The 72089-nt window shown below is 50.7% G+C and overlaps 1 protein-coding gene across 1 annotated transcript; it reads right to left on the minus strand.

The window, feature by feature from the left end:
• Positions 1-10328: 10328 nt before the first annotated feature.
• Positions 10329-36294, minus strand: LOC136592628 (4-trimethylaminobutyraldehyde dehydrogenase-like). Its single transcript, XM_066588605.1, has 11 exons — positions 36108-36294; positions 25387-25532; positions 23644-23773; positions 21707-21841; positions 20328-20524; positions 16980-17120; positions 15668-15856; positions 14692-14779; positions 12649-12790; positions 11953-12065; positions 10329-10901 (listed from the first exon to the last, which is right to left on the minus strand). Exons 1-11 carry the CDS (start codon positions 36286-36288, stop codon positions 10807-10809), a joined length of 1557 nt encoding a protein of 518 aa, XP_066444702.1. The 5' UTR covers positions 36289-36294; the 3' UTR covers positions 10329-10806.
• Positions 36295-72089: the final 35795 nt, after the last annotated feature.

A 72089-nucleotide genomic window follows, 5' to 3' on the forward strand; every position in this document is an offset into this window, starting at 1 on the left:
CCTCCAAATCCCACAAATGCTCGAATAAGACAGACGCTCCTGAAACAAAAAGAAGTGTGAAGAAAGAGCCATAAATTCTGGACCGTCATAAGGAGAAAAACGTACCTGTAACAAAATCTAACCCATGGAAACCAGGCCGAGACGCAAGTCTTCCATGTGGACACCGACCGCCACAGCAGATCACTCATCACCACCAAATCCATCCCCAGAGATGCTCCGGTCATGCCGCCCCTTCCTCGCGGGCCCACCAAGTCCAGGAACTTCTCCAGCTGAAAATCACACACAGTCGGAATACCAACAGCCCTGATCCAAGCGCAGAAAACTAAACTACCGTAGCGGATGTAGCTGATAAGCTATGGCGTACATAACGCCTTTAATTATCAGTATGCAATAAAATCCTCTTGTTGGCACAAGACTGACCCCATAAAACTGAAGACCCCACAATGGGAAATAACTCCAAAAGAACCAAATTGGACACAACGTCATTCGTTGTCGCTCATCCACGTCCCGACGACCGGCCCAAAATAGTCCAAACTGACACGACGTGTGAGAAGCTGTAAAACACCGGATAACACAAAATCCCCCAACAAAAGCCACTTATCGTTATACTGCCGTAAAATAACCAAAATCAGATCCTTACGGGCCTCGTAGACATGTGACGCCAGGGGTTCTGAATGTCGGCAATAACACAAGCTGATCTGCTTCTAGAAGCCCTTCCCATGGGCATGACTGGAGAGAAATTCCCAACGGACTGAATCCATGACAGTCCCAAGGTACTCAATGCATGTAGTGGGAAACCCAGTTTTTGTGTGAGCAGCGGAACACTGAAATTAGAAAAAATAAAGGAAATTACGGATAACAAATTTCCATTAACAGAGAAATAATTGGTATTATTGTATCTTGACACCACCGGAAGTTATTGTAGAGGCAAGATACAGAGTGTTTAACAGTGGGTTGCCGCCCCCTGTTTTTGATTGGCTGTCCGTCTGTCTTCCCGTCCTGGCCCTCACAGGTCCTGAAGGCAACAGCATCCGGTGTGGGGGAAGGTGACAGGCGGCGGTTGGGACTTATCAGCGCTGCTGGGCACCGGACTACGGCGTTGAGGAAGGTCAGAGCGGCCGGTCTTCAGTTTACAGCATTGCTGTGCCATGGAGCAGTGAGTGGCAGCGCTGGGGAGTTAACTGAGCTGCTGTGGAAGGGAGCGCTGAGCGCCAGCGGTCGGCACTTCAGAGTGGCGGAGGGGCCCTGGTTACTTAGCGTAGAGCAATGGCTGCAGCAGCGGGGCACCAGTGTATGTGCAGGAGGCTTCAGCGGTGCACAGCGGCGGGTGGGGGGGCGTGCATTAATGAGCCGAGCACTTTTGCTGCTCCCCGGACACACTATGCATAAATTTTTGCCTGGCCTGGACGCTTTGTCTTAGGGCTGGTAGGACCTACATGAAGCCAGCCAATCACCAGCTAGGGGTGTGACAGGGGCGTTCCTGCATCATGTCAAACCCCTAGCTTCCGGTGGTGACAAGATACATTAATACTGGAATAATATATTCCCCCCCATTGTTTTTACTACAACTACCCATGCTAAGGCCCCTTCACACCAGCGTATGTGTATTTGTGTTTGCTTGAGCGCTGCTTATTTTCAGAATGAGCGATGCTTTTTTCCTGTAGTTTTTGCGCCCGCAGGACATGGTGATTTGTGTGCGGCAGACAAGCGCACCGATTGAAATGGCTAATCAGTCTGAGTTTCAGATGTGTTCTTTTTTCTGTGCAGTTACTCAGTGTTTCATGCATCTCCCAGCGTATTTTGCGCATATTTGCACATCCTCATTGACTTCTATGGTGATTTTGTGTGCAGGATAATAGAGCATCCATTTTTCTGTACGATCGAAACGCACAGGAAAAATAGATGCATGTGAACAAACCCACTGAAGTCAGTGGGTTCTATTCTCTGTGTACTGCGCTCACAAATACGGTTGCAAATACGCCCGTGTGGAGGGGCCTTAAAAGGTAGAGAAGGTTTCAAAATAAAACCAAGGTAGAGCGCCATCCACAGGCAAACGTCTAACAAAATACAAACTGCTATTAAACCGAAAGCCCAAAGAGTTAAACTAAATGGGAAGCCACCAAAGCGCAGACTGAATATCTGCTGTCGCCAACTATGACCCTTCACCAGAAGACCGAACTAAGGAAACAGCCTGACGAAAAGTGCAATAACTAACAGATGAAAGGGATTCCCCAGTCTCATCAGCTAACGACCCCCCAGAGGGACGAGACAAATGGTCAATTATATGAGGATCCTTCTGGGAACCACAGCAAGAGGGGTCAGCCAGAAACCAGGAAATTGAGAAGAAGGACCAGAGGTCCTACCCAACATTAACACTTTCTGCAACTTCCAGGCCCCAACCTCAGGATACATGCGAACTGAAGCAAGATTATCTCCCCGTTGGCCCCCAGGACCCCGGGATACAGTCAGTGTAAAACCTGCAGTCAACCCGTCAGTGAACAGCTGAGCTATCTGTTGGATTGGGAATCTGATTAGCCATGGCAGCCGGTCCCCAATTTTACTGGCGCCGTGGCTTTTGGAAAGAAACTCCTCTGTGGACGGCTGCCCAGGCAGACAGCAGGCTTTAGGGTGGGCGCCACGCAAAAGGAGCACTTGTGTTTATACTTGCAATGAGCCGGCCCCTTGCGCTGCGTTACAAGTGCCCTTACGCAGCACTGCAGCACTCACTGACGGTCTGATAGAAGGGATTCTTTAGGGGGGACCATAAGATTCAACCATAACCGCCATCTTTAACACCTCATCTTAAAGTAGGACCAACAAAAAGCTCCTGTCTGAAGTTCTGGTCATATTGGAACCAACGCGTTCCTCCAAAATTCCCGTGTTCTCCCAACACAACATCAGTGCATTGGACGAGATCGGAACATTTCCCAGGATGCCGCTCCCCTAAAAAATATAAAAAGCTTGCGACCAATTGTGAAAAGTACAGGGAATGGGGCGATGCCCGTCCTCCTCGGACCCGTCCTCGTTCTTATCAGCCTCACAGGAACCTCCAACAAAGACAACAGCTCCACAAATTCAATGTTCCAAATCTTTTCCTTAACGGACATAGGAAGATGAAAACCGAGAGGAGAAACCGCAGACGGCAGAACGTCCTTGTAACAGAATTCAGCTCCCTCTTTAACCTTATTGACTCCAGGGGGCAAAAGGGGGCCATGCGAGTGGCATAGCTATAGGGGTCACAGGGGTCTCAATTGCCACCTGGCCACTTAGCTAGGGGGGCTACTGATGCTTCCTGCAGTGGTCTTTTTTCGGTTTACTAGAGCAGTCCGCAGCAGTGCTGTAATTTTCACTATCTGACCCTAGACTGGGTCGTGGGAGGAGTGGGGTTGTATCTTCCAACAGCCGTGACCTCCCTTCTCTGCATGAGGCTGCCCTATGTTCCCGGCACGGCCACTACTGTGACTTGTGTGATTCGCTACGACTGCAGTCTCTCCTTGGTGGCCCTCCTTCCCCATCTCCACGTGATTGGTCCACATGTAGAGGAGAGCAGCTTTTATAACCCAGAATGCCACATGGGTTTGTGGTGAGCCCTAACACCCTTCTATTGCTGCGGGCCATGAAATGCAACAGCATTCAGTAGGTCAAAGGTCTGACCGATCCGCTGAACCATTGCAGGCGGAATTATCTGCACAGAGACGGTCAGAAAAAATGAGAATCTCCCTGCCAGAATTCAAGGGGTCCAGAATCCCATGTGGGAGACTCCTTAATCTTGTGGTTCAAGCGCCATTGTGTCTAAGAGAAACAGAAAGGTGAGACTCCAGCGGGCAAAAGAGCGCAAAACTTGTATCACTGGGCAGCGGAGAAACATCTCCTGGTCAGACGGACCCAGATCTCTGTTGCCCCGTGCTGATGGGAGGTCAGAATTTGGCGCAAGAAGCATGAATCGGTGACCCCTTCCTGTCAGCTGATCAGAACATGTCAGCACCGCCATCTAATCTGCAGCAACTACAAGGAGCTTCCTGTCCGCAGGGGCCGATATTCCTGCAGGACGATGTCATCACCTGGTGAAATCTACACCACGATGGACTGCTGCGGTTATAGAGGCCAAAAGGAGCCCAACGCTACTAGATGGGGGTCTAATAAAGTGGATGTTCAAGGTATAATATATATATATATATATATATATATATATATATATACACACACACACATACAAACAAACACACACATATATATATATATATATATACACACACATACATACATACATACATACATACAAACACACACATATATATATATATATATATATATATATATATATATATATATACACACACACACACACACACACATACATACATACATACAAACACACACACACATATATATACACACACACACATATATATATGTGTGTGTATGTGTGTGTATATATATATATATATATATATATATGTATGTGTGTGTGTGTGTGTGTGTGTGTGTGTGTGTGTGTGTATATATATATATATATATATATATGTGTATGTGTGTGTGTGTGTATATATATATATATATATATATATATATATGTGTGTGTGTGTGTGTATATATATATATATATATATGTGTATACACACTGTGTGTTTTACGCTTTTGTCTTCTCTCTTCCGTATTTGCGCAGTATTCAGTCTCTAGTTATTCACAGCGTCGCTCCTCTTACATGCCGCCTTCTGAACTTTCCCTATAACAAGCAGGTATTTCTTCACCAGGGGGCGCTATATACTCTCCGCAGCTGAGATGAAGTAACTGATTAGATCCTTCTCTGTATATGATAATATCTTCACGCAGGAATGTGCGAATCCATGTTGTGTTTCTGTAGGTGGGCGGAGCTTACACGACGCACAGAATTAGTTTTTTCTTGTGACATTTGGTTAATTCCATTTTTCCGTACCAGCCTTCGGCCGCGGAGCGCGTTGTGTTGGTGGTCCGGTCGTTCCCGTTTCTGAGGTCACGCTGGCAACCTTAACAAACATCAGCAAATGCGGATTTTCAAGAGTTTCCGCAGCGGAACAGCAGCCCCCCGGCTCCAGGACCGCGCTTGTGGGTTTTGGTGCGGTTTTCTACATTAACTTCTGTGGTGAGAGTGCGCCGGAGCCGCGGGCGGTTCACACAAGACCAACAGACGGATGTGGAAATGTGAACCGTGAAATCTCCCTCACGTGTTGTAAACGCCGCGACGTCCGCCCCCCCCCCCCCCTCCTGCGTCCGTCCTGCGTGAAGGCGGTCTGAGGTGGTTCAGGGCTCTCCATGTAAAGGGGGGTGGCAGAGCGTAGTAGGGGGGTACCTTGTGTTATACCCGGTGATACCAGCAGGCGGACATCGGCTGCAGGCTTAACCCCTTAATGCCACAGGATGTTTACATTCTGGCAGGGTGATAGTTAAGACAACAGGACATAAACTTACATCCTATGGCTGGAGCAAGCACAGACATGAGCCCGTGCCATCCCGTAGTGGGAGCTGGTTGTGACCAAGTGCTGCAACAGCGGGGATCTATGAGAACCCCAATCCCCACTGTTAACCCCTTACATGCCACAAGCAATGCAGATTGATTAATGTGGCTCTCTCTGTATCATCATGGATCCTCTGCTATGTAATCGCGGAGGGCCGATAAGTTACCTTGGCCACCGGACACCAGACAATGGCGCCCAGAACTGCCATGGCCCGCGGTCACTATTATAAGCGATAATGCATTACCGTACAGAGGTATTGCAGTGCATCATCACAGTGATCAGAGCTCTTCTGGGTCAAACCCCTTACAGGAACATAACTAAAGAGATAGCAACAAAAAGCCCCCTTGTTTGCGCACGGCTGTCGTATCTGTAACAACCAGTACAGTAAACTGAACGCACTACTTATCCCGCACGGCAAAAACTACGAGAAAGAAAAACAACTAGAAAACTGGGCCAAAGTGCTTATTTTGGTAATTTTGTCTCTAAAAAAAACACTATAAAAGTGATCCAAAAGTATGTAGTCAACTGCGGTGCCAATAAAAGCTGCGTCACACATAACACATACTGCCCCCCAGAGGCCATGGGGAATAAGAACGTTCTGGGACTTGGCAGGCGGAGATGCAAAAGAAAACATTTTCAGATAAAAGGGCTTTTATTGTGCAAAAGTGGAAAAACCTGAAAAATCTACATATCATTTTGGGATTGTTGTAATCACACCGACCCGCAAGAAAAAACGTGTAATTTATGCTCTAAGATTAAGGGCTTATTCAGACGTGCGTATGTCGGACGGGTTTTCATGCCAGGCAGATATACGCTTTCCCTTTCTGCAGGGGAGGAGGCAGAACGGGTGGAAGTAGTGCACTGAGATAGGGGCGGAGCTAAGTTCCGTCCCGTCTCCTCCCATTGCAAATAGTGGTGAGGGGCGGGAGCTCAGTGCACTGCTCCCGCCTCCTCCCCCAGCAGAGAGGGACAGCGTATATCGGCCGGGCGTGAATACCCAGACGATATACGCACATCTGAATAAGTTCTCACACTGTAAAAAAAACCTCTAAAAACCAACGGCTGAATGAAGGTGCTTTTACTTGTTCTGACTCCCTGCCCTCCAAAAAAATAGAAGAAAAGTTCTATAACCGAATGTTCTCTCGATGCAAGCAAAGCTCTGCCATGGAAGTCCAGGTGGCTCATGGCAGGAAGAGAAATGGGAAGGCCTGGGGAAAAAAACTAAAAAATTGGGAAAAGAAATGTTTTTCTGTTTTTCCCGCAGCCATGCCTTATGTTGTAGAGTTTGACGCCCCTGCCGTAGATATATTAATTATCACTCGGGAAGAACATATTCTGCACACAAGTTCTTTTCTTCCAGGACTTCCCTCATACATAGGTGTGACCATGGCCCTCGAGAAGCATGTGACTAACAGGCACTGCCAGACTGGAGCGTGGCAAGATGGGTAGTAGTGTTTAAGGAAGGACGTGGAAGAGGCGAGCATGTGACCAGAGCGGGCAGGCCTGGGACCACCACAGATGAAGCTCATATGGCACAAGTCCGCATACTGCAGGAAGACTACCGCCGATGGAACGTGAAGACTTGGTGAATCCTGGCTGTGATGAACACAAGGACATACGGGCCGTCTTGTGTCAGATCCAGCTCCTCGGTCCGACAACAGGTAGCATTTGTGCCCACAGTCTTAAGGCTTCCCTAACCTGCATGGCATCAGAGAGGCTGGCGGAGTGGGCGCACACATCGGGCGACTCATCATCCCAGTTCTTCATTTCTCCTTTGATCTATATCAGTATTTGATCTCTACATTTATAGTCTGGTGTTAGTGGATTGTGTGACCAACAATGGGGAGGCTGACGCTCAGTAGAACCTCCGATGGTGGCTGGGGATTTCATTATGGAGATACAATGAGCCGTTGCCGTGCTAATTGCCACATCCTGGATGTTACAGAGACAGAGGCTGGGGGCAGAATACCCCTATTCAGATGTGACAAGAACTGCACTTCACTTAACGAAGCTTTTCAGGCACCCCACCGACCTACACAAACTCTTGTAATACCCCCAGGTTCATTACAGTACCTGGGGGTGGCGCTCCAAACATGATGCTGTAAGTCATTGTTTCCAGTTGATGGGATAATCCTTTAAGAGGACAACCGATGCCAGATAGAGTGGCTTTACAACAGCAGCCCAGCCAATATAGTGCCCCTGCAGTATTAGATCCGAGCCTTGTATGCTACATGGGCCGCCTGCACACGGCAGACCCGGATTCCGCAAGTACCTGTATTTTCACTTCTGCACCTGTACTGCAGCCGCCCCGGTGACAGTGTTGGACCTGCCCAGGTCAGACTTTTTTTTTTAAATGTATTTTCCTCACGCCGTCGCTAGGCAATGTCACGGAATCCATGAACTGTCCACAATGTCAGTTGCAGACAGGCCAAGGGTCAGACGGCTTCCATTAACGTCAATGGAAGTCGTCCATGCGGACACTGCACAAAATAGAGCATGCTGCAATTTTTCCTCCACTTGCAGAAACCGCAATTGGTTTCCACAAGTGAGCAGGAAAATGCGTTTGGATGGTATTTACAGCTGATCTGTAATGGAGACAGACGGCTGATTCCACAATGCAAACCAGTTCATAATAGTGATTTGTTAGTGCTCCACATGAGAATCCTCCTCCTCTTAGTACCTCATATAGTACCAATGCTCCTTAGTGCCCCAGATAGTAATAGTGCCCATGGATATACCTTAAAAAGTAATGCCCCATTTTGTCCCCTAGACGGCACTTCTTCACATTATACTGTTCCTAAGACACGTTGCTCAGTCAGTAACCAGGCTGTGTATGCCTTTATGCAATAGGCAAAGCACCCGTGAAACCAGACTTCAATCTCATTTCCTTAAGGAATGATTATCACTCAAAATTAGTTCAAATGAACAAAATTAAGTGGTAATCGTCCCGTGTACATGCAAAAAATAATTTGCTATTCGTTCCCTTCTTATCGCTGACTATCAGCAGCATACAAAACCTCGCTGGATCACAGGAATCTTGCTGCATGTAAATGCTTCTCCCATATAGAAGGTGAAGCTCTGAGCGAGAAGCCTGCGATCCAGCGGTGTTCTCTGCCTGTCGGCACGAGCGCCGACGACCTTAGCGGTGACATTAGTGCTCATGCCGTTGTTTAGATAACGGTCATCCCGTCTGACTGGGACATTACACTTCTTTGGCCAATGCCCTCTCGGAGAAGTCATTAGCACAGAGGTTAACTTACCTCATCTCCCTGGACTTTGGCCGTTTACTCAATGTGCTCAATAAAATACATGAATGGTACAACGGCCTGCCAATAACTGACCCAACAATGTAACTCCATTTATTACACAATCTGATAACAGCCCAGATATAAAACCGCTGAATCCTGTACTGCAGAGCGATGGCGCTGGGCTGCCAATGCAGGACTTCAGTAATACCGATACTTTACCAGTGAAACGCCCATGCTGATTGGCTGGAATATCCAGCCAATGTACCTCTGGTCCACAGAGTCTACAGCATGGTGTGATAAATGTGGCCTGCGGTTCCATTTGTAGTGACCAGAGTGGGAGGGTAGTGTCAATGGAGGGTACCGTCTACAAGCCAGCTGCACTACAGTGACATGTGGGGGGCTGGGGTGCCGGCCTCTGCTCCGCTGTACAGTCTGGTGGTGTAGCGGGGTGCCGGCCTCTGCTCCGCGGTACGGTCTGGTGGTGTAGCGGGGTGCCGGTTCCCCATTGGAAAGGAGCTCCATGAGTCAGGAATTGACGCAACAGCAAAAGTGACTTTTATTTATGACTTCAGGTGGCAGCCGGGATGGCATGGAATACAGCTCTTCCATATATCTGAGGGGATGCGACTGGAGATACCGCTGTTTCTGCACAAGATTCCCGTACTGCTTAAATAGACATTATCCACTGGGGCCCTGGGCAGACTCTTACAAGGTTGTGTCTGGCACCTTGCCTCTTCCTTAGACTCAAGAATAAGACTGTAGGTAACTTTCTTTCAACCGGCCGACTGCACTGGAGGTCATCTCCTTCCTGACGCTTCTAGAACTGAACAGATACCTGGGACTCCCAGCAGCATAGAGCCGAGGGGGTAGACGGATGCTGGATAATGCTCCAGCACAGGGGCGACTGTCTGACCTAACATCTTTGGGGGTCTCGGGTTACACGACAAACACCCCTAAGCACAGCATCTACATGGCGTCAGCATGTCCTCCCCTTGTACCTGCAGGTCTCCTCTTACACTACTTGCTCTCCATGTATCACATTGGCTTCCATAGAAGCACAAGGTGTTTAAAAACCCATTTAAAGGGTCTCTGAGCAGCTTAAACTGCATTGTGGAGCTGAGATAACGGGGAGCCAGGTTTTTTCCTATACCCCATCCCCCGTTCCTGTGACTGAAGAGTCATATGGTGTCTATGTGCCAACCTCGTGGGGATGCCGCACAGGAACAGGGGCGACCGTGTAAATACTACCCCCGCCGACTCCCTGTTCCCTCGCCTTGGAGCGCCAGAACGCGCTTTATGGTGCTGACAGAGGCGCTGTACAGGGGGAGGTCAGCCATAGAAACGGCCAGGGACACCCCTTTATGTTGCACAAGTCCATTAGTTTCTAACTAACAAGTTGAGCGCTGACTGCACTCTGTTAACCAATAACCAAAGATGGTCTTGTCAAAGTACCGGCCGCTTCCAGAGAGCAAAGTACAGAGCGCCCCGATGCCGCAGCCAGTAATCCGCAACCTTACAAGATAAGCAGCAGCGGCGGCGACCGTCCTCACCGGTCAGAAGCCAAAGAACAAGTGGAGGCGAGGCGTCTGCAGGCTAACTTTATTCTTTACATCGTACAAGTATAAGTGATATCAGTGCCACCAGACGAGGTTATAGAGCCGGAGACACGGAACGTTCTAGAAAAGCTGTACATACAATGTATCCAGTATTACAAAAGAGAAGGGCAGATACAAGGGCTATCATCTCCCTCTGCTTGTATAGGATGTATCACGGTTTATAGGAGTCGTTCCATTGCTGCACGGAACCGGAATCCTCAGGAGAACAAGGAGATGCGATATAATATAACTGTATGAAACGCGTCGCCCGAGGCGGCTCACACCACCGTACTGCTATATTCTGTGGGCTCTATGGGGCGAACATAAGCCAAGGTGGGTCTCTCTTGGCAAACGGTAGAACAGTATCAGGATGTCTAACTGCGCAGCAAAAGTACGGACACATGGTGTGAAGAGAACCTTGGAGGAGATGGGCCAGGAACAGCCGGCACTGCGGTAACTCCGTCCCATTTAGAAGACCGACTCGACGTTTCCCATTTCCACACAGACCGTCTTCAGCTGGGAGTAATACTCAATGGCAACCTGGCCATTCTCACGTCCGAAGCCTGCGGACACAATCATATAGAGTTAGTTTACTTAGAGATGGCTTCTTGTAAGCAGCTGACCCTCCATCTACTGAACATGCAGCAGAATCACAAGGCGGTGACGTCCCTACAACATTACACTCATAAGACAATACGCTACAAGGGATGACTTGGTGACGCTGCTGGCGGGTCTCCTTTCACTTCATTAGTGGTTGGATTATACACAGACCAGACTGTTAGGAGGTGTTGGGACCAGTGGATGTGGGGCACACAAGGTGACCAGGCTCAGGCCGCCCCCTACAGACCACCAGTAAAGAGAAGCATCTGACCAGACTGTTAGGGGGTGGTGTTGGGACCAGTGGATGTGTGACGGCACACATGGTGACCGGGCTCAAGACCCGACAGACCACCAGTAGAGAGGAGCGTCTGACCAAACTGTTAGGACCGGTGGAGACATACGGTTTTTTTGCAGGTTGTCCTGGAAGGTCCGCCTCGTACTGTGTGATTTCCTCTAAGTTGTTCTAGTTAAATGGTAATACGGGTTTCCTCTATGCTTTGCTTACTTCAGCATTCTTCCACATCTTCCTTATGGGTTTCATAGCCCTGGGATTAGTTAGTAGACTTCTTAACGGAGCATAGTAAAGCCACAGTGTGGGCACCAGGGCAGATTAACAAATCCAACAACTGGTGTGGCGGTTCGGTGTCAATCCTGCTGCCAGGTTTCCTGTAATCCCTTAGGCCAATTTCCCATGGGCGAGTGCGATATTTGGCTGTGTACCTCTGCCTGATATCGCGCTCAGGAAAGTGCGGCTTTGCCGCAGCATGTATGGGCTTATCAGTGGGGATTGGGGTTCTCACCAATGCCTGCTGTTGCAGCAGAAGGCAAGCTGTTAGTCACAGCAGACTCCCACTGCGGATGGCATGGGCACAGCTTCTGAGCTATAAAAGTTTGTCCTGTTGCAGCAAGTGCCCGCCGTCTACGATGTAAACTCCAGTTATATAGCGTTAAGGGGTTAAACTGCTGGCATCCAATACCTGTACAAATGGTTTCTATAGAGCAGAAATAACGTACCGGACTTCTTGTAGCCTCCGAAAGGCATCTCCACGGGGCTCACGTTGTAGTTGTTGATGAAGCACATGCCCGCCTGCAGTGCAGCCACCACCCGGTGCGCACGCTGGATGTCCCTGATGGAAGACAGACACGTTACCTCCTCTCTACCGCAGATGCAAAGATGATTGCTCAAAATTCGTTCAAAAGATAAGTTACTAATGGGCACTAATGCACATTAGCAGCATATTACCTTAATTTACATGAAGATGAGCCTCCAGAGCTGTATGCAGAGAACAGCAGGTGGTCTGTTATCTGCATACAGCCCCTTTGTTCTGCGGCAGGACTGCAAGCTGAATACAATGTAATCAGTGCTCCCCTGTGGAGAACACAGCATGTGGTCCCAGCTATCAGCTTCCTGGCTGAACAATGATTTAGGTGAGCATAAAATCCATCGTTCCGCTGAAAAGTAAACCATGGCAGCATTTACACGCAACGATCATCACTGAAAGACATCATTTGAGTGATAATTGTTGCGTGTAAAAAAGCTGTACTCCAAATAGGAGAGATTAGAGATATCAGGCAAGGTAGATATGCATTCAGAGTACAGAAGGGAGGTACTAATCCCTTCTGTACTAATTGCCCCCCCAGAGAGACGGGGTGTATAGATTTAACAGTAGAAGTTAAAAAAAAAAAAAAAAAAAAAAAAAAAGTTCAAACCTGCTAAAGACGCCTCCCGCCAGGCCATAGGTTGTGTTATTGGCCCTCGCTAACGCCTCTTCCTCCGTATCAAAAGGCAGGATGGACATCACAGGACCAAAGATCTCTTCCTTGACGCAGGTCATATCATCCTTGCAGTCTCCTATTGAGGACAAGGAGACCAAAAGTCACAGAGCTTTAAAGATTAGCAGCATTTATAAGACGGACTCGTTTAGGCCAAGCTCACAGCAAATTATTTCATCTTGTTGAAATGGAAATGCGTTAGGGACTAATGACCAGACCTCAGTTGTTGGTTGGCAGTCTGCCACTTGGGATTGCCAACAGTTGATAGCGCTGTCAACATTGCTGTGGCCCGATTTGGTACTACAGCTCGAACGGAATTAAATGAGAACCGTGCTTGTGTTGGGTGGGATGCCCCCCGGGGTAGCAGCTCCAAGCATGGAGGATTCCCCAGGGTGGAATGGATTCCCCAGCGGTTGGCTGGATGTTGGCACCTTGAGTGCCACCGAGTATTGGCGGTGCAAGAGCAAGACTTTCCTCCACCCAAGATGGGCTGATGTAACCGGGACTGTTTCCCAGCCCAGGCTGTCTGGGGTCTGAAAGGGCTTTCTATCGCAGCCCTGTAGCATTAAAGGAAAAAACGGGCGACGGCGGGAAGTGAAGAGCCGATCAGACGTGCTGAAAACAGGGGGATTTATTACCGAACTCTTCCGGAATCCGGAGGCCCAGCGCCACTTGGCCAGTTGTAAATAGATAACAGAACCAACGTCCCTTAAGCGCAGGCACCCGATGCATACATAGTGCAGCCGCTGTCCCCGTGGTCCGAAGGCTGGGGGAGCCGACTAGTCTATACTCTGGTATAATCCAAGAAGTGCAGCCGTGCCAATACGCATATCAGAGCAGTCTAATGTTTATCTCAGGCCGAGGAGAAGACAGCAACAGGCAAAGAGCACATGGCAGGCCGCACCACACCGGAGCCGCACAGATTTGGTCTCCAAGAGGCATTAAATCTCTAACACTCGCTCAACTGGAGATGCTCCAACTTCTCTAGGATGAACCTCGATCTAGTGGCGGAGGCCCTGACACAGGAACCAACCGCACGCCAGAACATCCGCTCACAGCGCCGGCTACCGCTACACTCTGGGGCTCAGACCTTCCGGTTCTGGCACTGCCCGTCATGTGCTCTAGCCAGCCTATTAGAACATCCATAGTATAGCCATACGAAGGCAAGCAGTCTCAGGATTGGCCACCAAGTGGCATCAAATCACAGACAGATATAAAAACCACAGAGGTAGTAACATAACCCAGCTTATAGGAAAGGCGGATCGTACTTATCATCTAAGGTCATTGATCGATCTTCTCCCACCATAACGGCACAACCCAGGAGTGCTACCCCTCTACACTTACAGTACCACACCAGGCAGCGGCAACATGGGCAGCTCTACCCGTGGCCAGTGCTGTCGGCGGCCCGGCAATCAGTTGCTTTGCAGGGATTATGAGCCCATCCTGAGGCTAAGTCATTAATAGTAAAAGCCCTGAACATCCCCATTAAGTCATGTAAAAGATGATAGGAATTTGTAGGGAACGGCATATAACAGGCAGGAAAGAAGCCAATATAATAGAGTATGCGGACCATCAGAATACCCAGCATGCCATAGGTTTCCATGGAAAGCGAATTAGCTGGGAGTTCACAAGGAATGTCCAGCCCCGGAATAACATCCTCCTTTATATCCAAAAGTCCATGAAGCCTTTAAATTACAGTCCCCACGATTGGATGCATTACAGAGCCGCCTCATAATGGAATCAGTGACGAACGGATCTCCCTGACTAATGGGGTCCGTTCAGCGGAAATACCAGACAGGTGCAGGAACTGGACGGAAGAGTCCTGCGCACACGACTTCCATCTGGCCTTCCATGCCGGATCTCTGCCCGCTGCTGTGCCCGGGCCTCCAGCGCAGGGGCCACTACTTAGTTTTACAATATTGCATCATCAGCCACATTAGACAACTTTGTTAAAGGTCTGTAAACAAACTGGCAGATTACCGAGTACGCAGGGGGTCATGAAAAAGCCAGCCTTCAGTTTGGGATCTTCTGGTACGTACGGCTCCCCTCCAGTCAGCACCTTGGCCCCCTAGGAGGAACACACGGAGGTTGTACGTTATTCTTAGTATATTAATGGATAAAGAAACTAGTTTTGGCAACATTATTATACAAGAGTATTGTTGGCTACTGCCGGTGCCGTCGGGGACCACCGCAACGCTGCACTGCCGGTGCCCTCGGGGACCACCACAACGCTGCACTGCCGGTGCCCTCGGGGACCACCACAACGCTGCACTGCCGGTGCCCTCGGGGACCACCACAACGCTGCACTGCCGGTGCCCTCGGGGACCACCACAACGCTGCACTGCCGGTGCCCTCGGGGACCACCACAACGCTGCACTGCCGGATGCTCTAGAGCAGGTCAAGCACAAGGCCCGTGGCTGCATCTGCCCCACCACTCAGGTTATGTGGCCCACCAGCCGTGCAGCAACCCAATTGGCATTCGACCCACCCAGCCTGCAGCTCCGGTCCGGTGGCGGTAGTGCAGTCTGTGACCGCCGACCTCTCCCCCAAAGCACAGATGTTGAGGGAAGAGGTCACACACCTGTAGGGATGCTACCCAGCCAGAGGCCAATAGGGAGGTCATCATAGGGGACCCTATTAGTACTATGCAGGCTTCTAATTCTAATCGACCCTTTGAAGGCATCCACAAGGCTAATGTGGCCCTCAGTAAACATGAGTGGACACCCCTGTACTAGACCTTCGGTTCACTTGTAGGACTTTCTTGTATCTTTGCTCTGGGTTTAGGTTCTATGCTGAACTCAGGACTGGTTCAAGGTGATAAATGGGATGAAATCTAGAGGAAGCATTTCATGAGAACAAGAAGAGTTGGGTGAAAGACAGGATTGACAGCGGCATCTAAAGGGTTACCAGCTGTGATCGATGCGTCCATAGTACTAGCTCTATACATTCCACTTACTTGTTCTTTGGCACCCTTAATAAAGGCAAACACTTTGTCCAGCTGCGGGCGGTTGATGAGCGCCCCCATCCTGGTGTCTTCCAATAGGGGGTCTCCAATTTTAATTTTCTTCACCTTTTTGAGCACTTGGTCAGTGAACTTCTGCAGAATGTCCCGTTGGACAAAGACCCGAGTGCCGTTAGAGCAGACCTGGTGGGGCAGCAGATACAGCGTCAGATACAGCGTCAGATACATGCAGGTCGTAGCTTATTTATTGCCAATTAAACGGTTTCATAGTATACAGGATATTCCACAGGGAGGAGGAGACCGAGGAGCAGCTGGGTGCCGACCGGGCAGGAGCCGAGCAAACCCCAGTCATGTAATAAGCAGATGGAGTATTATATAGCCAATGTCAGCATCATCTCTCCCGTAGAAAGATTATTACACGCACTCTAGTACCCTGTTGTACCGCCTCTAGCTTGGATACAAGATGTGATACGGGTGGCATGGAGGCTCTAGTTCCCTGTTGTACTGCCTCTAGCTTGGATACAAGATGTGATACGGGTGGCATGGAGGCTCTAGTAACCTGTTGTACTGCCTCTAGCTTGGATACAAGATGTGATACAGGTGGGCATGGAGGCTCTAGTACCCTGTTGTACTGCCTCTAGCTTGGATACAAGATGTGATACGGGCGGGCATGGAGGCTCTAGTACCCTGTTGTACTGCCTCTAGCTTGGATACAAGATGTGATACGGGTGGCATGGAGGCTCTAGTACCCTGTTGTACCGCCTCTAGCTTGTATACAAGATGTGATACGGGGGCATGGAGGCTCTAGTACCCTGTTGTACTGCCTCTAGCTTGGATACAAGATGTGATACAGGAGGCATACAGGTTCTATATATCGCTCCGCATTCGCTGTAACTGAGTCTCTAGATTATGTAAACTCGTAGTTTATGGAAATGGACGTACAGATGTTGTATTGGTGATAAATCTGGTGATCGGACAGCCACTGAAGTGTTACAATGTTGGGGGGGGCTTCTGTGACCCCCTTCTGTGTGTGGCCATGGAGGTGTGACCATGTAGTGGGACCCCAGTGTGTACGGTCATGGAGGTGCGACAATGCTGTGGGGGCTCCTGTGACCCCCTTGTGTGTGCGGCTGAGCATTATCCTGCTTGGGGGACACACACACAGACGTGGCTGCATGGTGTCCTGAACATATCGCTGAGCTGTCATTGTCCCTCGTACCACTACTAGGGGGGGACCGACTGTCATATGTGATGGACCCCCAGACCATTACTCCAGCAGCTAAACGGCTGCCTATGCAGATCTTACTTGTCCCTGTGTGAGGAAGTTCGCCATCATAGCGCCATTGACGGCATTCTCCAGGTCACAGTCTGAGAAGATGAGGAGAGGAGACTTCCCTCCGAGCTCCAAGGTGACGTGTTTGATGCCCCTGGAAGCCATCTCCATGATCTGGAAGACAAACGGTTAGTTATTGGCACTTTAAAAACTGTGAAGCCAGCAGTAAAGCTTCTAGATAAGAAAAGACATTGATGCACAAGAACGGTTACAGAACACAAGGCTACACAATGCCCGGCGGGGGTCAGACCGGCGGCCGGCTACACAATGCCCGGCGGGGGTCAGACCGGCGGCCGGCTACACAATGCCCGGCGGGGGTCAGACCGGCGGCCGGCTACACAATGCCCGGCGGGGGTCAGACCGGCGGCCGCCTACACAATGCCCGGCGGGGGTCAGACCGGCGGCCGCCTACACAATGCCCGGCGGGGGTCAGACCGGCGGCCGCCTACACAATGCCCGGCGGGGGTCAGACCGGCGGCCGCCTACACAATGCCCGGCGGGGGTCAGACCGGCGGCCGCCTACACAATGACCGGCGGGGGTCAGACCGGCGGCCGCCTACACAATGACCGGCAGGGGGGGTCAGACCGGCGGCCGCCTACACAATGACCGGCAGGGGGGGGTCAGACCCCCCGCCGGAGCCAGGCATCCCGTTAGTTACTGGGCTCCGTCTCTGCCTACATGATCCGGAGCCGAACACCCCGAAGAGATCACAGTGACCCCCCACCCCCCTTACCGGACGCGTCACGCTCATCATGTTATGGGGTAGACAGAGCAGAGGGAATCCCCCACACTTGTAGAACCATCAGGTCACCGTCCACGCGGGGTGGAGCTGTCCGCAGGACGCGGCGCAGACGTGGATTTTGCTGCGTTTTTAACTCCAGAAAGCGTTGTGTGAAACGTCTTGTGGATTTGTACCCCCCCCCCCCCCCTCCTCCCCCTCCTCCGCAGACTTTACTCTCCGGTCTGTTGGAAATCTGCAGCAACTCCACACGTCGTCATTAAGAAGAAAGTTTTTCTGCTGCGCAACTTAATTTTGCGGTTTTGAAATAAAGATGGCGATTTTAACAGATGCGGAATTCAAGGCCCGTAGGGAGAACATTGTGACAGACATGTCCATGCGGACTAATCCCGGCCCGTGGGAGAGCGCCCCCACACCATCAAGGGGGAAACATGGAGATGAAGAAAATAAGACTGTGGGAGAAACTAAAGATCTCGTACAGAGGACCGAGGGAGGATGTAGGGGGAAGACATATAGGGGAGGACACGGAGGACCGAGGGAGGATGTAGGGGGAAGACATATAGGGGAGGACACGGAGGACCGAGGGAGGATGTAGGGGGAAGACATATAGGGGAGGACACGGAGGACCGAGGGAGGATGTAGGGGGAAGGCATATAGGGGAGGACACGGGGGACCAAGGACTGAGGGTAGGACCTATAGGGGAGGACACGGGGGACCAAGGACAAGATCTATAGGGGAGGACATGGGGTACCAAGGACAGAGGCAGGACCTATAGAGGAGGACCTGTAGGGTAGGATGTAGGGGAGGACATGGGGTACAGAGGACTGGATGTAGGGGAGGACATGGGAGACCAAGGGGAGGACACTGGGTACGGAAGACTGAGGGATGGACATGGAGTACCAAGGGAGGATGTAGGGGAGGACATATATGGGAGGACACGGGGGGGACCAAGGACAGAGGCAGGACCTGTAGGGTAGGATGTAGGGGAGGACACGGGGGACCAAGGACAGAGGCAGGACCTATAGAGGAGGACCTGTAGGGTAGGATGTAGGGGGAAGATGACTAAAGGAAAGGCAAAGTGAAGTTGGGGAGCTCCTGTGAAGCAGGTAAAGAAGTAACATCAGTAGAATTAATGTGGATACAATTTCTCTCCAGCACCCACCACAAGCCTGGTGCCCGTTACATGGGACGAGCCGTCGGGCAAATGGGCGTTACACATCCTCGTGATGCTCAGCGTGTGCCATTACATGCGAGAGAGTATTGCTCCTAGCGTAGCTGACATGGGCGTGGGGGCGGCTCAGGAGCGCTCTACCCCTCCTCCCCCCTGCTCCATTGACAGCAAGCAGAGATGGAGCACCGTTTACACCCGGCGACTATTCAGAGTCCCGCAGGAGCGCCCGGCTCCGAACATAATGGTCCATATGATCGCAGAGAGACAGCGTCAGATATATATGCACATATCCTGTCAGTCCGGGGGATATAGATATTACCTGACCCCGGTCACAGATCCCCGCCCCAAATACTTCAGAGGAGACGGACACAAAAACACCCTACTGCAGTCTGTGGGGAGCAGCTGCAGCAACTAGGAGACCCCATTTACCCAATATGTGCGGATCCTGTGAGGGGCTAGGGGTCTACCCATGCTGTCCCCCTGCAGCCCAGTCCGAGCCTGCACAGTATATAGGGTTACACACACCCAATATTAACCCTTTCCCTGCCCATGATGCATCTCCTAGGTGCAGAGCGGCACTTCAGCAGTGAAGGACAGAGACCCCTCCATGTCTGGCTGTATTGCAGGGCCACAACCGCAGCGCCAAGAACTTGGGATTAAAGGGGTTGTCGGACATAGAACTCCACCGCGAGCCGACACTACCCACAAGCCCCCCAATCATCGCCGAGCTCAGTCATTGGCTGCAGGTTTATGGAACATCCCAGACAACTGTTCCCAGGGGGACCCACAGCTGCCAGCGGGAGGCGCTATCTGCTCTTTGTTCTGTTTTGGCCACAGGGGGGTGGGGAACATTCAGATAAGTTTCAACCCCCTTTTAAGAACTGATGATTTCTAGAAAGTTGAAGTTTTAGGCACAAATGTGCTTTAATGCAATAAAAGGTTATTTCCATTTGTCCCAATGATATGTACTGCAGCGCCAGGACACCTGCACCCAGCGGGCACCCTGCCCTCAGGTATGTATAAGGCTTAGGGGTGCAGATCCTGCGTTATGTAGTCTAAGGTCCATCACACGGTCAAAAGTGTGAAACTTCTGAATGCGAAAAATGTCCAAACCTCCGGAAGCAAAAGGGTTAAACCCCGGAGCAGCAGGAACACATTGTGGGGTAACGCATGCCATTCACCATCTGATATCCCTTAGGATCTGGTTTTGGCAGAAGCTGGAAGAATAGTTTGTTGGGATGTTCAGTCCCAGTTGTAAGAAGTCAGGCGGATGAGTGGGGGGGTGGGGGAGGGGTGGCGGGGGGCGCTAGTTGGTTGTTGTTTTTGCTTTGGGTCCGTTAGATCTCCATTACTCTATACATTTCTTAGAGCCCGGTTATTACCCGTTTCCCGCCGTCCGGCTGCGGTTACCTTGGAGCCGGTGGGCACGCTGCCAGTGAAGGAGATTTTGGCCACATCTGGATGCTTACAGAGGAGCTCCCCGGTGGCCGCGCCGCCCTGCACCACGTTGAAAAGACCCACAGGAGCTCCGGCCTCCTTCAAGATCTCCGCCAGCAGAACTACTGTGACCGGCGTGAAGGGGGACGGCTTGTACACCATAGCGTTTCCTAGGAAACAAAGACAGGAAGGTTACGTCTCACTAACGTATAGCCGAGGATCCATCCACACCTGCGGTCAGATCCTCCGGCGCAGACCTGGCATGAAACGCCGGACAAAAGGTTGTGCATGCCGGACTTGTTCATCTGGGAAGACTAGCGGAAGTCTGGTCACTTGTACAACATACTGCAATACTGAAGTATTGCCATATAGCATACACTTATGGGCAGGCCTTAATAGGAGAAGATCTATGAGCGGTCTGGTGGCGGTCAGAAGGTCCCAGGCCCCCCATGATCACAGAGGTGACGGAGGGGAGCTTCCTCCCTCTGATAGTCCATTTAAAGGTCACTGTTAGAACTGACTCCAGCATCTAACAGGTTAATGGCGGAGATCGGAGTTCTCTGATCCCTGCCATTATGGCCAGCTATCACAGACAGCCGAAACCTGCCACATGTAGACAAGGACACCCGGTGCCCGCTGTTGGAAAGGGTTACAGTTGAGCTGCCAGTAACATGGTATGTTGGGCTGAGGGCAGACAGCGTCCATCTGGTTCGGTTTCCATATCTTCGTGCTGCGGAGAGGGCCGGCTTCACACCTGTGAATATTTGCATGCATGAACATTTGTTCGCACAAGTAAGGGACTCGCCCCCCGCGATTTCTCGTGGACCCCCTTCTACATATCAAGCAGAAGGAAAATACAACAGAAACCTTAAAAAGGAATGGGCCATCAGCTCAGCCCTATATACTACATTATGGGGTCAGGGAATGGGGAGTCCAGAGAGCGGCTTTATACTCCCAGAGCGCTGTATTCCGGCGCCGTGTCCCCACGTGCACACAGGGTGACCCCCCCATCTGGTCTCTGTGCACGCTCTCCCATTCATCTCTATGAGAGCCCGCTGGAGAGTCAGGCTGTGCGTACGCCAACGGGGCAGGAAGGGGCCACCCAGGGAGTATGAAGCGGCTCCATTCCATTACCCCATAATGCATTTTATGGTGCAGGAGAAACGGATTGGCCAATTAGCCTCTGCTAAAGTGTGCAATAGGGGTAACGCTGGGTCCTTATGGGGGCCGAAAAGAACTGTTTATTGGGTTACAAGGCCAAATGTAGGGGACAAACATAATACACCGCCAGGTCCGAGTCAGGAGTTGGACGGCCATCGCTGCTGTAGAATAGATTCGGCTTCCATACGTACCACACGCCAGCGCCGGAGCGCACTTCCAGCACGCGATCTGGAAGGGGTAGTTCCAGGCTCCGATCCCCACACAGACGCCAAGAGGCTCCCTTCTCGTATAAGCGAACGACCCCCCCGGGAGCTGCACATGCTGGCCTGGACAGACAACAAACAAGAGGTTAGGGATTTTCTTCTTGACTGGACGTATTTGGAGAAATCACAGTATAAAAAAAACGACCAACGTGCAGTTCAGGAAGTTCCCCCCAAAACAGTCAAAACCTTGTAGACCCCCCTGAGCTCCCTGTCCGTCTCTGAAGTCACACGGATTTAGCCACTAAATGTCTCAGATTTGAGAACAACACTTATTAATTCATCCGATTGGTCGAGTCATCTGAGGTAGTCTTTAACCCCTTCCTGACTCCTTGCTGTGCTCCCGCACCCCGCTTCTGCCTCTCCGCATTGTAGCGGTTAGGTCACCACGTGTGCGGCTGCACCAGGCCTTTATGTGGAAGTAGCTGTATTTTTAGGCTTAGGCAGTTTTTAGGTTTGAAGGTGAATATAAAATCACTGCGAAGTTTGGAGATTTTTTTTGCAGCAGAAAGGAAAAAAGTGGCCGTTGTTATACTGTTCATGTTTTACACAGAATAAGGCTGTTAAATTGTAAGTTTTGGATGGTAAGAAGCAGTTTTCCACAAGTGTGTGTTGTGTAACCTGACTTCAGGAGGATGTGGCAGTGCCAGACCCCCCTGACTGCTTGCTTAAGGATCAGCCAGAGTGCTGGTTAGGCACTCCAAGTACTGTGTGTCGGCACGGTTCTCTCCCTCCCTGTAATCAGTGCTGGACTGGAGAGGAAGCCATCAATGTGGGAGATGGAGACGGTGGTGACCTCCCAGCTCAGAGGGTCCAGGAGCCACGAAACAAAGGAAGAAGCTGCAAGAATAAAGGACGCAACGCCTGATACGCAAAAACACAGTGCAAGTACGCATACGGATTTGTGAATCTGACCAAAATCTGCCACCACAATGTGTTTCAGCAGTCGGAAGATGAAGATGCATAAAGGGTTATTCACACGACCGTATTATTGGTCTGTGTCTGACCTATTTTAGCCCACAGGGTGGCACACACAAATGCCCATAGTCTGTGAAAACCGTTTGCGGCACGTCTTATTTTCCTCAGACTCACATATGATAATAGGACATGTGCTGTCCACTGACCGCGCAGCACAGACGGGTGCCAGCTGGTGTCGGATTCTTGGCCACAACTCAGAGTCATGTGCATCTAGTTTAAGGCTGATGTCACATGGGTGCGCTGTGTATCTCTGCGATTGGCATCATGGTTTGTTTTTTCTTTGCACACAACTGCTTGTTTAACTCTATTTTGTGCACAAAGGTTATGCGTACTTCTGTACCTCAACGCATTATCACTTACAGTAGCGATCGCAGGCCATGGCAGAGCCGGACATCTTTGGCCCTCTGTGATTAAGTGGCGGAGGACTGATGACGTCACAGAGGAAGCGCCTTCCCTCTGAACCCTTTACATGCCGTAATCTACATTCATAGCGGCATGTAAAGGGTTAACAGCAGGGATCAGTGTTCTCACTGATTCCCACCGTCATAGCCGGCTCCTACTGTGGGATGGCGTGGGCTGTTGCAGAAAGTAATATGCGCTCAGGACGTAAACTTATATCCTGTGACATTAAGGGGTTAAAGTTAACTCTGATTAAAAACAAAAAACCCTTTTGAGCAGAATGTAAAAAAAAAAAATAGTGTGTGTGTAAAGATGGCTTTATACCGTTGGCCTACTTTCCTACTTTCTACCACCCTAACAGTTGGTCACCGGGCAGTAATTTACTTCATCTGGTAAAGTTACACTGTTATATACGCTTACTATGTCTGAGATACTCATATATAGTATACACTGCCAATACAGAAGTCCATAGACTATCAGGGCGCTCCTACCTGCCATGCTACCGGCGAGTCCGGCATAATACTCCAAAGTCTGCCACGAAATATCAATGTCCACTCTGGCCTCTATGATGGACTTCCCGTTGTTTATGGTCTCCGTGGTGGCGAGCTCCTCGCTGCGCTCCTGCAACAAAGTGATTGGAGACCATTGAAGTCTACGGACCGCGGTGAGCAGCACCTCCAAGTACTACACAAGGGCCGCCCACCGGCTGGCAGCAGGATGAGAGTCAGCACCCTTCCAGGATCGGGCCGAGGGATAGAATGGCATCTAGAACAGCAGTCATTGTAATGGATTATATCACAAGATGGAAATAATGGCAACCAGATTGATGGGAAAACCTAAAGACCCCGTAAAGATGGCGGTGGGGAGGAAACCCAGGAAATGACATAATAAAGGAGCCGCGTCCTTCAGACCGGACGCACACAAGTGAATTTGCAGAATGGGGGATGTGCATTTGTGCGCAGCGGCGTGTCTTACTGTACTTTCTGCTCAGGCACGTTCTGCACAATTGCGCACGTATCACACCGCGCGGCCCTGCTCTGAGCCAATGAGACGGCAGTTAGTATAAGGAGTTCAAGGTGTTCTTTCTTAGCGCAGAAACACAGAAACAGCACATGGCGCATATTTGTTTTGCAACCCAATTGTGCACACGAAATCCGCGCACGTAAACGTCCCGGTGGAAACCAATGGGCGGCATTTTCTGTGTTTGGCGCCTGCAAATTTTTTATATGCAGATACACTTGTGTGAATCCAGCGTTAAGGGGTTAAGCAGCGTAGAGTCATTGGGTAGTTCGATAATAAAGGTGATACATTTATGTAGAACGTCTGGCCCATCTTTAGCAGATAACACAAAGCAGCAGCCCCACAGCGCTGCGCCGGCCGCGGCTTTTACTCATCACACAGACATAGAAGTAAAAAGGCCTTATAAATCATGTACCTAGAACTAAAGGGGTTTTCCAGGCAGCGCCCGCTGTCAGTGCCAGGCTACAGCAGGGTCGGAGTGGAAGCCGCTGCTCTAACCTTGGTGTAGTGGCCGGCGCTTGTAATTGCAGGCACAGCTCCTGCTGATTTCAATGAGACCTCAGCCTGCAATTACAAGCACCGGCCACTATAGAGGTCCATACTGACCCTGGTGTATCCCGACACGGACCGGGGGCGCTGCCTGAAAAACACCTTTATGACATCCAGGCCATATTAGAACTCTTATACCCATCACTGCTTCTGTAGCAGCGCCTCCTAGTCTCAGAGCTCTTACAGTAAAGACTCCCAGCCTACGGCCATGGTGAACTTTCCTTTCCTCTACAGTGGTGTTCACCAACAATGTAGTATGGTTGCGTCTCTTACTCTCGGACCTCTGGCAGGAGATCGTTCATGAGAAATATGGTTTAATATAGGATTGTAAGATGTGTTCTCATTGGCCTTTTCCTCATCCATACCCCCCGCCCCCCCCACCATAACCCCCCCCACCATATTCTCCCCCCACACCACCATATCTCCACCCCCCTAAACCAGTCCCTATGCCATATATTGCCGTCCTTCCTTTCCCTGCAGTAGTAATTCCAAGCGGTCTTTGCCCTCAGCTTACATCCCTGTTAAAGGACCTTCAGAAGTTAATGATCTGTAACTTTGTGGTTATCACCAGTGTATTTGTGATGAAACCCTGCTGTGTGAGGAGATAATGAGGCTTCAGATAAATGGCGGCTATTCTCTACAGTAAGAGCTTCATGAACACCAACCCTGATGATACGAGCGGCTTCCAACAAGACTCGGCTTCGCTCCATTCCCGATCTCTGGCTCCATTCTTTGAAGGCCGTCTTGGCGCTCTGAATGGCTTCATTCACCTCTTTTTCTCCAGAACAAGCAAAGGTTGCGATGACGCGTCCTGGAAGAACCAGAGATGTGATTACAGGCCGGCACCTCATGGGTAGAACAGACGGGTCACACTTTATAAAGCACCCGTGAACAGCTTCACACTCTGCTGAAGTGGCCAATAGTCAAAACACCAAACCCCAACACCGTAAGTTAGGACGGACCTCGATGTTTCCAGAGTTGATGCGATATTACCAGACTGAAGGACAAGTCATTACATACTGACACTTGAAGAATATGCAGAGATTCAATGTGTAAGATGTATGGCAGCCATAATGTCCTCCGTGCTACCTGATAGTCTGCGGTAGACCATGATGGATTCACTCGCTGATGGTACACAGTGACACGAGGGTGTACAGGTAGGTCTCAGGTAGATCCACAGAGGAGTGAATGATATATTCTGTCACACTTGTGTTTTGCACATCAATCTGCAGGAGCTTCCCCCCAATCGTTAGACACCGGCGTACATGGAGTAACCCAACTGCCGGTGAGGTTGGCGTGTACCCTGATGTCACTCAGTGGTCTCAGGAGCAGCTCTGCAGTCACTGACATCCAGTGCTGCCGCCCGGTGGGCCTGGCACCAACACAGTATTTAGGTATAAAAAGGTAGACTTGTATGGGCTCATTAGGATCAGGGCCGAGGCTAGAGGCTCATGGGAGTTCAGCTACTTCTTCTTTCAAGGGAGAACCCCTTCTTCAGTCAAGCTGAGTGGGGCATCACTTCTGGGACTAAGATATGGGACCCAAAAGTGCTGGAGGTACCAATGATGGGGCTGAGACAGCAGGAGAAGTGGAGGATGAAACGCGTATTCTATGCTGGTTTTTTTTTTTAAATATACTTACGAAAAGTTGGATAAATCTCCTGCCGTCCCGCCATCTTTTCTGGAGAGTTGCGCATAGCCTCCAGTCGTTTCTTTCTCTAGCTCTTCACACACCGGCCGTGCCCACCTTGGTGGGTTCTCCTGGTTGGCAGTAGCACCACAGTTCATTCTTCACAACCGTTCCTAAAGCTTTCTGGTCTCTAGACATTCATCTGGGACCAAAGCCTCCAACTCCATTGGATTGCTCCACCCCTCTGCCTTTCTACAACAGAAGGGATGGGGAACATGGGGGTAACCCGCCATCAAAAACCCTAGTAGGCTAAAACTCCCAAAGCATGGCAAAAGCTGCCAGCCGACAGGGGAAAAGGCCTTAAGAGCGGCGGGTTTTGGGAGGCGAACAAGTCATTCTGGCACTTAATCGTTTTATTATGTTGACCATATGAGATAATATTTTCTTGTCTCGGCCGTTAGGAATGAAGTAATACAGGTTATGTGCGGCTTAAGGGGTTTTTTGCCTTCTATCCATTTAAAAAAAAAAGTTTTCTGGGGAAAATACTATTTTAACTGTATTTTTAAAAAATGTAACTTTATTAAAAACCGACACTTTTGTCCCTGCAGGGGACTTGAAAATGTGATGTTCAGTCGGTAAGAGTACACTGCATTACTTCTGTACTGCATTCTACCAATCCTATGGCATCAGTGTACTACACTCTGCCGCAGCCGGGGGTCAGACAGGTGAGCCACATGGCAGACACCAGGGCCTTTGTCAGGGTCAGCCATGGGAACACATTAGTACCTTGTGATCCCACTGTGGGGTGCAGGGGCTGACAGAAGGAGCCCCCTTCCTGTCATTTGCTTACATCCAGTAGTTGCTATTGGTTGTGGCATCTAAGGGGTTAAACTGCCTGATCTGAGGTTTCTCCTCTCCTGGCGGTTAGAGCAGGAGCCTGGCTGTCAGTCAGTGAAGGCACCGCCTTAACAAGATGTACGTGCAGCCCATTAGTAGGGTCAGTAAAAAGACGTATTGGCGTTACTAAGGGGTTAAGATGGAATATCTCTGACAATGGCAGATGCCTGCGAGTCGTACGGGGCTCCTTCATCCACGTAGCGTGTGGTGATCCTCCCGTCATGGACACTGGTTTCTAGTCTCCAGTTCCGCCTCTGGGATATTTGACTCTAGAGATAATAAACCTGTTTTTCTCCTACTCTGTGCTCATATATTAGTTGCGCCCCGGACCCCCATCTCGCCCCTTCCTTTCCCCCTTCGTGAGCCCCCACTGACCTCCGCAGCCCATTCTATACAACCCGGGACCTGAGCTGCAGGTGGTCAGCCGACTGTCTACCGCCGGCTCCATGAATCAGGGACGGGTCTGGACGTGGTGGAGGGGGACCCGTCTGTATGTCGGTGTTTTGGTATGAGTGATATAATCACTGCCACGGAACTTGCTGTCCGCTCGCTAGACACATCACCCTCCGCCTACATCAGAGCGCTGTCCTGCATACTGTTAGACAGGTAACGCCCCCCTCCTACATCGGAGAGCTGTCCTGCATACTGTTAGACAGGCGTCTCCCTCCTCCTACATCGGCGCGCTGTCCTGCATACTGTTAGACAGGCGTCTCCCTCCTCCCACATCGGAGCGCTGTCCTGCATACTGTTAGACACGTCTCCCTCCTCCCACATCGGAGCGCTGTCCTGCATACTGTTAGACACGTCTCCCTCCTCCCACATCGGAGCGCTGTCCTGCATACTGTTAGACAGGCGTCTCCCTCCTCCCACATCGGAGCGCTGTCCTGCATACTGTTAGACAGGCGTCTCCCTCCTCCCACATCGGAGCGCTGTCCTGCATACTGTTAGACACGTCTCCCTCCTCCCACATCGGAGCGCTGTCCTGCATACTGTTAGACACGTCTCCCTCCTCCCACATCGGAGCGCTGTCCTGCATACTGTTAGACACGTCTCCCTCCTCCCACATCAGAACGCTGTCCTGCATACTGTTAGACACGTCACCCCTCCTCCCACATCGGAGCACTGTCCTGCATACTGTTAGACACGTCTCCCTCCTCCCACATCGGAGCGCTGTCCTGCATACTGTTAGACATCACTCCTCCTCCCACATCGGAGCGCTGTCCTGCATACTGTTAGACAGGCGTCACCCTCCTCCCACATCGGAGCGCTGTCCTGCATACTGTTAGACAGGCGTCACCCTCCTACATCAGAGCGCTGTCCTGCATACTGTTAGACAGGCGTCTCCCTCCTCCCACATCAGAACGCTGTCCTGCATACTGTTAGACATCACTCCTCCTCCCACATCGGAGCGCTGTCCTGCATACTGTTAGACACATCACTCCTCCTCCCACATCGGAGCGCTGTCCTGCATACTGTTAGACAGGCGTCTCCCTCCTCCCACATCGGAGCGCTGACCTGCATACTGTTAGACACATCACCCTCCTCCCACATCGGAGCGCTGTCCTGCATACTGTTAGACACATCACTCCTCCTCCCACATCGGAGCGCTGTCCTGCATACTGTTAGACAGGCGTCTCCCTCCTCCCACATCGGAGCGCTGTCCTGCATACTGTTAGACAGGCGTCTCCCTCCTCCCACATCGGAGCGCTGTCCTGCATACTGTTAGACAGGCGTCTCCCTCCTCCCACATCGGAGCGCTGTCCTGCATACTGTTAGACAGGCGTCTCCCTCCTCCCACATCAGCACACTGTCCTGCATACTGTTAGACAGGCGTCTCCCTCCTCCCACATCGGAGCGCTGTCCTGCATACTGTTAGACAGGCGTCTCCCTCCTCCTACATCAGAGCGCTGTCCTGCATACTGTTAGACACATCACCCCCCCCTCCTACATCAGAGCACTGACCTGCATACTGTTAGACAGGCGTCTCCCTCCTCCCACATCAGAGCGCTGTCCTGCATACTGTTAGACACATCACCCCCCCCTCCTACATCAGAGCGCTGTCCTGCATACTGTTAGACAGGCGTCTCCCTCCTCCCACATCGGAGCGCTGTCCTGCATACTGTTAGACACATCACCCCCCCCTCCTACATCGGAGCGCTGACCTGCATACTGTTAGACAGGCGTCTCCCTCCTCCCACATCGGAGCGCTGTCCTGCATACTGTTAGACAGGCGTCTCCCTCCTCCCACATCGGAGCGCTGTCCTGCATACTGTTAGACAGGCGTCTCCCTCCTCCCACATCGGAGCGCTGTCCTGCATACTGTTAGACACATCACTCCTCCTCCCCCATCGGAGCGCTGTCCTGCATACTGTTAGACAGGCGTCTCCCTCCTCCCACATCGGAGCGCTGTCCTGCATACTGTTAGACAGGCGTCTCCCTCCTCCCACATCGGAGCGCTGTCCTGCATACTGTTAGACACGTCACTCCTCCTCCCACATCGGAGCGCTGTCCTGCATACTGTTAGACATCACTCCTCCTCCCACATCGGAGCGCTGTCCTGCATACTGTTAGACAGGCGTCTCCCTCCTTCTACATCAGAACGCTGTCCTGCATACTGTTAGACAGGCGTCTCCCTCCTCCCACATCGGAGCGCTGTCCTGCATACTGTTAGACACGTCTCCCTCCTCCCACATCGGAGCGCTGTCCTGCATACTGTTAGACAGGCGTCTCCCTCCTTCTACATCAGAACGCTGTCCTGCATACTGTTAGACAGGCGTCTCCCTCCTCCCACATCGGAGCGCTGTCCTGCATACTGTTAGACACATCACTCCTCCTCCCACATCGGAGCGCTGTCCTGCATACTGTTAGACAGGCGTCTCCCTCCTTCTACATCAGAACGCTGTCCTGCATACTGTTAGACAGGCGTCTCCCTCCTCCCACATCGGAGCGCTGTCCTGCATACTGTTAGACAGGCGTCTCCCTCCTCCTACATCAGAGCGCTGTCCTGCATACTGTTAGACACATCACCCCCCCCTCCTACATCAGAGCACTGACCTGCATACTGTTAGACAGGCGTCTCCCTCCTCCCACATCAGAGCGCTGTCCTGCATACTGTTAGACACATCACCCCCCCCTCCTACATCAGAGCGCTGTCCTGCATACTGTTAGACAGGCGTCTCCCTCCTCCCACATCGGAGCGCTGTCCTGCATACTGTTAGACAGGCGTCTCCCTCCTCCCACATCGGAGCGCTGTCCTGCATACTGTTAGACAGGCGTCTCCCTCCTTCTACATCAGAACGCTGTCCTGCATACTGTTAGACAGGCGTCTCCCTCCTCCCACATCGGAGCGCTGTCCTGCATACTGTTAGACACATCACCCTCCTCCCACATCGGAGCGCTGTCCTGCATACCGTTAGACACATCACCCTCCTCCCACATCGGCGCGCTGTCCTGCATACTGTTAGACACATCACCCCCCCCTCCTACATCAGAGAGCTGTCCTGCATACTGTTAGACAGGCGTCTCCCCCCTCCCACATCGGAGCGCTGTCCTGCATACTGTTAGACAGGCGTCTCCCTCCTCCCACATCGGAGCGCTGTCCTGCATACTGTTAGACAGGCGTCTCCCTCCTCCCACATCGGAGCGCTGTCCTGCATACTGTTAGACAGGCGTCTCCCTCCTCCCACATCGGAGCGCTGTCCTGCATACTGTTAGACACGTCTCCCTCCTCCTACATCAGAACGCTGTCCTGCATACTGTTAGACATCACTCCTCCTCCCACATCGGAGCGCTGACCTGCATACTGTTAGACACATCACTCCTCCTCCCACATCGGAGCGCTGTCCTGCATACTGTTAGACAGGCGTCTCCCTCCTCCCACATCGGAGCGCTGACCTGCATACTGTTAGACAGGCGTCTCCCTCCTCCCACATCAGAGCGCTGTCCTGCATACTGTTAGACATCACTCCTCCTCCCCCATTGGAGCGCTGTCCTGCATACTGTTAGACACATCACTCCTCCTCCCACATCGGAGCGCTGTCCTGCATACTGTTAGACAGGCGTCTCCCTCCTCCCACATCGGAGCGCTGTCCTGCATACCGTTAGACACATCACCCTCCTCCCACATCGGAGCGCTGTCCTGCATACCGTTAGACACATCACCCTCCTCCCACATCGGAGCGCTGTCCTGCATACTGTTAGACAGGCGTCTCCCTCCTTCTACATCAGAACGCTGTCCTGCATACTGTTAGACAGGCGTCTCCCTCCTCCTACATCAGAACGCTGTCCTGCATACTGTTAGACACATCACCCCCCCCTCCTACATCAGAGAGCTGTCCTGCATACTGTTAGACAGGCGTCTCCCCCCTCCCACATCGGAGCGCTGTCCTGCATACTGTTAGACAGGCGTCTCCCTCCTCCTACATCAGAACGCTGTCCTGCATACTGTTAGACATCACTCCTCCTCCCACATCGGAGCGCTGTCCTGCATACTGTTAGACACGTCACTCCTCCTCCCACATCGGAGCGCTGTCCTGCATACTGTTAGACACGTCACTCCTCCTCCCACATCGGAGCGCTGTCCTGCATACTGTTAGACAGGCGTCTCCCTCCTCCCACATCGGAGCGCTGACCTGCATACTGTTAGACAGGCGTCTCCCTCCTCCCACATTGGAGCGCTGTCCTGCATACTGTTAGACAGGCGTCTCCCTCCTTCTACATCAGAACGCTGTCCTGCATACTGTTAGACAGGCGTCTCCCTCCTCCCACATCGGAGCGCTGTCCTGCATACTGTTAGACAGGCGTCACCCTCCTATGACATTGGAGCCATGTAGGCAAAACTTAATGTGGGATGATGCCCAACACTGGATTGGAATGGGTTAATATGGGGCTGCCTTTAGCTACAGGAAGGAGCCAAAAGACAGCCGACGGAGAAAGTGCAGGTTAGGGTTAGGTTTAGTTAACCCTAAACCTAACCCCGTGCTGCTTAACTGTAGTGTGTAGTGCACGGCTGCTGAAGGCAATCCGCGGGCACGCTGTGTAGTCACGTGGTGCCGAAGAGCCAATCAGGTGGCTCTAATTAGCAGCGCTGCTTAAGTACGGCTGAAATCAGAAATATGCCTACGGTGATAGCCAGACTGACACCAGTGCATAATAGGGGGAGAAGAAGTAGTCCTTGAACCTTGCAGGGCCTTCCATCTAGAAGAACAGAGATAAGGGCGGAGTGCGACCCAGCGAGAGGGGTGAGCTAGTTCTGGAGTAACAAGGGTTTAACGATGGAGGTGCGGCCAACCAGATGGCGCTCCACCAAGGCGGGCACCAGGATAGCCAAAGAGTGGGGAAATACTGGCTGGTTCTTTATGGTAAAGAGAAGTGCCTTCACCCTCGCAGCTCCGACCTCCAGCCTTCACACCAGCACTTCGCCACATTCTCTTCCATCTAGAAGCCTCGGACCCCTGTGCTTTAGGAGGGGAGCCCGGGGTACCCTCTGTAAAGACTGAGGCTATCCTGTCCAAGAACCCTTATATAGGAATGAGGACAATGGGTTCTCAAGCAGAGGGGCAGGGGGTCCCAGCTCGGTAGCCCCCCCACTGCTATGAGCCAGAATGCAGTACTGCTTAGTATAAGCCGTCTCCCCCTACTGACAGGCACAAGCCATCCATCTTTTAGTAGAACCACCATCTGTCTGAATGGCGACCATCTATCACCGCACTGCCGGCCGGCCACGACTGCCAGGGAATGTGGAAGGACATAAGTTACGGCGCGAGCGGGGAGCCTGAAATGTAAAAGGAACATGGGTGGTTGGCCATAAGGGGTTAATAGGGAGATGCAAACCATCTGCAAACACAAACCGGGTTACCGCCAGGTTACTGCAGACCGCTGGCACAGACCGCTGGCACAGACCGCTGGCACAGGTCCCGTTATAGAACTCAAAGTCTGCAGGGCGTCCCGCAGCCACGTGTCCCTCCAGCAGGAGAATGCCGCACACGGGAGCCCCCACAACACGGTCACCCCTCCATGGCCGCACACGGGAGCCCCCACAACACGGTCACCCCTCCATGGCCGCACACGGGAGCCCCCACAACACGGTCACCCCTCCACGGCCGCACACGGGAGCCCCCACAACACGGTCACCCCTCCACGGCCGCACACGGGAGCCCCCACAATAGTGTCACCCCTCCACGGCCGCACACGGGAGCCCCCACAATAGTGTCACCCCTCCACGGCCGCACACGGGAGCCCCCACAACACGGTCACCCCTCCACGGCCGCACACGGGAGCCCCCACAACACGGTCACCCCTCCACGGCCGCACACGGGAGCCCCCACAACACGGTCACCCCTCCACGGCCGCACACGGGAGCCCCCACAACACGGTCACCCCTCCACGGCCGCACACGGGAGCCCCCACAACACGGTCACCCCTCCACGGCCGCACACGGGAGCCCCCACAACACGGTCACCCCTCCACGGCCGCACACGGGAGCCCCCACAACACGGTCACCCCTCCACGGCCGCACACGGGAGCCCCCACAACACGGTCACCCCTCCACGGCCGCACACGGGAGCCTCCACAACACGGTCACCCCTCCATGGCCGCACACGGGAGCCCCCACAACACGGTCACACTCCATGGCCGCACACGGGAGCCCCCACAACACGGTCACACTCCATGGCCGCACACGGGAGCCCCCACAACACGGTCACACTCCATGGCCGCACACGGGAGCCCCCACAACACGGTCACACTCCATGGCCGCACACGGGAGCCCCCACAACACGGTCACACTCCATGGCCGCACACGGGAGCCCCCACAACACGGTCACACTCCATGGCCGCACACGGGAGCCCCCACAACACGGTCACACTCCATGGCCGCACACGGGAGCCCCCACAACACGGTCACACTCCATGGCCGCACACGGGAGCCCCCACAACACGGTCACACTCCATGGCCGCACACGGGAGCCCCCACAACACGGTCACACTCCATGGCCGCACACGGGAGCCCCCACAACACGGTCACACTCCATGGCCGCACACGGGAGCCCCCACAACACGGTCACACTCCATGGCCGCACACGGGAGCCCCCACAACACGGTCACACTCCATGGCCGCACACGGGAGCCCCCACAACACGGTCACACTCCATGGCCGCACACGGGAGCCCCCACAACACGGTCACACTCCATGGCCGCACACGGGAGCCCCCACAACACGGTCACACTCCATGGCCGCACACGGGAGCCCCCACAACACGGTCACACTCCATGGCCGCACACGGGAGCCCCCACAACACGGTCACACTCCATGGCCGCACACGGGAGCCCCCACAACACGGTCACACTCCATGGCCGCACACGGGAGCCTCCACAACAGTCACACTCCATGGCCGCACACGGGGGGGAGGGGGGGGGGGGGTTTCACAGGGATACCATACAGAACCTGTATACCTCCATGCCCGCCCGTATCACATCTTGTATCCAAGCTAGAGGCGGTACAACAGGGTACTAGAGCCTCCATGCCCACCCGTATCACATCTTGTATCCAAGCTAGAGGTGGTACAACAGGGTGCTAGAGCCTCCATGCCCACCCGTATCACATCTTGTATCCAAGCTAGAGGTGGTACAACAGGGTACTAGAGCCTCCATGCCCACCCGTATCACATCTTGTATCCAAGCTAGAGGTGGTACAACAGGGTGCTAGAGCCTCCATGCCCACCCGTATCACATCTTGTATCCAAGCTAGAGGTGGTACAACAGGGTACTAGAGCCTCCATGCCCACCCGTATCACATCTTGTATCCAAGCTAGAGGCGGTACAACAGGGTACTAGAGCCTCCATGCCCACCCGTATCACATCTTGTATCCAAGCTAGAGGTGGTACAACAGGGTACTAGAGACTCCATGCCCACCCGTATCACATCTTGTATCCAAGCTAGAGGCGGTACAACAGGGTACTAGAGCCTCCATGCCCCCCGTATCACATCTTGTATCCAAGCTAGAGGCAGTACTACAGGGTGCTAGAGCCTCCATGCTCCCCTGTATTCTCTCTAGCATACGCATTCCATGTCTAGCTATACATTAACAGCCTCTTACACGGGCCGAAGGTCTTTTAACAATTGCAGGAGTGCTGATGTCACCGCTTGTGCGGAGTATTTGAGAAGAGACTGCCGTCGGCTTGCGGGCTCCTCGCCCGCTTCTTGCTCAGCGCTTCACCTCCTATGGGAAGTGGGAGCTTTCACACGGAACGCGGAGCCAGCGAGGGTTTTAGGCTGACTGGAGAGCGAGCGATGCCTTTTTTGCTTTCACACTGAACGATTATCGCTTCGTTTGAACACATTTAGGTGATAATCGTTACGTGTAAACGGGCCTCAAGTCTTTCACTGTGAGGTTTGTTAAGCCTTTTTACCCCCTTCGGTATTTGAGAATAATGAATGCTAAACATCTAGAAACACAGAGGTCCTCATCTCTTACTGACTAATGCAGAATAAGAGGTCTACGTGAAGCTCGCAGTTTGGTGGGACAGAAGAGCGCCATCTAAGGTCAGACAGCCAACAGTGGGCACTACGTGTGACCAGTTGGTCTACGGGCACCCCGGGCAGTGGGGTTATGGAGGACTACAACATGATGAAGACGGGCCAACAGCCATCTATCCTCCTGTAGGGGCCGAGGTGCCGGTGGAGCCCGAAGACGTCTTCTATGCTAGTTGATGCCGCCGGACACTCCAACCCACCGACGCCAGGCTTTACTCCTCCAATGAGATTGTTAGAAGAGGAACTGTTGGAAACTCAAGTGGTCGCCGATGACTGACTAGAACAGTATACAAGACACTGGAAGGGATACGGAAGAGGCACACTTACCCGTGGACGGCTCGTAGGCTTGTTCCTGCCCCACCGAGTCTATGGGTTGCACTCTACTTCCTGCCCGGTAATTGAGGGGCTGGGAGTTCTGGAACGTTCCGGTGCTCAGAGTTCGGCTCATGGTCTCTTGTAGTTTTGGGATCAGAAAGCGAATAATTGGAGCGGCTCCAAGAAGTTTCATTCGAGAGTCTACAGAATGTACAAGAAGGGTAATAAATATGTTTGTACATAAATATACAGTTTACACGCAGCGACTGAGCAGTCCGGGCCGAGAAGGTTATAGTGGTAACCAGGGCCCCGTCTAGGGGCCACACAGCGGATTAGGCAAACTGCAAGTAGGGCCCATAAACCAAACAGACCCCTTATATCAATCCAGGGGATTCCCCTTTTCTCGCTACCATAATGGAGCAGGACAGCGGGACCCCCGAACACAGATGAGAAACCAGCCTCACCCCAGCCGGTCACGGTGTGCCGTCACCTACCATCATGGTGTACAGCAGCACTGCCATCAATGGGGCATGTTTACTGAAACTGGCGCTACAGACATCACCGTCACACCGCGCCCGCCAGCTGGCAGCTCATGTAGGTTTCAGCTATAGCTTGCGCCAGTTTATAGTAGACCTGATGGGCGATGCTTGGCTCCACCCCCTTATTAGAAATGCACCATGGTCCAGCATAAAAATTCTAAAAGCTCCCAATTTTGGTGCATATTTTGTCAATCAGCAGTCTGGGATACAGATTATAACTCATGTGCCCCTACATCTTAGTAACCCCTTGGTGATGCCACCTCTTTTGGACCCAAGGACAAATTGGGGTACATGCGTCTTTTTTGGACACACTGCTGTAAGGGCTCTACCCCAAGGAATGTTTTGGGGAACCTTCACCAGGTTCTGCTAAATTCCATAATCTTTCCTTTTCTCTGACTGCCTGGCAGTCAAGTGTCTATCGGGGGACTTGCGCCCCAATTTTTCCGGACCACAACCTTGCTCTGACCGGCCTGCACGCCCCTTCTTTTTAATATATCCTTTAAAATACACTTACAATTACAAACGCCCCTTTGAAGACGACCGTTATGATGGGGCCCTTGGTGAAGATAAGTTTGACCCCCCTGTAAGCTGTTAGAGACCTGGAGAGGAGTCTAGTTATAGGAGTGGAAAGGCAGACAGGGGAAGAAGAGGATGGGGGGGGGGTATGGGAGAAGTGCGGCCCACCATTAGACTACACCGCTTCCCTCGCTGCTCTGACAGTTGGACCCATGTCTCAGTCAGAGCCAGCAGTCATGACCAGTGAGGGGCTTGTTCCATGCTGACTGAGGGGAGAGGGTGTACAGCAAATATTGACCAGGAGGAGTTTCTTAGTGGGCAGATAAAAAGGTAAAGTCAATGGCTGTCACAAGAGTATGCTGTATACCGTATTCCGTGCACGGGTTTCACTGCACCAAGACCCCATAGGCGGCCATGTTGCCTCTGAAACAAATTGCGCTTAAAACAAAAGTTGCAGCATGCAATATCTTGGCACGTATTACATGCGCATACACGCCAAGATGGAGCATGCAGCCCAAGGTTAACGCAAGGGTTAAGGGAGAGGACCCCCACAACTCGCAGGAGGAGGGTCTAGAGATTAAGGGTTAATAGTGGAGTCAGATGGTTTGAGGGGGTTTAGGAAAGTGACAAGTGTGTGACCCGTGTATGGGTGATGAAAGGAGACATAGGGGCCGATGCAGGGCGGCCGAGGGCCAAGAGATGGGGGGGGGGGGGGGGAAACGGGGCGGGAGTTCCTTTTTTCAACATTAGAAGGTCCCATTGACCTTTACCTAAGAAAAGAAAAAAAAAAAAAAAAACAAAAAAAAAAAAACACTCCTGTAAGAAATAACGGGTTCCCTTGCGCGGACACGGCGATCGTACGAGCTCGCAGCGCGTTGGAGGAGAGGAGTCGCTCGTGTGAATAACCACATCACAATCAATGTTATTTTCACGCCTTAGTGCCACCCACACGGCTACGGGGCGACATCCGCGTGTGGAAGTCGCTGGTGTGAACGCACCCCAAGGCTACCTACCCACGGCGAGCGCGGTACCGGGCCGTGAACACGCGAGTTACCCGCAGCTACGAGGCATTCTTCAGGCACAAACGCATCACATCATGTGCGGGACGTACGACCCTCGTCAGCAGGTTTCACGTGCGCCAGCGTCCCACAACGCACAAATCTCACGCAGTTTTCTCGGCCGTGTAAATTTGTCGTAATGGAAACAGACGAGAGCCCCCAGACGGCAGCAGGAGACCAGCGGACATACAGGAGACCGAACACCGTGAGGATGCAGCGTGGATAGGGTTAACACCGCGCAGGGAAGCTGGAGCCGCCCCAAGGCCTGCGTCACAGCGGCGTATTTGCACAGGATTACCTTAGCACGCACGATACGCAGTCCACGCCGTTCACTTCAGCTCGTTCGTTCACAAACACGTATTTTGCACATGCAGTTGTATTGCGCAAAAGACCCGCAGCCGCTCTATTTTACTGCAACGTAAGTAACTCATCCGGACCGCAAACTAACCGGCCGTCCCAGCGGGCTCCGGCGCGCGTGCAAAACAGAAAGACGGCACGCAAACTAACCGGCCGTCCCAGTGGGCTCCGGCGCGCAAAATGTACAGTAAAGACGACACGCAAACTAACCGGCCGTCCCAGCGGGCTCCGGCGCGCGTGCAAAACGGAAAGACGGCACGCAAACTAACCGGCCGTCCCAGCGGGCTCCGGCGCGCGTGCAAAACGGAAAGACGGCACGCAAACTAACCGGCCGTCACAGCGGGCTCCGGCGCGCAAAATGTACAGTAAAGACGACACGCAAACTAACCGGCCGTCACAGCGGGCTCCGGCGCGCGCGCAAAACGTACAGTAAAGACGGCACGCAAACTAACCGGCCGTCCCAGCGGGCTCCGGCACGCGCAAAATGTACAGTAAAGACGACATGCAAACACGGAACACGCAAAAATACTCATCCGCCCGTGTGCCGCTGGCCCAACACTAAACTCTGCAGCCGTGAGGATTCAGCATGGAAGGAGTTAACGCCACGCAGCATTCAGGCGAACAGGCTCGTTATCCGTGCGAATACGACCCAACGGGTGGAACAACGCATGAAAAACCGCCCGCACAGCGATGACGACCGCAAACGCATCGCGCGAGCCAGAAAGCTGCAGAAGAAGTGCGCAGCTGATCAGATGCCGCGTGAATACGGTTATTTACGCCGGTGATTCCCCACAGCCCTGAAGGGGTTAATCCGCAGCAGCGATTCCCCTCAGACAACTTCCCAGAAGTAGCCTGGCGGCGGCGCTGCGGCTCCATAACTCCTCTAGTCACCAGCAGACGGGCGACCACCGAGGGCTAGTAGTGGCCCCGGGCCCCCGTACAACAACACCTGCCCCCCCCAGCCAGACATAACACACAGATGGCCCCAGCTTACTGCTGTCCTCAGAGCTGCACTCCCTCCTCTGCCAGGGTCTGCTATATACACAGCCCTCCCATAGGCCCCTCCCCTTTCTGGGCGGCCTGGGGATACAGAGTGGAGGGTGAGGAGAGGAGCAGCAGCTGCTGGGGAAGGAGTAGTGTGTGACATGGCCGGCCGGGCTGTATGGGGGCTGCAGGCTTCGTCTGGTAACTGCGGCCTGCAGGGGGCGCACTGCTCTTCACCTGCGGCTTATTCGCACCGCCGTAACGTAATAGCGTATAACGCGTATCACACCCACGTATATTAGTTGTGTGTAGAGATGAGCGCAGCGGGTTCTAATTTACCGCGTTTTACGTGCGCTGGAGCCTAGTGTTCTGTACAGGCGTGTAACAAACACTGTACAACTGATCACGTATGTGCGGCGTTTACACGCAGCGTCGCTAAGCAACAGAGCGGGAAATGAAACAAAAAACAGGATGACTGCGCGTGACCGCGTGCGTGAGATATGTGCGTGAGATATGTGCGTGAGATACGCTGCCATGCGCCGGCGTTATACATGTTACGTTTTACAACACCCTGTGCGCCGCGCCTAGGGGCTTATTCACACGAACGCATTTGTGCTGTTTATTACCTGTACCAAATTTGCGCACATCATACACAGGGAATAGCAGCCATTGATGTCAGTGGGCTCAGCTACGTGTTTTTGGCAAGAAATCCACCGCATCCTATTTTCGTGCGTTTTGCGTTTAAACCGGGTGATGTAATTACGTCTTGTAATCCGTGGGCGCGGCTTGTGTGGTTCTTGTGCACGTAAGTAGGCAGCGCACATGAGCAGCACAAACGCAATACCCTTCCGCCCGTGGGAAGCAGCGCCGCGGTCGCCTTCACAGGCTGCTTGTAAGCGCTGGTTCGCACAGGCGTATTTGCGCTCTCTAGTAGGGCTTCTCCACATGACCGTGTTCGCGTGGATCTTTCCGTGCGCGGGCACAGAGGACGCCCCCCGCAGACCTCACTGCCGGCGCTCTCAGTAGTTTTGCTTGTGCGATAAAACCTCGGATCTGCTGTATGTTCCTGCGTATTTGTGCACAATGGCCGCCATAGAAGTCTGTAGGAGGTGCGCGAATACGCAGGGGAAGCGTGAGACACTGCGCAAAAGAACACCTCTGGAGCTCATTAGGCTAATTAGGCTTTTAATCCACAGAAGCGGTGTGTCGCACACGTGTGAACTGGCTCTGCGTGCGCTAAAAGTACAATGATCTGCGCAAACATGCTCGCAAATGTACATCACCCTTGTACATGCGCAAACACATTGCGCCGCGACGAGCGCTCTTGGACGTACGGCTGGCTCAATAACCCCCTAACGAGCTTATTTTTACGTGCATAAGGCGTAAAGCTTAATGGCTCCCTCACACGACCGTCTGGTAGATGCATTCGCCACTGCACAATCTATATTCGCATGAACTAATGTTTAACCAGCTTGTCTCCTGATCGTCATTGGCACTCTGAAAGTCGTTCACAGCGGCGCCGCAGCGCGAATACAAAAAAACACTGAAGCGATTACTCCCTCCGTTTTTTCCAGCTGCCATTGAAGTCTATGGGAGCTTCCTGCGTATCACGTCACAAAATAGAGCAAGACCTATCTTTACAAAAGACGCCGAGAAAGAGAGAGCGGGTCCGTTTTTTTTCTTGCGTGAATATTTTGCGCAGAAAGAACATGTTCGTCTGAATGAAGCAATTGAAATCCAATGCATGGCACGGCCGCGTTATATGTGCGACTTTCTAACATACGGAAATACCTGTGTGTATACGGTCATCTGAAAACTTCCCGGATCATCAACTCCACGGGGTGCTCGGCAGTGGGAGTGAGCCATCTTCGTGAATCGGTCCATGACTACAAGGATGGTAGTCATCCCTTTCAAAGGGGGCAGGCCACTATACAGTCCATCGATACAGATCCCCAGGACCTGGATGGGACCGGAAGAGGCTGTAGGAATCCCAGAGGGCGAGCTCTTGGGGTCTTGTTCCGGGCACATACCTTGCAAGAGGCGACATATGTCTTCACAGCCTTCCTGCAGTCCAGCCACCAGAAGGAACGAAGCAGGACTTCCAGAGTCTTTGTGACCCCAAGGTGGCCGGCCAGCTTGGAATCGTAGACCAGTTTGAGGACCTCGTGACGATCAGCCTTAGGAACGTATAGTTAGTGTTCTCACCTCCAAAGTCCATTCTTAAAAGAGAGCCTCACATCCTTAGAAGGACGACTCAGGAAAGGGTCACCTTCGTAGCCTCCCTTAAGCTTTGTTAGGAGGCCCTCAGAATGCAGGATACACAAAAAAAAATATGGACTGAATTGTGTGGTCTGTACTTGACTTCTCTTCAGGCTCCAAAAATATCCTGGACAATGCATCCGCCTTTTTCCTTTTGGGAACTGGGGCGATAGGACACAGTGAAAGTAAACCTAGAGAAGAACAGGGTCGATCATACTTGTCTCACCAATAACCTCTTGGCAGTACGGAGAAATTCCAAATTTTTATGGTCAGTAAGACCCGTTACTGGATGATGGACTCCTCCCAAGAGGTGTCTCCACTCGGTGAAAGCCACTTTGATGGCCAGAAGCTCCTTGTTCCCAATGCCATAGTTTTTCTTTATGAGTGTTAAGTTGCAGTACAGAAATGCACACGAATGTAGTTCATAGAATCATAGAATGGTAAAGTTGTAAGAGACCCCTGAGATCATCGGGTCCAACCCCCTGCTCAGTGTAAGATCACTAAATCATCCCAGACAGATGTTTGTACAGCCTTTGTTTGAACACTTCCATGGAGGGAAAACTCCCCACCTCCCATGGTTACGTGTTCTACTCATTGATCCCCCTCACTGTCTAATATCTAATCTGTGTCTCCTCCCTTCCAGGTTCATCCCATTGCTTCTAGTCATACCTTGTGCAGATGAGAATAGGGCTAATCCCTCTGCAGTGTGACAGCCCTTCAGATATTTGTAGACCGCTATTAAGTCTCTTCTCAGCCTTCTCTTCTGCAAGCTAAACATTTCCAGATCCTTTAACCGTTCCTCATAGGATATGATTTGCAGACCGCTCACCATCTTGGTAACTCTTCTCTGAACTTGCTCCAGTTTGCCTATGTCTTTTTTAAAGTGGGGTGCCCAGAACTGGACACAGTATTCTAGATGAGGTCTGACTAAGGAAGAGTAGAGGGGAATAATGACCTCACGTGATCTAGACTCTTTGCTTCTCTTAATACATCCCAGAACTGTGTTTGCCTTTTTGGCTGCTGCATCACATTGTTGACTCATGTTCAGTCTATGATCTATTAGTATACCCAAGTCTTTTTCACATGTGCTGCTGCTTAGCCCAATTACTCCCATTCTGTATGTGCTTTCTTCATTTTTCTTGCCCATATGTAGGACTTTGCATTTCTCCTTGTTAAATACCATTCTGTTAGTCGTCGCCCACTGTTCAAGCTTTTCTAGATCTCTCTCTCTCTCTCTTCCCTAGTGTTAGCTATCCCTCTTAGCTTTGTGTCGTCAGCAAATTTGATCAGTTTTCCATCAATTCCCTCCTCCAGATCATTTTAAAAAATGTTGACCAATACTGGGCCTAGACACAGCCTTGTGGTATCTCACTACATTCTTCCACTTGGATGTGCAGCCATTTATGACCACTCTTTGAGTACGATCACTCAGCCAGTTGTGAATCCACCTAACAGTTGCCTTGTCAATCACATATTTGGTCATTTCTTCGATAAGGATGGTATGAGATACTTTGTCAAATGATTTACTAAAGTCAAGATATACCATATCCACCACATTTCCCTGATCAACCCAGTTGGTGATTCTATCATAGAAGGAAATTAGATTAGTCTGGCATGACTTGTTTGTTACAAACCCATGCTGGCTCTGGGTAATTACTCCATTTTCATCCAATTACTTGCATACATGCTGTTTAATAATTTGTTCAAAGATCTTTCCCAGTATAGAAGTCAGGCTCACAGGCCTATAGTTTCCTGGATCCACCTTCTTCCCCTTTTTGAAGATAGGGACATTTGCCCTTTTCCAATCTTCTGGGACTTCTTCTGTTCCCCTGGAATTTTCAAAGATTATGCCAAGTGGTTCAGCAATTACATCTGCTGCTTCCTTGTAATGTAATTCATCTGGACCTTGAGACTTGAATTCATTTAAGTTAGCTAAGTGATTACCGGCACACTACTTTAAGCAGTTTGAACAAATCTTTCACAGATTTGTGTGTGTGTGTGTGTGTGTGGGGGGGGGGGGGGGATAGCCACATTAGTTACCGGACCATGTCACGCACTAAACGCAGGGGAGGAGTAGACTAGACTTGTGGACTGGCATCATCATGCAGCCTCAAAGCAGTGAGTGGGTCTGGAGTCAACTTTGATCTGGCCCCACCTGCGACTATTGCCGTGGATCCCAGCGGAGGATAGACCAATAGCCTTGCCTCATACTCCAATTACTCAGAATTGCTTAGAAGTGTGGAGCAGACTGACTACCAGGGAAGATGTGACAATTCGTAGGGGAGCAGTGACTCCCATACTCCATAATACAGCTTTCCCCCCAGGACAGGAAAGATTGAGCTTCCTTGGCTGGAGGGAGGAGGATACGCGGTGCTGCCAGATCGTGAGTTCCAGGGGTTTTCTGTCATTTAATGAACTACAGGTGTCTTGTCTGGAGCAGAGACTGCTGTGGATGGAGTATCTCCAGTTGTCTTCATTCTGGAGGACCCAGTTGGGGTCGTGTCTCTTCAGGAATCCCCCTGAACCCATCGAACAATTATTTTTGTGAGCAGGCCTTCCAGCTTGGGTCCTCTCTAAGATATATAGAATCATTCTGGAAAGGCTCACACGGGGCCTCCCATGGTATGTCAAGGGTTGGGAGAGGGACCTGGCCTTGGAATTGCAGGACTCTGATTGGGAGAGGGCTTTCACATTTGCACACAAGTTACCCTTGGCCTGCGTGGCACAGGAGAAAAATTTTAAGCTTTTTTCCAGGTGGTACAGTTCTGATCCACTGCATTTTTCCCTCAGTCCCAGAGGAGTGTTTGAGGTGTGGGTCAGAGCTTGGTACCATGCATATTTGGTGGGATATCCCACTCATTCAACCTTTCCGGAAGAGAGTATTTGAGCTGTATGAGGGCGTGTCACATGGTGGAGGCCAGCCCACAGCTGGCGTTGCTGTCTGTCATTCCTGACCCTTTCGCTGCTCTTTCGGCATTTTCTTACCGCAGTCAGAGCTGTGATCCCACGTCATTGGCGAAGCAACATCGCTCCCCCAACCCTGGAATTTGTTCAGGAGTTGAACCAACTCATGTATATGGAGGAGCTGGGCGATGAAGATACAGAGGGGCTCTGCTTGAGTGGGCGCGCATGAGTACTGTGGAACACATCCGAGTTTCTGAAGGTTATAGTTTCTAGTCTCTGTTTTTATAGTTTTTTTAAAAATATGATATTTGAAATTTGCATTTGTTATTGTAAACACGTAGAAGTGTCAGTCCGGAAGATCTGGTGCCACATCAAAATATATTTTATATGTGCAGTCGCTAAGGACGTGCCAGAAGGATTGTTAGTGGAGATGTTTGCTGCTTTGATTGCAATGACACCTGTTTTTTTTTGCAAAATTTTTAAGTCAGTGTTGCGGTCCTACACAACCTGCAATAGGTTGGTTTTCTTTTTTCTTCTTGTATGTTTGTATAAATATATCAAAACTTTAATAAAAACATATTAAACATAAGTTAGCTAAGTGTTTCCTCACCATCTCTCGGCTTATAGATGGCCTGCATTCTTTTATTCCCCCAATAGCACAGGGAAGATCAGTTGATGTTACATCTACTTTCTGAGAGAAAATAGATACAAAATAGGAATTTAAAAGTTCGGCCTTCTCAACATCATTCTTAACCAATTCACCATTTTCATCTTGTAGGCATCCAATAGCATCTTTGACTTTTCTTTTGCTTTTGACATACCCCCAAAATACATATGTCTGAGTCCGATCATCTTGCCCTCCTGTGATATATCGGGTCTTATACGATTCAGGACTTCTCTGTTTGTTACTCTTGCTGTCCAGGGTATATGCAGCTGCTTTCGCCAGCACCATAGCTCAGAGGAGCATATAATCTGATACGGATCTGTTATGGACACTTCAAATCTTTAGTAATGCCATTCGGTTTCTGCAATGCTCCCGGCACCTTCCAGCACTTTATCAATGACGTATTTTGAGACCTGTTGGATCAATTCAGAGTGGCATGTCTTGACGACATCATCATCCTCTCTCACAATTTGGAGGAATTTTGGACCCTGTTCACGTGGTCTTGAAACAACTCCAAAAGAATCATCACTACATCAAGCTAGAGAAGTGTGAGTTTGACCAGACCCAAATACTATTCCTGGGATACATTATCTCCCAAGACAGCTTAAGTAAGGATCCTAGCAAGATTAAAGCCATCCTGCATTGGCCCATTGCAAGAAATTTGAAGGAAGTACAGTGCCTGATCGGTTTCTCAAACTTCTACAGAAGATTTATCAAGGACTTCTCATTAACTCCCTCACAAAGAAAGCACTCATGTTTTTTTGGTCCTACGGCTACGGCCATGTGAAAGAGGCCTTAGCAGACCTTATCTGGAATATTGTGCCCAATTCTGGGCACCCCACTTTAAAAAGACATAGACAAACTGGAGCAAGTTCAGAGAAGAGTTACCAGGATGGTGAGCGGTCTGCAAATCATGTCCTATGAGGAACGGTTAAAGGATCTGGGAATGTTTAGCTTGCAAAGAAGAAGGCTGAGAGGAGAGTTAATAGCTGTCTACAAATATCTGACGGGCTGTCACAGTGCAGATATTTCTGTGAATATGCACAATTTTTAAACAATAAAGCAGCAAGTTTCTCACACCAGTGCCTCCCCTTCTATGGAACTTACCAATGAGTGGAACAGGCTACCATGGGAGGTGATGAGCGTTATTCCACCATGGGGGAGGAGGGGGGAGCACTGTAAGGTCTCCGCGATGAGCCTATCTAATTGGAAGGCTCACCGCGGTCATTATAGAAAATCGTGGCATGCCGTGATTTTAATTACGTGAGCGGAGAATTGCTATGATTCTTCACTTGTGGATGTCAGGCTGCGCTTTCCATAGTTATCCTATGGAAAGCATGTCATGCGAGCTCCGCAGGCGATTTTTCGCCGTGGATCTTGCTATGACATCTTTCCCGTGGACAGGCAGCCTTACAGTCCTGGGTATGAATAGATGATGATCGAGATCTCTGTATTGTCTTCTCATATATTTATACATGGTTATTAGAGCACCCCCTTATAACAGTCCTGGGAATAAATAGATCATGGGAGAGATCTCTGTACTGACCCCTGATATATCTATACATAGTTATTAGAGCGCCCCCTTCTTACAGTCCTGGGTATAAATAGATGATGGGAGAGATCTCTGTATTGTCTTCTCATATATTCATACATGGTTATTTGAGCGCCCCCTTATAACAGTCCTGGGAATAAATAGATCATGGGAGAGATCTCTGTACTGACCCTTGATATATCTATACATAGTTATTAGAGCGCCCCCTTCTTACAGTCCTGGGTATAAATAGATGATGGGAGAGATCTCTGTATTGTCTTCTCATATATTTATACATGGTTATTAGAGCGCCCCCTTATAACAGTCCTGGGAATAAATAGATGATGGGAGAGATCTCTGTACTGACCCTTGATATATCTATACATAGTTATTAGATCGCCCCCTTGTTACAGTCCTGGGTATAAATAGATGGGAGAGATCTCTGTACTGACCCCTGATATATCTATACATAGTTATTAGATCGCCCCATTGTTACAATCCTGGGTATAATAGATGATGGAAGAGATCTCTGTACTGACCCTGATATATCGATACATAGTTATTAGATCACCCCCTTGTTACAGTACTGGGTATAAATAGATGATGGGAGAGATCTCTGTATTGTCCCCTAACATACCGTATATACCGGCGTATAAGGCGACGGGGCGTATAAGACGACCCCCCAACTGTCACCTTATACGCCGGTATTCAGTGGAGAAAAAAAAAAAAATTTATTACTCACCTCCCACGGCGTTCTGTCGCGCTCCGGCAGGATGTCGCTCGCTCCGGCAGGCTGTCGCTCGCTCCTCGTCCCCGCCGCAGCATAGCTTTCTGAATGTGGGGCTTGAAATCCCCGCTTCCAGAAAGCTAATACACACGCCGGCAGCCATGACATCATTGAATGGCTGTGATTGGCTAAAGCACACGTGGCTTCAGCCAATCACACTATTCAATGACATCATTGAATGGGTGTGATTGCTAACACGTGCGCCTTCAGCCAATCACAGCCATTCAATGATGTCATTGAATAGTGTGATTGGCTGAAGCCACGTGTGCTTTAGCCAATCACAGCCATTCAATGCTGTCATGGCTGCCGGCGTGTGTATTAGCTTTCTGGAAGCGGGGATTTCAAGCCCCGCATTCAGAAAGCTATGCTGCGGCGGGGACGAGGAGCGAGCGACAGCCTGCCGGAGCAAGCGACATCCTGCCGGAGCGCGACAGAACGCCGTGGGAGGTGAGTAATAAATTTTTTTTTTTTTACACTTTTTTTTTTTTTGTATTACCGGCGCATAAGACGACCCCCGACTGCAGAGCAGATTTTTCGGGGTTCAAAAGTCGTCTTATACGCCGGTATATACGGTATTATACATAGCTATTAGAGCGCCCCCTTGTTACAGTTCTGGGTATAAATAGATTTATGGGAGAGATCTCTGTAATGGCCCCTGATATATTATACATAGTTATTAGAGCGCCCGCTGGATACTGCTCACTGGATACTGGTTATTGGTACTCGGTTCTTTGCTGATTTCCTCAATCCGAGGAGAGAAAAAAAACTTCTTAAGGCAAATTTTTGCAAGGATGTAAATCGCAAGAAAGGGTCAAATTCTATTCCAGGTCCATCTTTACTTATATTATTATTTTACACAACTTTACATATTTATATACTTAACCCCTTAACGACCAATGACGTACCTGGTACGTCATGGAGCGTCGGGGTATGTATGAAGAGAGGTTGCGTGGCAACCTCTCTTCATACAGTGCGGGCATCAGCTGTTTATAACAGCTGACACCCGCGGGCAATAGCCGCGAGCGGCCGCGCGGCCGATCGCGGCTATTAACCATTTAAACGCCGCTGTCAATTCTGACAGCGGCATTTAAATCCCCCGAACGATGTTCGGGGGTCCCGCGCGGCCCCCCCGCGGTGAGATCGGGGGAGCCTTGCACGTATCATGGCAGCCGGGGGCCTAATGAAAGGCCCCAGGGCTGCCTTAGCAGACTGCCTATCAAGCCGTCCCCGTGGGGTGGCTTCATAGGCTGCCTGTCAAAAAGCAGTATGACGTAATGCTATAGCATTACGTCATACTGCAGGAGCGATCAAAGCATCGCATCTTAAAGTCCCCCAGGGGGACTTCAAAGTAAAGTAAAAAAAAGAATCAATAAAGTTTTTTTTTAATTGAAAAAAAAAAAAAGTTGTAAAAGTTTAAATCACCCCCCTTTTGCCATATCTTTAATTAAAAAATCTAAATAATAAATTAAAAATATGTATTTGATATCGCCGCGTCCGTAAAAGTCCGATCTATCAAAGTAGCACATAATTTTTCCCGCACGGTGAACGTCGTCCGAAACAAAAAATGAAGAACGCCAGAAATGCACTTTTTTAGTTACCCTGCCTCCAAGAAAAAACGCAATAAAAAGCGATCAAAAAGTCATATGTATTCCAAAATGGTACTATCAGAAACTACAGGACATCCCGCAAAAAATGAGACCTTGCTCAACTACGTCGACGGAAAAATAAAAAAGTTATCGCGCGCACAAAATGACGACAGAAAATAATTGAAAAAAATTTTATGTCTTTAAAAAAAAAAAAGAGGAGTATAGTAAAAAAAAACCTAAACAAGTTTGGCATCGTAGTAATCGTACCGACCCATAGAATAAAGTTATCATGTCGTTTTTGTTGCCATTTGTGCGCCGTAGAAGCAAGACGTACTAAAAGATGGCAAAATGTCGTTTTTTTTCCATTTTACTCCACTTAGAATTTTTTAAAAGTTTTTCAGTACATTATATGGTACTTTAAATAGCACCATTGAAAAATACAACTCATCCCGCAAAAAACAAGCCCTCATACAGTGACGTGGATGGATAAATAAAGGAGTTATGATTTTTTTAAAGGGGGGAGGAAAAAACGAAAATGGAAAACGAAAAATGGCCGCGTCATTAAGGGGTTAAAGAAAAAATATTTTTTTTTCCTAACCAAAATTAGAAAATGAGAATTCACTAAAACGCAGACCATATATGTTTTTTTCCTTTCACCTACATACAATACTCTACAATATCTTGGATTTACACTCTCACCACTTGGATCCAGGTTCTGCATTTGCAAGCCCCTTCGCTATCGCTTTTCCTCAAAACAAAACAAAAAGCTATTAATGCAATATGAAAGTTTATAGCCCAATTACCAAGATTGGAGGTTCCCTGTTAGGGCACCCCAACAGAGAAACCCCTCCACAGCTGAGAGGCCCTGGGTGCTCCCATCCTGTTACACTCCAAAGAGCGCACCTTCACCAGGTCACCAATAACGTCCCTACTAGAGATGAGCGAACGTACTCGTCCGAGCTTGATATTCGTGCGAATATTAGGGTGTTCGGGATGCTCGTTACTCGTAACGAACACCATGCGGTGTTCCGGTTACTTTCAGTTTCCTCTCTGAGACGTTAGCGCGCTTTTCTGGCCAATTGAAAGACAGGGAAGGCATTACAACTTCCCCCTGTGATGTTCCAGCCCTATACCACCCCCCTGCTGTGAGTGGCTGGGGAGATCAGGTGTCACCCGAGTATAAAAGTCGGCCCCTCCCGCGGCTCGCCTCAGATGCCTTGTGAGTTAGCTGAGGGACAGTGCTGTTTGTACCGGAGCTGCTGTAGGGAGAGCGTTAGGAGTCAGTGTAGGCTTCAAGAACCCCAACGGTCCTTCTCAGGGCCACATCTAAGCGTGTGCAGTACTGTGTTAGCACAGTATTTTTTTTTTTTTGTCCAAAATTGGATCTGCAGAGCATTGCGCCCAGCAATAGGGACAGAAGTGGGGGTTAGGCAGGGAGAGTGTTAGGAGTTAGTGTAGGCTTCAAGAACCCCAACGGTCCTTTCTAGGGCCACTTCTATCCGTGTGCAGTACTGTCCAGGCTGCTGTTAGCAGTGTTGCATTTTTTTTTTTTTTTCTCAAAACCGGCTGTGCAGAGCATTGCACCCGGCATTAATACTACAGGGATAGAATTGTGTAGGCAGGGCCAGAAGACATACATTATTCATTGAATAGACGCAGTGGGGTCTTCCCTTTGCTAAAAAGGAAAAAAATTATATTTGGCCTGCCTGTGTCAGTCCTAAGGTCTGCGTGTACGTGTGTGCTGCGTGTACAACGTACAAAAATCAGACGCAACCAGCTACGGTTTACTGCAGGCTTGCGCCATTGTCTTTCCTGACTGGCAAATACCTGCTCTGCTAGAGTTAATAACTCTGCTACACTATAGTTGTGTGACACTTTTTGAGGGCCACACCACAGATATTAAACTTCTTGTTTTTCATTGAATACACGCAGTGGGGTCTTCCCTTTGCAAAAAAGCGAAAACATTATATTTGGCCTGCAGGCTTGCGCCAATTTATTTCCTGCCTGGGAAATCAAATCACTGGTAATACAGCATGCTGAGGGGTAGGGGTAAGCCTAGAGGACGTGGACGTGGACGTGGCCGAGGACGCGGAGGGCCAAGTGAGGGTGTGGGCACAGGCCGAGCTCCTGATCCATGTGTGTCGCAGCCGACTGCAGCGCGATTAGGAGAGAGGCACGTTTCTGGCGTCCTCACATTCATCGCCCAATTAATGGGTCCACGCGGGAGACCTTTATTAGAAAATGAGCAGTGTGAGCAGGTCCTGTCCTGGATGGCAGAAAGTGCTTCGAGCAAGCTATCATCCACCCACAGTTCTGCACCGTCCAGTGCTGCAAATCCGAATCCTCTGTCTGCTGCTCCTCCTTCCTCCCAGCCTCCTCACTCCACTACAATGACACCTGCTCAGGAGCGGGAACACTCCCAGGAACTGTTCTCGGGCCCCTGCTTAGATTGGGCAGCAGCGGTTCCTCTCCCACCAGAGGAGTTTATCGTCACTGATGCCCAGCCATTCGAAAGTTCCCGGGGTCCGGGGGAAGAGGCTGGGGACTTCCGCCAACTGTCTCAAGACCTTTCAGTGGGTGAGGAGGACGATGACGATGAGACACAGTTGTCTTGCAGTGAGGTAGTAGTAAGGGCAGTAAGTCCAAGGGAGCAGCGCACAGAGGATTCGGAGGAAGAGCAGCAGGACGATGAGGTGACTGACCCCACCTGGTGTGCAACACCTACTCAGGACAGGTCTTCAGACGGGGAGGCAAGGGCATCAGCAGGGCAGGTTGCAAGAGGCAGTGCGGTGTCCAGGGGTAGAGGCAGGGCCAGACCGAATAATCCAACAAGTGTTTCCCAAAGTACACCCTCGCGCCATGCCACCCTGCAGAGGCCGAGGTGCTCTAAGGTCTGGCAGTTTTTCACAGAGACGCCTGACGACCGACGAACAGTGGTGTGCAACCTTTGTCGCGCCAAGATCAGCCGGGGAGCCACCACCAACAGCCTGACCACCACCAGCATGCGCAGACATATGATGGCCAAGCACCCCACAAGGTGGGATGAAGGCCGTTCACCGCCTCCGGTTTGCACCGCTGCCTCTCCCCCTGTGCCCCAACCTGCCACTGAGATCCAACCTCCCTCTCAGGACACAGGCACAACCGTCTCATGGCCTGCACCCACAGCCTCACCTCCGCTGATCTCGGCCCCATCCACCAATGTCTCGTACCGCACAGTCCAGCCGTCGCTAGCGCAAGTGTTGGAGCGCAAGCGCAAGTACGCCACCACGCACCCGCACGCTCAATCGTTAACCGTCCACATAGCCAAATTTATCAGCCTTGAGATGCTGCCGTATAGGGTTGTGGAAACGGAGTCCTTCAAAGCTATGATGGCGGCGGCGGCCCCGCGCTACTCAGTTCCCAGTCACCACTACTTTTCCCGATGTGCCGTCCCAGCCCTGCACGACCACGTCTCCCGCAACATTGTACACGCCCTCACCAATGCGGTTAGTGGCAAGGTCCACTTAACTACGGACACGTGGACAAGCACAGGCGGGCAGGGCCACTACATCTCCCTGACGGCACATTGGGTGAATTTAGTGGAGGCTGGGACAGAGTCAGAGCCTGGGACCGCTCACGTCCTACCCACCCCCAGAATTGCGGGCCCCAGCTCGGTGGTGGTATGTTCGGCGGTGTATGCTTCTTCCACTAAAGCACCCTCCTCCTCCTCCTACGCAACCTCTGTCTCGCAATCTAGATGTGTCAGCAGCAGCAGGACGTCGCCAGCAGTCGGTGTCGCGCGGCGTGGCAGCACAGCGGTGGGCAAGCGTCAGCAGGCCGTGCTGAAACTACTCAGCTTAGGAGAGAAGAGGCACATGGCCCACGAACTGCTGCAGGGTCTGACAGAGCAGACGGACCGTTGGCTTGCGCCGCTGAGCCTCCAACCGGGCATGGTCGTGTGTGACAACGGGCGTAACCTGGTGGCGGCTCTGCAGCTCGGCAGCCTCACGCACGTGCCATGCCTGGCCCACGTCTTTAATTTGGTGGTTCAGCGCTTTCTGAAAAGCTACCCACGCTTGTCAGACCTGCTCGTAAAGGTGCGCCGGCTCTGCGCACATTTCCGCAAGTCCCACACGGACGCTGCCACCCTCTGCACCCTGCAACATCGCTTTAATCTGCCAGTGCACCGACTGCTGTGCGACGTGCCCACACGGTGGAACTCTACGCTCCACATGTTGGCCAGGCTCTATGAGCAGCATAGAGCTATAGTGGAATACCAACTCCAACATGGGCGGCGCAGTGGGAGTCAGCCTCCTCAATTCTTTTCAGAAGAGTGGGCCTGGTTGGCAGACATCTGCCAGGTCCTTCGAAACTTTGATCAGTCTACCCAGATGGTGAGCGGCGATGCTGCAATCATTAGCATCACCATTCCTCTGCTATGCCTCTTGAGAAGTTCCCTGCAAAGCATAAAGGCAGACGCTTTGCGCTCGGAAACAGAGGCGGGGGAAGACAGTATGTCGCTGGATAGTCAGAGCACCCTCCTGTCTATATCTCAGCGCGTTCAGGAGGAGGAGGAGGAGGGGGAAGAGACAGCTTGGCCCACTGCTGAGGGTACCCATGCTGGTTGCCTGTCATTATTTCAGCGTGTATGGCCTGAGGAGGAGGAGGAGGAGGAGGATCCTGAAAGTGATCTTCCTAGTGCGGACAGCCATGTGTTGCGTACAGGTACCCTGGCACACATGGCTGACTTCATGTTAGGATGCCTTTCTCGTGACCCTCGCATTCAACGCATTCTGGCCACTACGGATTACTGGGTGTACACACTGCTCGACCCACGGTATAAGGAGAACCTTTCCACTCTCATTCCCGAAGAGGAAAGGGGTTCGAGAGTGTTGCTATACCACAGGACCCTGGCGGACAAGCTGATGGTAAAATTCCCAGCCGACAGCGCTAGTGGCAGAAGGCGCAGTTCCGAGGGCCATGTAGCAGGGGAGGTGCGTAGATCGAGCAGCATGTACATCCCAGACAGTGCAACAGTCTTTAAGGGCCTGGCCAGCTTTATGGCTCCCCACCAAGACTGTGTCACCGCTCCCCAGTCACGGCTGAGTCGGCGGGAGCACTGTAAAAGGATGGTGAGGGAGTACGTAGCGGATCGCACGACCATCCTTGGTGACGCCTCTGCCACCTACAACTACTGGGTGTCGAAGCTGGACACGTGGCCTGAACTAGCGCTGTATGCCCTGGAGGTACTTGCTTGTCCTGCGGCTAGCGTCTTGTCGGAGAGGGTGTTTAGTGCGGCTGGGGGAATCATCACGGATAAGCGTACTCGCCTGTCAACCGACAGTGCCGACAGGCTAACACTCATCAAGATGAACAAAGGCTGGATTTCCCCAGACTTCTCTTCTCCACCAGCGGACAGCAGCGATACCTAAGCAATACGTAGGCTGCACCCGCGGATGGAAGCTACGTTCTCTCTCACCATCCAAAACGGGGACATTTCTGCTTCATCAATCTGTGTCTAATATTCCTCCTCCTCCTCCTGCTCCTCCTCCTGAAACCTCACGTAATCACGCTGAACGGGCAATTTTTCTTAGGGCCACAAGGCTCACTCATAATTTTTCTAAACAATTTTTAGATGTTTCAATGCTCTGAAAAGCGTTGGAACTTTAACTTGAACCAATTTTTCGTTACACTGGGCTGCCTCCAGGCCTAGTTACCACTTAAGCCACATTAACCAAAGCGATTAATGGGTTTCACCTGCCCTCTTGGTTGGCCATGGCCATTTTTTTTCAGGTACATTAGTACTGTTGATACAGCAATTTTTGTGGGCCCTCGCCTACAGTGTAATCAAATTAATTTTTAGCCCACCTGCATTAAGCACGACATTACTACCTCAGCTGTGTTGGGCACTGCAATGGGATATTTCTATGTACCGCCGGTGGCTTCCTGGCACCCACCCATGCTGTTGGTGCACACAGAGTTTTTACTACATCTGTACACTTGAAAAGAACCCCAGTCTGACTGGGGCATGCAGTGTGGGCCGAATCCCACCTGCATTAAAGGGGTTGTCCCGCGCCGAAACGGGTTTTTTTTTTTTTCAACCCCCCCCCCCTCGTTCGGCGCGAGACAACCCCGATGCAGGGACGTACAGAAAGCTTACCGGAGCGCTTACCTGAATCCCCGCGCTCCGGTGACTTCTATACTTACCTGTGAAGATGGCCGCCGGAATCCTCTTCCTCCGTGGACCGCAGCTCTTCTGTGCGGTCCATTGCCGATTCCAGCCTCCTGATTGGCTGGAATCGGCACGTGACGGGGCGGAGCTACACGGAGCCTGCATTCTGCACGAGCGGCTCCATTGAAGAGAGCAGAAGACCAGGACTGCGCAAGCGCGGCTAATTTGGCCATCGGAGGGCGAAAATTAGTCGGCACCATGGAGACGAGGACGCTAGCAACGGAGCAGGTAAGTAAAAAACTTTTTATAACTTCTGTATGGCTCATAATTAATGCACAATGTACATTACAAAGTGCATTATTATGGCCATGCAGAAGTGTATAACCCCACTTGCTGCCGCGGGACAACCCCTTTAAGCACGACATTACTACCTCAGCTGTGTTGGGCAATGCAATGGGATATTTTTATGTACCGCCGGTGGGTTCCAGGGAGCCACCCATGCTGTCGGTCCACAGGGACTTCACAATAGGGAGTTGTACCTGCCTGTGTCTATGAATTAAAAACCGCGGTCTCACTGGGGCATGCAGACACCTTGACAGAATGAATAGTGTGTGGCACATAGGTTCCCCATTGCTATGCCCACGTGTGCAGCTCCAGATGGTGGTGGCACAGGATTCTATTTCTCATTGCTTCTGTACAGCATTGTGGGCTATCGCCCCGCCCCTTTTAAAGAGGGTCGCTGCCTAGCCGTGCCAACCCTCTGCAGTGTGTGCCTGCGGTTCCTCCTCATGGCAGACGCACTTCTAAATAGACATGAGGGTGGTGTGGCATGAGGGCAGCTGAAGGCTGCACAGGGACACTTTGGTGTGCGCTGTGGGGGGGAGGGGGGGGGCGGTTGGGCAGCATGTAACCCAGGAGAAGTGGCAGCGGAGTGTCATGCAGGCAGTGATTGTGCTTTGTTGGAGGTAGTGTGGTGCTTAGCTAAGGTATGCCATGCTAATGAGGGCTTTTCAGAAGTAAAAGTTTTTGGGAGGGGGGGGGGGCCCACTCTTGCCGGTATTGTGGCTTAATAGTGGGACCTGGGAACTTGAGATGCAGCCCAACATGTAGCCCCTCGCCTGCCCTATCCGTTGCTGTGTCGTTCCCATCACTTTCTTGAATTGCCCAGATTTTCACACAAGGAAACCTTAGCGAGCATCGGCGAAATACAAAAATGCTCGGGTCGCCCATTGACTTCAATGGGGTTCGTTACTCGAAACGAACCCTCGAGCATCCCGGGAAGTTCGTCCCGAATAACGAGCACCCGAGCATTTTGGTGCTCGCTCATCTCTAGTCCCTACTAATCAGATCCACCAGGAGGATTTTCTGGCGCGTCGATACTAAACACCTCACATGCCAGGTATAATACCTGTCCACTAGACTAACTAGATATAAAGTGTACTTATCTCTACCACCTAAGGGTGACTACCACTACAGTTTTTTTTCACTGCGAAATTCGCAGCATTTTTTTTTTCTGCAGGGGTCTATGCAACTTGTAATGTTAAAATTGCTATCGCGCAAAATAGCGATTTTAACATTACAAGTCCCATAGACCCCTGCAGAAAAAAAAAAAAACGCTGCGAATTTTGCAGTGAAAAAAAACTGTAGTGGGTAGTCACCCTAAAACTCTAAAGTCCCCATAGACCCACTACGGATAGAGAGGACAGCCGATAGAAACCCCTATCCTTCTATATACCTCTGAATTAAAGGGGCACCAAAGTAGGAAATGCTCCATGGTCTCCACCGGGAATTCACACTCTTAACGGGGGCAATATCTTTCCTCCATTTTCCTGTACTTCAGGTTGTCCCTCACATACCATAAATAGAGCACCAGACAAAATCCCAAAACTTCAACAGGACTGATCCTCTTAGAGTTAAACAAAATTATCCCCCCCTCTAGGTCCTGGCCTGAGCAGCCCCTGAGGACCAATGGTTTTTGGAAGCAGGAGGCCAAGACTCTCTCGTCAACGAGTCACCTTGACAAAGTTCTGATCTCCCAGCCCCAATCCCCAGTGGGGGATAAGCTTCAGAGCCAGAGCAACATAAGCCGGGAGATGCCCATGTGTGATGTGCAGAAGTCTTCAATACACCCTTCGATCTCCCATTTCTGGAAGAAAGGCTGAAACCATGTCTTTGAGGAGACTACCCACCAATCCCCTTAGTCTCCTTGTGCGGTATATGACTTCCAACTTCACTAAGTTCAGCCTGTTTTCCCATAATAGATGAAAAAAACAGACTGTAGACCAATGTCTAAAGAGGCTCTGGCAAAATGCAAAGGCTGCTCAAATAGATGAATAAGAGGAGCAGGGAAGTTTTGATAAGGCTCACCCTTTCCCTCAGGGACAATGACCATGCCTTATATTGGTCAACCTTCTGACTGGCACCTTTCAGCTTACCCTCAATTTTTGCGGGGTAATCACCTTGGCCAAAATAGATGCCCATTACTTTTGCTGATTCCTGGGGCTCTGGGACGGTGTCTGAGAGACTAAGATCAGGATTTCCTTCTTCCCGCCAGAGACTTTCACACTTCTCCCAGTTAACTTGGGATCCGGAAGCTTTCCAATACCTGCTAACCTCCGACACTACTCATCCTGCCTGCTCCTGAGAAGAGACAAGGATGGTGACATCATCAGCATAAGCTTCCACATTCATGGCATGAAAACGCGCATTAATTTCCATTACTGCTTACAAGTCATTATAAGTAAAATATCTAAGAAAAAAAAGTATCTGAAAAATAAATTTTCAGGCAAAAATTTCAAAACTTCCTGGTCAACGAGCGTCGCCTCGCGGTTGTCTGATTGAGTAAAAAATTTTCACAGATCGTTCTTTTGGTGATTGGAGCGAGATCAGGGGGTGGGAGATGAACTGTTGGAGAGTAGAGAAATTAGGGCCACTATATATATAAAGACGAAAGCCCTCACTGACTGACTCACTGACTGACTGACTGACTCGCCACTAATTCTCCATCTTCCCGATGTCGTAGAAACATGAAATTTGGCACAAGCATAGATTATGTCATAAATAGGAAAAGTTAATGAGCCCCAACTCGATTATTCAATTCTAAGCGCAAAAGAATTAGCGTCCAAATTTTACGTACGGAATCTAATTCTCTCACTTCCTGATGTTATTTTATATAAAGGAAACATTGCATGGTTACCTCCACGTGGTGTTTCCTGGGTAACGCATGAACCATGCAAAATGGTGAACGTATTTTTTTCCCGGTATCTCTAAAGTAACCACGACTTCATAAGATTTTCCGTGTGAACACCAGATAAACACCAGTACCAAATTAACTCGGGTGAAGCCGGGTATATCAGCTAGTATATATATATATACGTATTCATACACACACTCATTGCCAGTAACATTCCTTCCCTAGAAGGAGTATATACATGTAGTGGCCTGAAGTATACAAGTCCGGCCCTTCCATAATTGTGATGTCTTTAAGGCCCGTTTAGACACAACAATTATCGCTCAAAAATCTCTTAAAGCCGTCTTTAGAGCGATAATCGTGTGTAGCTGCACTGACATCCTGCAGGTTTTGTTAAACCATCGCTCATCTTTCAGCATGCCTTATCAGTGAGCTTTATCAGGGATTCACAACGGAATACAGCTGATACTATTGTTACCGCTGTATCCTGCTCCCTGATGACAGGCTGGGTATGAAGAACAGAGAGGTCCAGTTCTGCTCTCCATACCCGGCATGGAGCGCTCGGCTGTAGAACACCTTGGCGCTCCGTGCAGTAAACAGCTGGATGCAGAAGACAATCAGGGCCACCCCACTTGTCTTCTGCATTCTTTCATTGGGAGCGCTCAGTTGTATGACAGCCAGACGCTCCCAGCGGGGAACAGCTGGATGCAGAGAACCATCGTCTCCCCGCTTGTCCTCTGTGTTCTCCGCTGAGAGCTCAACGTTTGAGCCATCAACTTGCACTTAAATGACACAACGATTATCGCTCAAAAATCACTCAAAAGACATCATTTGAGCGATAATCTTTGTGTCTAAATGGGCCTTTAGTGTGGATGCACTGTGCAAGTGTCTTGTCAGCGAATATGTGTATTGCACAGCTGCGGCATCTAAGAGGTTAATGTCTGGGTATATCTTGAAAATGTAACAGTTTGTGTGTATCCAATGTTGTCACCTGAGCATCAAAAGATATATGTGTTTGTGAGGTGTGCAAGTGGGCCTTCATCTTTGTAGTCAAGAAGGAGAGAGAGTTAATTAAGGAGTCAACCCAGGTAGAGACAGAGAGTCTAGACAGTCTCTGGATGAGCCTGCATGTCTCCTTGTGCATTACAATCCATCTGAAAGAAATGTGACATATATATATATATATATATATATATATATATATATATATATATATATATATATATACTGTGGGTGTGGCAGTAAGTGTGGTGTCAAGTAGCGACCGGGACATGAGAATCACGCTGAAGAGCTGGCGGGGTAGAGGAAGCACTTGTCACGGTGGCTCTACCAGGCTCCTCCACCAGTGGGGCACACAGAACCTCGGCCAAGGCACTGCTAGGCTGGGTGGTGGTTACCTGAATAAGTATAGTAGATGAGTTGTCACGCGTGATGCCACCGTTCCTTCACAGCGTTGATTCTCCGGCGGTAGAATAAAGAGAGTCCACACACATGAATTGAACTTGAAAACTCAATCACTGCAAACAGGCAGTGACCAGTGAACTTTACTTATAGTTGCAGAAAATACAGCTTAATCGCACGTGTAGAAAAAACAGCTTTTCAGTAAATGGTCAGGGAGGAACAACTCGGGATGATACCGGGCCTACAGTCTACGTTATCTGTGGTGCTCCGCTGCTGGGCACACTCACTCCGTGACTCTGAATAACTCCGGAGGGGGATACTACTCTCCGCTGACACTCACTCAGTAGACACTGCACGACGGACTCATTTACTTCTATCACTTCTTAGAGGTGGTTCCTGGTGTTGAAGGCATCAGGATACCTTTCATCCTCTTTCATCACTTCACCACATGAGGGTTGAAGGGGTATTAATGTATCTTGACGCCACCAAGAAGTCCTGGTGGAGTCAAGAGTGACAGGGGGGTGACGCCCCCTGTACCTAATTGGCTGCAAAAGAAGGCTTGCCTGTAGGTCCTGGAGGCAGAGTTTAACTGTAGTGCCCCGGCTCGCTGGCTCCCAGGCCATTCACAGTGCTCGCCACTTCTTCTGCAGCATTCCTGGGCATGCCCTCTGGCCGTTCAGAGTGGTCGTCGCTGCTGTTGTCGCGTTCCTGGCCCTCACAAGGCAGCAGCGGCTCATTTGTCTCCGCCGCTGTGATCCCCACTGCTGATGATGTTGGCTGGCCGGCCCTCTGCTCCCCGGCGCTGTTCTCCCTGCTCCTGTTGCAGCGTTCTCGGCCCTCTGCTGCACGGCACAGTACTCCCCACTCCTACTGGACTCTCCACGGCCCTCTGCTGGCCGCTCCATCTTTGCTGTGGCCGCCGCTATCCTCCCCGCTCCAGCTGCAGCGTTCCCAGCCCTCTGCTGCATGGCACAGTCCTCCCCGCTTCTGCTGGACGGTCCCCGGCCCTCTGCTGCCTGCGTCTGTTCTGCTGTCCCCGGCCCTCTGCTGCCTGCTTCTGTTCTGCTGTCCCTGGCCCTCTGCTGGCAGCTCCTGTTTTGCAGTGGCCGCCCGTCTGCTGGACTCTGCTGCTGTGCTGTCTCCATGCCTCTGCTCGCGGCTGCAATGGTAGCTCACCCGGCCCTCTGCTTTCTGCTCCTTGTCTTTTCATCAGCAGCCGTTGTACGCAGGTGTTCCACATGACCGAAGCTACGCTACTTCTAAGGTGTCTTCAGCGGCTGTTAACACTGGTATGTCATGCTTCTGTCCTTCACGCCGGTAGCAGCAGATCCACGCCAGTGTGTATTCATTGTTGGCCGCCGTGAATGCTTACTAACCATTCACGGCGGGCAACAATCAATAGACACTGTGCTGCTAGAACCTTTGACAAGTCACCCAATGGGGAGGTAGGGGTGTGATAGGGGCGTTTCTCCTGTCAAACCCCTAGCTTTCTGGTGGCATCAAGATACACTAATACCGGTTGAAGGTACCCCCATCTGGCTGGCACTCCTACTCCTGTCTACCATTGAAGCTGATAAAAAGACCCCCTCTCACTCCCAATCACTCATATTTATAGAAGGTAGACATAACGCGACGAGACAGACTTGTTATTTTTTCAGACATATCCCAGCCACTTTCAGACATTAACCTCTTGCCTGCTGCAGCTGAGCAATACACATAACAGAAGACAGAACAAATTGCACAGTGCATCCACATAAAAGACATGACATGTATGACAATCATGGAGGGGCCAGGAATAGGTGTTTCGGGCCACTACAGAAGTAACATAAAAGTACAGATAGTCCCCGACTTGCGAACATTCGACTTGCGAATTTCGCTAGTTGCGAACAATCTGTACAGCACAGTATGATGTAATGCTATGGCATTACATCATGCTGTGCAGGGACCGGAGAGGCTTCTATCAAGCCTGATAGAAGCCTGTCCGGTCAGATCGCGGTTGCTAGGTAGTCGGGGGCCTTCTGAAAGGCCCCAGGGCTGTCTATGCAGAGCGCCTAGCAAGCCGTGCGCTTGATAGGCACTCTGCATAGGCAGCCCTGGGGCCTTTCAGGAGGTCCCCGGCTGCCTAGCAACCACACAGCGTCCCGCGATCTCATCATGGGACGCTGTACGGGCCCCCTGAACGTCGGGTGCAGGCTGTTTCTTACAGCAGGCACCCGGCGGCAGCAGGTCCGACGAGCCACGCCACTCGTCAGAACTGTTAACACTTTACATACCGCTGTCAGAGTGGTATTTAAAGTGTTAACAGTTCCGACAAGCGGCGCGGCTCGTCGGAACTGCTGCCGCCGGGTGCCCGCTGTAAGAACAGCCTGCACCCGACGTTGTATGGAGCGGGATCCACCCGCGATCCCGCTCCATACTACTACTTGTTCGACTTGCGAACAAAACGGACTTGCGAACGGGCTCCCGGAACGGAACCTGTTCGCAAGTCGGGGACTAACTGTATAAGTTTTTGCTACACCCAGGGGAAAAGTTGACAGCACAGCAGAGCTGAAAGAGCTGCAAACCTGAGTTCCAGTGTGGACCACTGGAGGCTTTGAGTGTGACTGGGAGGAGGACCCTAGACCCTCACCCTGGTGGGGTGCGGATCGACTTTGATGATGTAATGTACTTTGCTGTGTATGAAATAAATACTAGCAGGCACCAGAGTGTTTAAAGAGAATTCAAGTCTCCTGAGCCATTTCTATACGCGGGCGCCCATTCTGGATGGAAAGAACAGCGATCTGGTAGGCATCCTCCACATATTGTGGAGGATGCGCTGGAAGTAAATGGCGCAAAAAGCTGCAGGCTGCATTTAAAGGGCCAGGAGGCCGAAACTGCAGTTGCCATGGGGCAACAAAGGTCCAGACGAAGGACAACGGTGATGTCAAGTTGGTAGACTTGTTTTTTCTTGTCTTTGTTGGACTGTGCAGCCAAGATGGTGGTGGTTGAGGAAAACGACCAAAAAGAGCCATGCTGGGGGTATTTACAAGTGGGCTTTTGCAAGTATGGGTGTCCAGTGGCAAAGTGGCCAGTAAGACTCCACTGCGGTGTGATGGATTCCTTAATCCCTTAAGGAAGCAGACGTTTTTTCAATTTGCAGTTTTCATCCTCTTTAAAAAATCATAGCTCTTTATTTATCCATCGTCGTCGCTGTCTGAGGGCTCGTTTATTATGGGAAGAGTTGTATTTTTCAGTGGTTCAATTTGATGCACCCTATAATGTACTGAAAAAACCTTAAAAAATTCTAAGTGGAGTGAAATGGAAAAAACCCCGAAATTCTGCCATCTTTGGGTGCATCTTGTTTCTAAGGCATATAGACTGCTACAAAAATGACCAGATAATTTTATTGGTGGGTCAGTCCGATTACTACGATACCAAACTTTCTTTTTTTTTGCTGTACTACTTAGATTTTTTTTTAAAGATATTTAATTATTTAATTTTATTACTAATTAAAATTAATTATTTTTTGTTAAACTTTTATTACTCTTAATTTTTTAAAATAATAATTAGTAAAAGTATTTTAAACTTATTTTTACTCATTATTAGTCCCCAGAGGGAACAAGGACTTGCAATACTTTGATCACTTCTGCAGTCTGATGTAATGCCATAGCATTATATAATACCATGCTGGTGGAGGCTTTAGTACCCCATTGTACCACCTCTAGCTTGGATACAAGATGTGATACGGGCGGGCATGGAGGCTCTAGTACCCTGTTGTACCGCCTCTAGCTTGGATACAAGATGTGATATGGGGGCATGGAGGCTCTAGTACCCTGTTGTACCGCCTCTAGCTTGTATACAAGATGTGATACGGGCGGGCATGGAGGATCTAGTACCCTGTTGTACCAACTCTAGCTTGGATACAAGATGTGATACGGGCGGGCAGGGAGGCTCTAGTACCCTGTTGTACCGCCTTTATATTGGATACAGGATGTGATATGGGTGGACATGAAGGCTCTAGTACCCTGTTGTACCACCTCTAACTTGGATACAAGTTGTAATATGGGCAGCATGGAGGAATACAGGTTCTGTATGGTATCCTGGCACATATCTGTCACGTTGCGCTCCTGGGTCCTGTAGTCCTGTGGTTTCCAGGCACACACTGCAGCAGGTGTGGTTGATTTGTCTGGCTGATGGTGTGGAGTTCTTCAGCCCACCGATCACCCTGTGTCGGTATATATAAGGCTGGGGTCACACGGGACCGATTTGCTGCAGAAATTCAGTGCGGAATTATTGTGCGGGAAATCCTCCTGTGGCTCCTAATCCCGGGATTAGCCAGCCTCTTGGACAAGATTTAGCAAAAATTCGTTGTTGCAAAGCCGGGCGGAGCCAGTAATGCGGCGCGGAATTGATAGCCTCAGCATGATCCGAAATGCCACGGGTTTTGAAGCTGCGGCTCTCCTGCGGAAATCTTGTGGCTTTTCGGTGCGGCCAAGCTGCAGGATTTCTGTCCTGTGAGAACCCAGCCTAACAGTGCTGGTCGTTGTCTCGCAGAGTCTGGTGTTTGGAGTCATTATCCCACAACTATCCTGAAGAAGGTCTGGACATCTGATTCCCTTGTTTGCATGTACTTCGGCCCTTTTTCCCTTACCCTTCTGTCAGGTGTGGTTCTAGACATCAGATGTCCTTTACGCTGTCAGATGGGTGATGTCTGACACTTTGTCCCTTCTCCGTCAGATGGGTGATGTCTGACACTTTGTCTCTTCTCCGTCAGATGGTTGATGTCTGACACCTTATCCCTCGTGTCTCAGATGGGTGATGTCTGATACCTTGTTTCTTCTCTGTCAGATGGGTGATGTCTGACACCTTGTCCCTCCGGTATCAGATGGGTGATGTCTGACACCTTGTCCCTTCTGCGTCAGATGGGTGATGTCTGACACTCATTCACAGATGTCTCTGTATTTGCGTGCGCGAGGTTCTGGGTGGGATTCCAGGGGGGTCTTTAGGTTTGCAGACACCTGGTGTGAAAAATGACCTTTTCAGTGTCTACATGTGGGTGTGCAGACATCTGGTGTGTATTGTATCCCATGTTAGTGTTCCTGTCTATTCCAATCTAGGAAGAGACAGGCGGTCCCCAGGTTCCAGTGTGGGGCCATCCTTATTGGGTTCATCACACTGCTTGTAGGCAGGTTCCCATTCCTGGGTTTAGTTGTCCTGTTAGAGTAGGGACTAAAAAGATAACGAGGACCCTTGAGGGGGGCTTGTGAGCTTATGTACTTTGGCCAAAATACTAATACCTTGTGTGTTGATGGTGATAGATGACTTACACCTATTTCGCCGAGCAACCAGACGACATCTGCCTGGTGGCTGGCAATAGTTACCTGTCATTGGTTAGTTCCAATTAGGTGAAAAGAGCCCTGATTGGCTCAGAATAGTAAAGGTATGATTGGAGGAAACAAAATGGGGTGATCAGCCACAGGATTCTGATAGGTCAGTTTGAACAGCTAGAGGGGGTAGTGTGAGTAGAGTCAGAGGGCAGATGGAGTTGGTGATGAGCGAGTGCAGCATGGGGTACTTTATGTCAGTCTGTAACATTTAAACCTCAAGGACCTCAAGACGGCCAGAAGCAGCTGGGAAGACAGAATCGAAGTGCTGCACAAGTGACAGGAGGAGTTGTCCGAGTCTCAGAGAATAAAGTGTCTGGATTGAAGCCAGGATAATGAGCACCCTGTCCGGATGACAACTGTGTATTTTACAAGCTGTCCCGAGCTGCTCTTGAAGATATGCAAATACATTTGAACTGCTGTGTCCACCGTCATCCTGTCTCCTGTAGTCCATCCACTGAGGGACCCGCGTCTCACTGCACGGTAACCACTCACCACCGCTCCGGGCGCAGAGGCCGACTGGGACACCAGAGCCCTTTTCGCATCACGACACAAACCCCATCATTCAACATCAATAGCATTTATACTTCTCAGACTCTGGTAACAGGTGAGATCTCTTCTCTGCGTCGTAGAGACGTCTAGTGGTCAACAAGCTCTACACAAGCAGAGGAAGAGGTTTGAGAGCCTTTTACTAGTAGAACCACCATCTGTCTGAATGGCGACCATCTATCACCGCACTGCCAGCCGGCAACGACTGCCAGGGAATGTGGAAGGAAAAAGAAAACTTATGGCTCAAGAACTGAGGCTGAAAAATGTAAAAGAAAAATGGGTGGTTGACCTTAAGGGGTTAATAATTAAATGCAAGCCATCTGCAAACACAATCTGGGTTCCTGTCAGGTTGCTTCATACTTCTGGCACAAATCCACATATTTTACATAACTACTCGCAGAACAGAAATTCTGCTCGAAAATCCTGTGAATGATTACTTGTAACTTCATGGAGAACTTCATTGTAGAAGACGTCCCAGGAGAGACAGACCGAGAAAAAGCTTTATGGCTGTGTCCACTCATGGGAAAAACAATCCCTCCCCGAGGAGTTGTCAGAAACTTTCTCTGTGTGATTGTAACATTGACATAAGTAAGGCCGCCTTCACATCTGCGTTGGAACCTCTGGCTGGAGGTTGTGCCACAAATGCCGCTGACTATACCAAAAGATAAAGTGCTGCATACAACGCTTTCTCTTTTGTCCAAAAGCAGGACAGCTGAGCAGAAAGCAGGCGGACACTATAGTCAATGAGGTCCGTCCAGTAATGTTTGGCTCCGTCCAGGGCCTGAACTCCCCTTTTCTACTTCCTGAACGGAGCTGGAAAGTGGAATTCCCAGTGCAGAGCTGAAACCACCACAAGTGGCTACAATATCAGAGTAAAAAGATTATGTATTGTGGAAAACTGAACCCTTGAAGGGAGGCTCTAGTACCTAGTTGGGCCACCTCAAACTTGGATACAAGATGTGATACGGGTGGGCATGGAGGCTCTAGTACACTTTTGGACCACCTTTAGCTTGGATACAAGATGTGATACGGATGGGCATGGAGGCTCTAGTACCCAGTTGGGCCACCTCAAGCTTGGATACAAGATGTTATGTGCGTGGGCATAGAGGCTCTAATACCCAGTTGGGCCACCTCAAGAAAGATGTGATATGGGTGGACATGGAGGCTCTAGTACCCTGTTGGGCTATCTCTAGCTTGGATACAAGATGTGATACAGGCAGGCATGGAGGCTCTAGTACCCTTTTGGGCCACCTCTAGCTTGAATACAAGATGTGATACGGGTGGGCATAGAAGCTCTTGTACGCTCTTGGACCACCTCGAGCTTGGATATAAGATGTGATATGTATGGGCATGGAGGCATACAGGTTCTGTATGGTATCTTGCGGTATATCGCTCAACATTTGGTTTAAATGAGCCTCTAGATCATGCAAGCTTGTAAGCTGGGCAAGTTAGTGTCCCAGATGGTCCCATACATGTTCTATTGGCAATAAATCTGGTGACCAGGCAGCTACGTAAGTGTGACAATGTTGTGGGGCTTACTATGACCCCCTTGTTTGTGCGGCCGCGCATTATCCTGCTGCCTCTTGTAAGCCGCCATGAGAGGAACTACTTGGGGTGACCGATTGTTGTGTGCGATGGCCCCACAGGCCATCACACCAACAGGGGATAGTGTGCTGCTTCACAGCAAAAGCAGGATGGAGGCGCTCACCCCGAGTTCTCCAGACACGAACATGGCCATCGTCAGCTCTCAAAATAAGCCTGGATTCATTGCTGAGGAAATCCTGGTTCTTCTTGTGGTGTCCAGTTTCATCATTCACGACACCACTGCACATGGAGGCAAAAATGGGCGTCAAGGAAGAACACGTAACGAGTGCTGTGAAACCAAATTTCCTTCAGCCAAGTGCCTGGAAATGGTTCCAAAAGACACTGCGGCCTGTAACGATGATGTCACCTGGATGGTGGACTATGAAACAGTTGTACCTGCTCACGCTTTTTGGACGATCAGACAATCCTCTCTGCTGGTGGTCTGTCGAGAGCGAAAATCTCCTGTATTACGTTGTAGAGGCGTCTAGTGGTCAACACTCTGAGAGCCTCTTATAGGCCAAGGGGGGAACCACTTTTAGGGCCTCCAGTGACAAGACCGTCCATCTAATCGCCACAACTCTCATCATATAAATATCTGCCTGAGATGGAACTATATGCCAGGTTTTGATAGGAGTGGATGGGAAGTATATTTCTCCCAGACACTTATCATTCTGTGAGGCAGCAGGTAACAAGCTCACTTGTTAGGTAAATAATGGCAGCTCGGGGCTAGGGAGTAAAAAGGGCAGAGGAAATTTGTACTCCCTCTCTCTCCTCCTAGGAGATACAGATACCAATGGGTGCATTTAGAACTAACAATTATATATTATTGTTCAAAAAATCATTAAAACGATAATCGTCAATGATGACGTCATCAGCTCCTTCGCTCGGACAAAGGAGAGTCATGCATTTCTCGTTGTGTCTAAAGGGGCCGTAAGCCGGTAGGGGTTGTTATACTCTGAAACTTTTGTGAGTCCTGGACTGACAACCGGAGCCGTGCTGCTTTGTGACTCGGCTGGGAAGGGTAGCCCACCGGTCGGCAGTTAGACACAATTCATGTGGAGTTGGACAGACAGGCAGATTTTTATTCAATTTACCATATAAAGTTCTTGAGATCTCTAAGGGCGCCCACCCACTGGCGATTTTTTTTCCTTTGCGTTTTGCGTTTTTTCTCAAGAGCAATTAGAATTGAATGTGTTCCTGTCCACTGGCGTTTTTTTTTTCGGTCCGTTGCAATTTTTAACATAGGAACTGTCAGTTGCATATGTGTTCTTATTTTTCTCTTAATGCACCCATGAATGTCAATGGAAATTAACGGAAAAGGCGCAAAAAAGCCGCGAAAATGCCGCGAAAAACGCCGTGGAAAACGCGCCAAAAATGCGCGGAAAACGCTGCGTTTTTCACGCACGAAAATCGCAAACACCAGTGGGTGGGCGCCCTAAAGCTGCACCTCATTTTTGAGTCTGGAGAGTCCGTGTCCGGCCCGCCTGCATTGATGGTCTGATGTATCCTGAGTTTTTATAAAGTTCCATACGTTTTTCTCTCATCTTCTTCACCACCTTGCTACATTTGGTAAGAATGGGACCCGCACACCTGGGGATTTAGAGGGGTTTCCCATAACTGCTTTGTCTTTCCTTGTTCCTTCTGACCAGGTTATGTGACTGCTGTAGCCAATCGCTATAGAGGGCAACTGCTGTGGTTAGTGATTGGCTGCAGCAGTCACATGTCCTGGTCTAAAGCAACCAGGAAGGACAGAGCAGTTATGATGCAATTTAAGTCGTGGGTAAGTGCCTTTAAAGATGCAAGATCCAGTGAGCTGGTTCTTCAGGTGTCCCGGACCTTGCTGATGGCTGCGCCTTCTCCACAGGCGTCTCTGTGCAAAGATATTTCTGTGCAAAATCTGATAATGTAGGTCTTTGTAGGTCACCTCGGCCTCCCCTGCTGGGCCTCATCAGCGATGGTGCTGGGTCTCACTATCTGACTGTGTATACAGTATGGGGGAGGATTCCAAACCCTCCAGGCAGGCAGAGTAGATTTTGGGCTTGTCTACCTCATGGTTTAACTATTTCCTTTCTGGGAAGCAGTGCTCACTGGCTGAAGGGTAGGCTTCCATTAATAATTTGCTTCTGGTCCCTAATGGATTCTTCAGGGTGAACTACAAGTCTAAGACTAGTAAATTCTTCTCTGTCCATGAATATATGGTGCTGGTTTACACTTCATTAGTTTAAATGAGGCTGTATTCACACTACCGGCGGAGATCCAGCATTAAAGGGGTTGTCCCGCGTCGAAACGGATTTTTTTTTTTCAATAGCCCCCCCGTTCGGCGCGAGACAAACCCGATGCAGGGGTTTAAAAAAAAAAAAAAACGGATAGTACTTACCCGAATCCCCGCGCTCCGGTGACTTCTTACTTACCTTGCGAAGATGGCCGCCGGGATCTTCACCCACGGTGGACCGCAGGTCTTCTCCCATGGTGCACCGTGGGCTCTGTGCGTTCCATTGCCGATTCCAGCCTCCTGATTGGCTGGAATCGGCACACGTGACGGGGCGGAGCTACGAGGAGCAGCTCTCCGGCACGAGCGGCCCCATTCAGAAGGGAGAAGACCGGACTGCGCAAGCACGTCTAATCGGGCGATTAGCCGCTGAAATTAGACGACTCCATGGAGACGGGGACGCTAGCAACAGAACAGGTGAGTGAATAACTTCTGTATGGCTCATAATTAATGCACGATGTATATTACAAAGTGCATTAAAGGGGTTGTCCCGCGCCGAAACGGGTTTTTTTTTTTTTTAACCCCCCCCCCCCGTTCGGCGCGAGACAACCCCGATGCAGGGGTTAAAAAAACAACCCGCACAGCGCTTACCTGAATCCCGGCGGTCCGGCGTCTTCATACTTACCTGCTGAAGATGGCCGCCGGGATCCTCTGTCTCCGTGGACCGCAGGGCTTCTGTGCGGTCCATTGCCGATTCCAGCCTCCTGATTGGCTGGAATCGGCACGTGACGGGGCGGAGCTACACGGAGCTACACAGAGCCCCATAGAGAACAGGAGAAGACCCGGACTGCGCAAGCGCGGCTAATTTGGCCATCGGAGGGCGAAAATTAGTCGGCACCATGGAGACGAGGACGCTAGCAACGGAGCAGGTAAGTATAAAACTTTTTATAACTTCTGTATGGCTCATAATTAATGCACAATGTATATTACAAAGTGCATTATTATGGCCATACAGAAGTGTATAGACCCACTTGCTGCCGCGGGACAACCCCTTTAATATGGCCATACAGAAGTGTATAACCCCACTTGCTTTCGCGGGACAACCCCTTTAAATGCTGGATGCAAAAGTTGTGCATGCAGGACTTTTTCATCCAGTAAAAATGCCAGACAGATGCAGGAACCCAATGGACTCCATTATGGTCAACGAGGTCCGTCCGGCACAGTTTGGTTCTTTAAGAGACGGGTCCATTTATGCAGAGGAGTCCGTTTTCCTTCTCCTATAACGGAATTCCCAGCGCAGATGTGAGTAGAGGGTTACTGAGTGACGCCGGGGAGCAGATTGTTCTGGGCAAACCCTTCATAGTAATACTGTAGTAATGGCACATCCATGAGAACAGAATATTCCTGTGCTGTCTGGTTGCGCACATTAAGGCCCCTTCCACCCGGGATGGAATAGACCACTTGACGCACCACAAGCCGTGGGGAGTTTTGATGCGGCATTGAAAATAACTTAAAACCTGCCGCAATTCTGCATCAAAATCCAGCTGGACCTGCAGATTTTGATGTGGAATTCCGCAGCTGCGGCTTTGCCTGCATCGTGTGGCGTAATTACGTCTCCGTGTGAAAGGTCCTACAGAGATTCAAGAAGGAGTAAGGCCTCATGTCCGCCGGCACACATGGATTCCCAGTGGCGAACCTCGCAGCAGTTTCCAGCCGTGCCCGCAGCCATAAGGCCAAAAAAGACATTTACTCACCTGTCCGGCCGCGGCGTGGGTCTCCTCCATCGCAATCGGATCTTCTTTCTTCTGCACGGCGGATGCGTCCAGGCGCGCCGGTTGCGTGCTGTGCACATGCGCTGCCCTTTTTTAAAAATAAATCTCCTGCTTTCCCGCGGATCCACAGCACAGCCACAGTGTCGTCCGCGGCTGTGTCAAGGATCAGACGGCTTCCATCGACTTCAATAGAAGCCGTCCGTGTGGGAAAACTGCAGAAAATGGAGCATGCTGCAGTTGTTTTCCCACACGTGCGATCCGCATGCCAAGGAAAAATGACATCCGCAGGTATTACCTGTGGGTGGCTAATGATGCCCTAGGGGTGCGGATCCCACGCGCTGTGGACATGAGGCCTAAATGAATCCTTTGGAATCCCCTGGATTCATGTTTTGATTATTAACCCCTTCCCGCTCCAGGACGTACATTTACGTCCTGAAGTGTCGGGGTATGTATGCAGAGAGGTCGCAGGGCGACCTCTTTTCATGCAGCGCGAATGTCAGCTGTTTACTACAGCTGACACCCGCGGGCAACAGCCGCGTTCGGCCGTTCACGGCTATTAACTCTTTAAATGCCGCTGTCAGGTCCCGCAC

This window comes from Eleutherodactylus coqui, unplaced genomic scaffold (genome assembly GCF_035609145.1).
Source record: "Eleutherodactylus coqui strain aEleCoq1 unplaced genomic scaffold, aEleCoq1.hap1 HAP1_SCAFFOLD_32, whole genome shotgun sequence".
Taxonomy (NCBI): domain Eukaryota; kingdom Metazoa; phylum Chordata; class Amphibia; order Anura; family Eleutherodactylidae; genus Eleutherodactylus; species Eleutherodactylus coqui.

What these genes read in the sequence shown, in the direction of transcription:
- LOC136592628 (XM_066588605.1), bottom strand. Translation starts at nt 36,288, where the DNA reads ATGAAACTTCTTGGAGCCGCTCCAATTATTCGCTTTCTGATCCCAAAA. An exon ending in AGCCTACGAGCCGTCCACGG is followed by an intron (nt 25,533 to 36,107) that starts GTAAGTGTGCCT and finishes TGGTTCTTCCAG; the next exon opens with GACGCGTCATCGCAACCTTT. An exon ending in TTAAGGGTGCCAAAGAACAA is followed by an intron (nt 14,780 to 15,667) that starts GTAAGTGGAATG and finishes TGTTCCTCCTAG; the next exon opens with GGGGCCAAGGTGCTGACTGG.